The sequence below is a fragment of the Bubalus kerabau genome, chromosome X (genome assembly GCF_029407905.1).
Source record: "Bubalus kerabau isolate K-KA32 ecotype Philippines breed swamp buffalo chromosome X, PCC_UOA_SB_1v2, whole genome shotgun sequence".
NCBI classification, from domain to species: Eukaryota; Metazoa; Chordata; class Mammalia; order Artiodactyla; family Bovidae; genus Bubalus; species Bubalus kerabau.
In genome coordinates, this window is record NC_073647.1 from 22,403,776 (window position 1) to 22,464,723 (window position 60,948).

A 60,948-nucleotide genomic window follows, 5' to 3' on the forward strand; every position below is an offset into this window, starting at 1 on the left:
GTGGAACGCTGCTGACCACCTAGAGTTAAACGAAACCTCTCATTAACCCATGGCTAAACTGCACCAAGAACTCCCTGTTTATTTTCTTGCTTCCTGTGGCTAAATATGGCCTATCTGGGAGGCCCAAAGAGTGTCTGTCCAATGGGTAATATGACAGCTTGCATTCTTTTTTTTTTTTTTTTCCTTTTTGTGGTCAAAGGCAGACTTGATTATTTTTAATCAATTTTTTAGTTTGTATTGGAGTATAGCTGATTAACAATGGTATGATAGTTTTAGGTGAACAGCAAAGGGACTCAGCCATACATATACATGTATCCATTCTCCCCCAAACTCCCCTCCCACCCAGGCTGCCACATAACACTGCTTGCATTCTGATTGGGAAGGGAAGATAAATGCTTAAGGCCGTGGGGATGGTGGTGACCTGACCTTCCCGGGAAACGTCTTCCTATATTTCAAGTTGCCTGGTCACTCAGCTTAATGATTTTAAAAGAAGATATTATTTTGTTCAGTGGCCTGTAGTGAAGTTTATACTCTGTCAGGGAAGAGAAAATAAATGTCTGTGGGAGTGGGAAAATAGTAGGGACTTCCTTGGGAAATTCTCTGCTGGTCAGTCAGCTTATTAATTTTTAAGAGACATTAAAGGGTCAGAAAGAGAACCCTGGCCTGGAAGTCAGGAAGTGCACCTTGGGGTGGGCCCATCAGCAGAGAGAGGGAGAGAATCAGCCACCAGGAGTCCACAAGGAGCATTTATAATGATGAGAATGACACAAATGTCACATTTTAGAGTTCTTAACATTTTTTAAAGCACTTTTACATCTGCTACCACAAAATCCTAGAATCTTATGAGTGGGAAAGGACTTTAGAAATTACCCAGCATGGCCCCTCACCCAGGCAAGATCTCACCACCATGATCTCTCTGATTTGATGTTCTAAGAAGCCCTCTGCAGAAGCCAGCTTACCAAGTAGCACCATCTTCATTTTATAGGAAGACCAGCTAAGGACTTGTGGTGTTGGAAAAGACTCTTGAGAGTCCCTTGGACTGCAAAGAGATCAAACCAGTCAATCCTAACGGAAATCAGTTCTGAATATTTATTAGAAGGACTAATGCTGAAGCTCCAGTACTTTGGTCACCTGATGTGAAGAGTCGATTCATTGGAAAAGACCTTTATGCTGAGAAAGATTGAAGGCAGGAGAAGGGGACAACAGAAGACGAGATGGTTGGATGGTATCACTCACTCAATGGACATGGGTTTGAGCAAGCTCCAGGAGATGGTGAAGGACAGGGAAGCCTGGCGTGCTGCAGTCCATGGGGTCACAAAAAGTTAGACACGACTGAGCGACTGAACAACAACTAAAGACTTCATTTCAGGCCAAGATGATTCATTCAATTCATGACAAAACTGGCTTTAGACACACTAGTCCAGGGTTCTTTCCATGCTATCACATAGCTCTTTTATATTTAAGAGGACAGGTTCTAGTCACCCTTCTGGCCTTTACTAAGTACCTGAGTGAGTGAGTGAAGTCGCTCAGTTGTGTCCAACTCTTTGTGACCTCATGGACTGTAGGAGCCTACCATGCTCCTCTGTCCATGGGATTTTCCAGGCAAGAATACTGGAGTGGGTTGCCATTACCTAATTGTTATAAAATTGCTTTAGCAGCTTCAAGTTTGTTATCTCAACTGGAGTCCAAGATCTTTGCAGGCCAGATCTCACACTGTCTTTGAATCTCCATCCTCTTTCCTCCTTACCCCAATGTTAGGGGTTCTTGGAAGATAACCAACAAATGCCTGAATGAACAGATTAAAATTCTAGAATTTCTGAGTTATTCCTTATACCTTAGAGGCACACCAGGTTCTACTTTCCATGATTTTGTTCCCATCTTTGGAAACTTCATTTGGTTGGAGCTATTCAGGTTGCTTGTATGTGTGTGTGTGTGTGTGTGTGTGTTTTAGTCACTCAGTCTTGTCCAACTCTTTGCGGCCCCATGGACTGTAGCCCACCAGGCTCCTCTGTCCATGGGATTTCCCAAGCAAGAATACTGGAGTGGGTAGCCATTTCCTTCTCCAGGGCATCTTCCAAACCCAGGTATCAAACCTGGGCCTCCTGCATTGTAGACAGATTCTTTATTGTCTGAGCCACCAGGGAAGGGTTCTCATCTTTGGAAATTTCATTTGGTTGGAGCTACTGAGGTTGCTTAGGCAGGTTGACATACTCTGGTACCAGGGTTTATATGAGGGAATGTTTGATATAACAGATTCTCTGTCTCAATGGATAAAACAACTGGCAAGTCAATGGCCTAGGTGTGATATTGGCAAGCTGAGGATTCAATATATTTTTTTTTTTATTTCTCTTTAAAGCCTTGGCTGGAACTCTATAGAATGGAGAGGTCATGTTGTCCATTTCTGGCCATCAGAATGTATTAAATGAGACACATTGTGCTCATTTTTTTAGTGTTAGAGGAGAAGTTCTGATGAGTGTTATTAGTCATGGGCTTTTGACATAAACTAGCCTTTCCCAAGAGTGTTAGGCTGCAACAAAAACAAGAATTAAAGACTTACTTGGAAACATCCACAGGGTTGACTAGTTAGCCAAAGTGCACACTTTTTTTCTGAAGTTAAAATTTTATGCTTGGTGATTTCCATTTTAAAACCAAGTTTTTAAACTGCTGTCTACATCTGTCTGTACTTTGACTTTAAAAAAAACTCTTTGGTTCATAATTCTTTTGATGCTGTTGACATACAGAAAAACTCTAGCTGATCAGTTTCTATTCCTATCTGCTCATTCCTTTAATTTTTATCCTTTCCCACAAATAAGATCTTTATTTCAATAAGCATTTCCTCTGCCCCTAGGACATCTGGAAAAGGTGTTAACCAACTAGCCATTGATTTGCACAGTGCTATAATTTTTATAGCTATGAGGAAGCCTCCCGCCACCTTTACCCCTATACTAGCGATGCGTGAACTACCCACAAACTCTTTCATGAGGAGAACAAGCAATGGAATCTGGCCAGTCACCTGATAACCAAACACCACCTAGGCAGAAGAAGCGCATGTCTAGTGAAATTCTTTCAAATATATTTTATACTATCAAGGCTTAAACTCACAAGAAAAAAAAAAAAAAAAAAAAAACAATGAAATTTACCAGGAAACGTTTATGGTAGAGTAATAGAGCTGCTGAGATACACTTAAACATAACTTCCAAAGCTTAAACTGCATGATAATCTTTTCCAGATCCTTTTAGCTCATTTCTTATTCCAAAAAGAACCTTATATGGAATTGCACATACTTGGCCCAGTACAAATTTCACCATATTGAGCCCCTTAGACTTGGCCCACCACTAATTCATACTGTCAACTACAGCTTGGCTCTCATCACTGCCCAGTTGTTCCTTATATACCTTATACTGTGAATATTCCAGTCTTTATCTTCAGGTCCCCAAGTCCTCTTTATCCCAACACCCCCATTCTTAGTAGATGAGCTTGAGAAAGGTTGCTGAAAAAATTGAAGCTATGGGTGTAACTCCCTTAGCTACTGGAGATGTGATTCTTTTTCTTAGTACTCTCTAAGTTATTCTCTCCCTCTCTGCTGTAGAATTCACCCTTTCCTACCTTTCTACTCCCACATTTATCCTCTCCCTCCAAACTTGCATGGTCTTGTATGGTAGCCACTAGCCACGTGTGGCTACTTGAATGTAAATGAATTAAAATCAAATGAAATGAAAAATTCAATTCCATAATCGCACTAGCCACATTTCAAGTGCTCGATAGCCATGTGAGATTACCTGATGGGACAATGAAGATGCAGAACACTTCCATCACTGCATAAAGTTCTTTTTTTGTTGTTGTTTAATTTTAATTTTTTTTTATTCTGTACATTAAAATTTTTATTTTAGTTATTTTAAATATAAATTTATTTATTTTAATTGGAGGCTAATTACTTTACAGTATTGTACTGGTTTTGCCATACACTGACATGAATTTGCCATGGAAAGTTCTATTGGATAGCAGTACTCAATAGGATCCTCTGATTTCTCACTTGTCCCATGGGCTCTTCAATCTCATCATCAACAACAGCAACAACTACTCTACAAGTGACCCTGCTCTCCTTGTTGCTACCAGTATCTAAATGCTGGCAAACTTTTAGAATAAAAACTTCCTTACATGCCTGCATTACTTTCTTGGTCCTCGGCAATCTGGCTTCTGTACCTTCTTTATAGCTAAGAAGCCGCCAAAGACATTTGGGGCATCCTCCACCATTTCCCCCCCAGTATTACCATCTAAAATTTCTCCTCTCTAAAGAGGACTGTTTTTCCCCACCTCTTGTCCCTAGTACATCCCACTGCCTAAGAAGTGTTGCTTAGGTGAGACAATGAGCTTCCCTCCTTGATCATTCACGCCCAGATTCTTCTTATGTCTCCCTCATGTCCTGAAAGCCCAGTCCTCTGCTTTTCTTCTGCCAGCTCCTCTCTGGTGAATTCATCTTCCCTTATTTGCCTTTCACTGTCTTCTCTATGGGCTTCCCTGGTAGCTCAGACAGTAAAGAACCCACCTGCCATGTGGGAGACCTGGGTTTGATCACTGGGTTGCAAAGATCCCCTGGAGGAGGGCGTGGTAACCCACTCCAGTATTCTTGCCTGGAGAATCCCCATGGACAGAGGAGCCTGGCGGGCTACAGTCCATGGAGAAGCAAAGCGTTGGACACAAAGAGATGAGTGACTAAGCACATCTTCTCTACAAAAATGAGTCTCAATCTCATGGCTTAAGATGGATAATTCCTCATCTACCTGACTGGAATTACTGGGAGAGAGGCAAGAATAAGTGTTTGTATTAACAATGGAGGCAGAAAAACTATCTCCTCATCCCAGTTAATTCCCATGTCCCTCGCAACACCGGGCAAGTGCAAAATCAGGGACTGAAGAGAGCAGAAACAAAGACTGCAAAAGGAAGACATGGAAACACTCTGGTCAAAAGAACTCTGTCTATATAACAATTCTGCCATATTTTTTTCTTATAACCAGTGTCAAAACCTCAGGATGATATAGAAGTTCTTTTTCCTTTTGATTCCTTCCTCTTTCTTTTCTTTTTTTCTTTTGGAGCGAAGAGTAGGTTAGTAACCTCCACCTTGCCTTTTCATAGCAAACTCCACAACAGTTGCAGATCAAAATGGAAAACCAGTCATTTGCAACAAGGCATGAGCCTGCAGTAAGCCCACAGCAAATTATAGCCTGGTGTTTTGTGAAGGAAGTTGACAGGACAACACTTCCTTCCCTGCTCAAAATGAATGCATAAAATACACTCTGGCCTTTAACAGCATCTGATATCTATAACTAACATGAAGAGAATGTCAGAATGTTTTTTCTCCCTCTGTCTTTTTTCCCTTTCAGCAGACACATTGCTCTGCTGATTAGAAAGCTAAGAAAGTGAATAGATAGGAATGTATAACTTATTCAATCAAAGGAAAATTAAAGTAATCAGACATCATAGTGCTTGATTTAGTTACACTTAATTTAAAGACCACCAGGTCCTGACCAATGCTCTTCCTGCCCTTCCCCAGCTTTACTGAGGTACACGTGACAAGTAAAATTGCAATGTATTTAAAGTGTACAGCATGATGATTTGGTACATGTAGGCACAGTGAGATGATTACACAATCAAGTTAATGAACAATAAACATATCTATCCCCTAATTCCTTTTTTTTTTCTGGCGAGAATGCTTACAATCTCCTCTTTGGCAAATTTTAAGTACACAACACAGTATTATTAACTATAGTCACCAGGCTGTACATTAGATCCTCAGAACTTACTCATCTTTTAACTAGAAGTATGTACCCTTTGACCAACACCTCCCTATTTCCCCCAACCTCTCACAAACACCATTCTACTCTCTGTTTCTATCAGTTTGACTTTTTTTTTTTAGATCCCACACATAAGTGATGCCATACAGTATTTCTCTTTTTCTGTCTCCTGACCAATGCTCTTGACATGTAAATTAAGCGTGCAAAACCCACAAGTGAAGTTAAAACACTCGAAAGCAGGAGAAATTTACACTGGGTAGTCCCAAAACTCAGTGGTCTTTGACAGCTACAAGGTCAAGGCAGTTTTTCAAAATGATTGTACAAAATTTGCATATAACAGAAAAAAAGAATTTTTAGGAGGGCATTCAGTTATATTTGAGGTAATCAAAGTAGCAAAAATAATCTCCAAAGTCAGCATTTACTAGGCAAGTTGGGTTAAAATGATATAAAAGGCAGATCGTTTGGGCCAGTACATCTGCCTTTCTTGCACTTGAAGAATATTTGAAGATGAAGAAACTGTCTTAAAAAAAAAAAAGAAAAGCCTCCTTTCCCACCACCTTCTGCCAAACAGATTCTGTTGCTAGGTAAACAGAAGCTACCAACAATTTATGTACCAATATATATAGCAAATTATAGCTGAGAGGAAGCTTGCTAGCTTATGAAACAGATGGTAATTTGTTGTGACTCAAGAAAGAACAGGGTTTTGCCATGATGAACCCCTGCTAGTCTCTGACAATTTCCCAGCCTAATAAACACTCTTGACTTTGTGTGTTATGAAGTTGGATGAGAGTGGGATAATGTAAAAAAAGAAAGGAACAATTGGAAGGAATGGCAGAGATGATGCTCTTTGAGAGTAGAAATTATGGGTTTTAAACTTTGTGTATAAATATGTGATAACAGTAGAAAGTAAACCAACACAGCTTGTAATATATCCCCTAGACTTGCCATCTGGGTTGAAGTCAAATTGAATAAGCCCAAGAACACCAACTCTACTTCTCTAGCACTATGACAAATTTCAGAAAGACTGGTCAAGCAATCAGAAGCAGGAACAAGAGGGTGTAAGTTTCTGTGAACCTCTGTAACTAGAGAATATATCCATGCTTATTAAAATTGTGTCAGAAGAAATTTTGGTGAGTTAAGGCCCTTGCAACTCACATCTCTCATCCAAACTAAATTAGTGTTTGTTTAATAAGCAACTGGTTCACAACTGGACTTCAACTGTCTCCCCACATCCTGGAACAAACTGTTGAACCACACTCAGATCCACACTGACATCTGCAGGTAATCAAAACAGGACTTCTATGAATTGATTTCAAGATGCAGATTCTTAAACCATTCACCACAGCAGTGTGAGAACCCATAAAGCCTAAATACCCTGGAAGACCATTTCTTTAAAAAATACTCTCAATGTTTAAGTGCTTTCATAGACTAAAATATATTATATAGAGAGTATTAACTCAATTATCTAGAAAAAACCCACAAACATATAGTTATTTCCACCTGGTGTAATTATGGTGATTTTCATTTTCACTTGAAATTTTGTCTTCTGTTTCCCATTACTTTTCAGGTATTCTCCAGTGAGTGTATAGTCCTTTTACAATAAGCTATTGAAAGGCTGAAACCTCATTTTTAACCTCAAACCCCTAGTTGTCCCAGTTCAATTTGTATTCACATTCATCAAAGCCTTAAAAAAAAAAAGCCCTGCAAAATGTTTTTCTGTTCTAAACTGCTGCTAATCAGCATCTTTGTTTACATAGGCTATCAAAACTCCTAAAGATGCATGGAGATAAGGAGAAAGCAGATCTGCAGACTTTTCTATAGTGTCTTTCAACTGAGCGAAACTTCAAAGTAATATTTATTCTATCAATTTATAATTACTGTATTAGAGAAAACAAGATCAATTTCTAAGACTGTCTGGCAGGGGGTCCTGTTTTTCTGGGCTTGTAAAATCAAGTGACTCATTAAAGTTCTGAGATAAGAAATCAACATTTGAAGAAAGTCTTATTTTACAAGTTGAAAATTAACTGTAATAGAAAAATATACCCAGAATTTCTAGTGGTAGAAAAAAAAAGACAACTGCTTAAGGGCTTGTTAACAAATTCAATCAATAGGCACTCAGAAACATGCAGACCTTCAACTTTCAAGTGTGTTATATTTCAAACATTTATTGATATATTCATTTTTTGGTGCCTGGAATACATTTTCTTGAGGAATCAAAGTTATGATGGTCACAGTCCCAAATCAATTCACAAGAGTAAAGTTAAAATACTGTAGTTTTGCAACAAAATTGTTAGAAGTAGTCTTAGTAATAAGATCATAAAAATGTTGGAATGATTTCATTGGTAAATTATTTTTCAATTTCCTTATTGTGGTACATGAGAGAATACTTATAGCAAGATAAGAAAGCCAGACTTTTTCTAGCACTTTAGATGTTAACATTTAAGTTTCCTTTAAAACTTGCAACATTTAAAATTTTTTATTTTATGCTATTGGCCATACTTAAAGTTTTACTTTAGTTAACAAATAGACACAAGAGGGAAATTAAGGAGAAAAATTTGGAAGGGGATTTTGATATGGAAACAAAAGAGGGGAGAGGGAACTAAAGAAAACATAGAGGTTGCCTCTACTTCATTCATTCATTCATTCATTCATTTGACTATTAAGTGGCAGGCCCGACTGGTAAATATAAGGACCCAGTAGTTCATTCATTAATTCACCCTCCTCCCCAAATGACCCAGATAGTCAAGTAGACTACATATTTCTTCAAAAAGCATACTTGCATCTCTCAGCTGGTAAAGAATCCGCCTGCAATGCGGGAGACCTGGGTTTGATCCCTGGGTTGGGAAGATCCCCTGGAGAAGGGAAAGGCTACCCACTCCAGTATCCTGGCCTGGAGAATTCCATGGACTGTATAGGCCATGGGGTCACAAAGATTCCCGACTGAGTGACTTTCACTTTCACTTTACTGTATATGAAGTTGAGTATCTTTTCATATATTTAAGGGTCATTTGTTTATTTTCTTCTATGAACTGTGTCTTCATATTTTTGCCCATTTTCCTCTTGTGTTTTTTAGCCTTTCCATCCCTATGGAATTTAGGACTTCTTTATATATATTTTTGGGATATTAGCCCTTTAGATAAGTATTTCTCCCAGTTTGGTTGTGTTTCTTTTGACCATGTTTTTTTTCCCTATGCAACAGGTTTCTATTTTTTGTAGTTGAAATTATCCATCTTTTTCATTGTATCTGGATTTGGAGTCATACTTAGAAAGACTTTCTCCACATCCAGGTGAAATCCATAAATGAATTTTGAAAACATCCATGTTTTCTTACAGTACTTACATGGTTTCATCTCTTACATTTAGATCCATTTAGAGTTTATTCCAGTGTATAATGTAAGGCTTTACTATATGTTAAAATTTCATATATACTTGGGTTTATTTTTGGACTTTTTGCTTCGTTCAAATGATCTGTCTGTATAATAAAATAAAGGTAATGGGTTATAATACATTGATATGCAAAAAAGGGGGAAGGTTGCTTTACAGAAGAATGCTAATAAATATGGAAGGACTGTCAGAACTAGTAAAATATTTTGCAGCCACCATCTTAAAAACTGACCCATGTAGGTATCACTAATGAATGCTGAAACTATTGGGTGAAAGCTGTTGGGGAACAGGACATGTACATGGTCACATCTACTTTTTAAATACTGATTTAGCATTAATTACAAAGGGGGAAATGTACTTTCACAGTGGACACATCTGGAGAACACTACCTTGACCGAGTGATCAAATTTGGCATCACCAGTGGGACAACTGACATCATGTGCCTCCTGATGTGATGCAATGAGAATCACCTATGTGGTATTCCTGCCAAAAAGGTTTAACTAATCTAATGTTTAACTGAATCTAATCATGAGGAGACCATCTGACAAATCCAAATTACAGGACCTTATACAAGACAACTGGCCCAGACTCTCTGAAATGAATATTTCATAAAAGATGGAAAAAAGTAGGGGAGCTGTTCTATTCTAAAGAAAACTAAAGAAACATGACAACTAAATGAATTTGCATGAACTCTGACCCTGAATTTTGAACGCTTGATTGAAAAAAATTGATAAAATAATATTATTTAATTCACAGTCCATATTCAAACTTCCCAAGTTGTCTCAATAATTTCTTTTTGATCTGCTGAGCCTGGTCCTGAACAGCAGAACCACCCAGCTTACCCAAAGACTCATGAGAATAAATGAACTATTTTAAGTCACTAAGGTTTCAGGGGGAAGGAGGGGGAGATTACACAGTAATAGCTCATACAAATACGCTATTATATATGTAAATTTTTGGAAAAAGGAATATATTGATTAATTTGTTTGCACATATGCAAACTTTCCCTATAAGGATGGATACACAAGAAAATAAAAACATAGTTGCTATGGGGAAGAGGAGCTATGGTGGCTGGGGGATGAAGACAGGAGAGAGACTTTTCATTGTCCACCCTTTTGTACCTGTAGAATTTTTAAACATATAAATGTATTATCTTTCCAAAAGGAACATAATAAACAAAATGCACATACCCTTTGACTCAATAATTTATCACTTCTAAGACTCTCTCCTGCAGAAATACTTATAGAAACAAAAATAATATTTTTTGTGTATACTAATAAATTACAAAGAACTTAAATGACCATCAATTAAAGGTTAATTAAATAAATTATGGAATGTTCTTACATGGCAATACTACACAACTGCTAAAAATGAACCCATAAATCATCATCCTGGTCAACATAGAAAATTCAAGACATTCTGAAGCACTCTCTAATGTCTGTATCTAGCCATTTACCCCCTTATAATTTACTACAAACTGAATAAACCCATATAGCCATCACCTAGATCACACAGAACATTCCAGAACACTTGAAGTGCCCTGAATGCCCACTTCTAGCCACTTGCCCTCTATGAATGATCACAAATAAAACCATGTAACCATCACCCAGGTCACATAGAACATGCCAGAACATTCCACAGACCATCCAGTTGTAATAATTCATCAAGCTGAACACTTTTTTCTATGTATGTTATACTCCAATAAAAAGTTATAAAATATGCACATGTATGTTATAATCATGTTCACATATATATAGAAAGAGGTAATTAGGCATACAAATCAAACTATAAGTGAAAAGGCTGGGGGGAGGCATTTATTTACTTCACATACTTCTATAAGGTTTAAACTGTTTATAATGGGCTTTTCCTCTCATAATTTATAATTTTTAAATGAATGAAGAAAAACACTTCTTAAAAAAAGAAAATAATGTAAAACACTACTATGAAATGTTAATTTTGTCTTAGAGGAGGAAATATACAACATTAGGATTATAAATCGTAGAATTCTTGACCCACTACTTACAACAGCCACAGTTCCCCCCTCCTCTCAATCCAACCCCATAGGTTCCAGAGGGAGAGAAATGCCTGAAGAATAGATTCAGACAAACACTTTACTAGCTCCGTCTTTCACCTCAAACTTCAGTGTAGTCACCAAAAGGATTACACCAAAACTTCGTTTTGCCCAAAGCAAGTAGACCTCAGTGACCCAGTCTAGAAGCTTCTTTCTCTGAGGGCAACTTTCTGATTTTAGCTTTGGAGCACTCACTCCTACTTCAGTCAGAAGAGATCATTAAGGAAACAAACGGAAGGAAAACCACATCTAGGCCAGGCAAGAAACCATTTAGGGTGACCAATTGGTCCCAGGTTGCCCAGGATTTTCCTTGCCTTAGCACTGAAAGTCCCCAGAAAACCCCTCAGTTCCAAGCAAACCAGGACCTAGGAAATCAGGCCTCAAGCACTCTTTAGGTTTCTTCTCCCAGAACCCCAACTAAGTTCCCCTTAGGGTGGAGAGAGAAGTGAGACGGAAATAGGCAAGAAGAGACCAAGGTGAGAGGGAGGTATCTTCTCAGAAGCTACAGAAGTGCCCGACTTCTCTTACCACACTTCATAGAAGAGTGAGCAGAATCAGAATCCCAGAAGAGGCTCCAAAGAGGCACCCCAAAGAGCATCTCCCACAGATTCAATAGAGTTTAACCTCTTCATACCAACAATTCCACACATCACTGTGATCCAATCCATTCCTGGATCTAAGTTCTGATTTATGATTTTACTTTGATGTTTAAGTGAACTCACTTTTTCTTTGTTATATTCATCTTTAAAATACATGTCTTTAAAAATATTATTTGTTAAGTTTATGTTAACTAAAATCTTCACATTGCTTTCATAAATGGAAAGTTGGTATCACATGCCACAAACAGAAGGTCTATATTAGGTATATATGAATAATTATTACCTAAGCGGAGTACTCCTTGAAGATTCCTCATACAAGTTTTCCTCGGGAATGCCTGGAAGACAAGAAACTTGATGCTCCTCCTAGAGGTGAGAGTGTGTGGTTAATTGCCTTAGGAGTTTCTTCTGGCTCTTTCTATAGGTTAACCCTTCCCCTTACCCCCACTCCTATGACTTTCTTTCATCTCCCTCTACAGGTTGAAGTGATTTTCTTACAGCTCCCTCTGTGGGTTAGAGGGAGGGGGGGGAGGTGGTTATCATGCAACAAAATTTTATTGAGTGACTATTATGTTTTAGATACAGCACTGAGTATACAAGGGAGCAAATGGGAACAATTTTGTATTGCAATTGAGCACGCATGGTGAAAGAAAGAAGTTAGAAAATTTGGGCACAGACTATATTGTTCATCTCTATTTTCTAAACCCCCATATACTCAAGTCACTGCAATCCGAGTTTTGTCCCGTTCACCTCATGAAAAGTACACTCATGAAAGTCTCTAGGGGACCTCCTAATTATCAGATCCAATGGGAAGTTTTCCATCCTCATCTTCAGTGACCCTGGAGACGACTCCCTCCTTAGCTTTGCTGAGAGCATTAGCTAGTTTCTCCAGTGTTTCCTCCTACCCCTCTTGCCACCCCTGCTTTCCTTCAACCTGCCCCTTAAATGTTGATGCTTGTCAGGATTTTGTCCTTAACCAACCCTCTTCTCCATAAATCTCCCTTCTTATGTCTACACTAGGGCTTTCCTGATGGCTCAGATGGTAAAGAATCTGCCTGCAATGCTGGAGACCCAGATTTGATCCTTGGGTCAGGAAGATCCCCTGGAGAAATGAATGGCTACCAAGTCTAGTACTCTTGCCTGGAGAATTCCATGGACAGAGGAGCTTTGCGGGCTACAGTCCATGGGTTCGCAAAGAGTCAGACACGACTGTGTGACTAACACTTTCGCTTTCGTAGCTTCCCCCACATAAGCTAAAGACTCCCAAATCCTAAAAGACAAGAGGTGCCCGTGTTTTTCTCTCCACCCGCATTCCTCATGTTAGCAAATGACCCATATGACTGTGAGTGTGCCTTGGTCTCTTCTTGCCTATTTCCCTCTCACTTTTCCCTCCACCTTAAGTTTGTTCTTTGATTCAGCTTTAGTGTTACCTCTCCTGGGAAGCAACCGAAAAGCCCAGACCAGGTTAGGCTCCCAACACACTTTGTACTCCCTTTGTACTCCCCAACACACTTGAATCAGTGTTTTTAGTGGTCACTGTACTTTTTTTTGTTGCTGTTAGGTTTTCTTCTTTTTTTTCTTTAAACTTTTTATTTTGTATTGGGGTACAGCCAATTAACAATGTTGTGATAGTTTCAGGTGAACAGCAAAGGGATTCAGATTCAGCCACACATATACACATATCTGTCCATTCTCCCCCAAACTCCCCTCCCATCCAGACTGTGTACATTAGTGTACTTCTGTTTAATTCTACTAGCCTGGTCATCTTAAATATTCACTTCATCTGCATTTACAGTTCCCACCACAGGGTTCAATAAATACTTATTAAATTGATGAATATAAAAAAATCCATGAGCCGTGAACAGGTAAACGTAGAGGAAGGGAAGCTAGGGAACAATGCTTGGTGTGGGTATGAGAAGGGGATATTTAAAACTTGAGTATTTAGAATTCTCTTCCCTTTCTCCCATAGAGGCAGCCAGGGCTGGCAGGGCTGAGGGGGCATTAGGGTGGCAGGGTCAGAAATTGGTTACATACAAAGAAATGAGCAATTAAATTGAGGATAAGAGGAAACAGGCTTGTCACTATTTGAGAACAGTTACAAATATGGATAGGACGGACACTGGAATGAACCCGGTAGTGCTGAACTGGAATCCGAGATGCCAGTTTGAACTTGTGAACTTTAGTAGATGATCAAATACCCATATGTGTGTATATATAAATACACATGCATTATTTTCTCTGTATTGCATGTGTGAGTGCTCAGTGCTCTCAGACCCCATGGACTTTAGCCCGCTGGGCTCCTCTGTCCATGGGATTCTCGAGGGAAAAATACTGGAGTGGGTTGCTATTTCCTTCTCCAGGGGATCTTCCTGACCCAGGGACTGAATCTGTGTCTCCTGCATCTCCCGCATTGGCAGAAATAGTCTTTACCACTAGCACCACCTGGGATTCCCTCTGTATTAAGAGGATCTTTATTTATTATTTTTTTGGCCATGTTGCACAGCTTGCAGATTTCAGTTCCCCCATTAAGAATTGAACCCAGGCCATGGCAGTGAAAGCATGGAATCCTAACCACTAAGCCACAGGGAACTCCAGAGAGGGTCTTTAAACCATAACATCCAAGAAGTAGTGATTATACCTAGTGCCTATACTTTGGTAATTGTACCAAATACCATCCTCTAATAAAAGGAATCAAGGCTCCTTAGAGAAATGGCTAATCTCAAGGCAGGGACAGGGAAAGTATAAATCTGGGACATCTTATCCTGGAAAATGAAACACTGCCCCTCAAATGATAGGGATTTGCCAAAAGGACATAGTAGCCAGCTTGGAGGGACTCTCTGTCCAAATCTGGTATGTGAATATCAAAATAATCATGGTTATGAATAAAAACCCACGGACTAAAATGTAAGTCCACAAAGATCAAATAAATGGTGGAGAAGGGAAAGTTCTCCCTTACACTAGAAATGCCATGGGTAGTGATCATAACACTAGCACACAAGAAAGATCAACGGATACTGAAACTAGTGGGGGAGAGTCTGATGAGAAAATCGGATATGCATCTTCAGGAAATTTACACTGAAGCACTTAAGAGTAATGGGGTATCATGTCTATAACATCCTCAAATGGTTCAGAAAAAAAGGTGTGACACACATACATACATAAAATAAAGTGTGGGGAATAAAAACTAATGTGGTTAAATAACAACAACCAAGAAATCTGGATGAAAAATATATGGGAGTTCTTTGGGATACTCTTGCGACTTTTCTCTAAGTGTGAAATAAAATACTTTATATATTAATATTTTTTAAATACTGAAAAGAAAATTGAGTGTTTAAAACCCGAGTCATGCATGAAAGGCTTTTATTTTTTTGCCTGTCTTCCCACCCCCCATCTTGTTCCAAAAACAATGTAGAGTCTTATGAATATGTAAAAAAAATAAGATAAAATAAATCCAAAACAAGTAAGAAATATGTGTGGCCTTGGCAAGAACCTTCTAAATTGTCAAATTCTACAAAATGCTCTTGAAAATTTGACAGATTATGTGGAGAGGTTTCTCTTTGTTTTGGGAAACAGCCCAAATTTCAAAACAGCTATTAGTTCTTTTGTATTCTTGATATCCTTTTATTAAAAATTTCTCTGCAATCACACACAGAGAACGCAATATTGGGATATGGAGGCAGAGAACAGTAAGAATAAAAGAAATAGGCTAAAAATTTTACAGAATTTTATGCATGTGTACACAATTTATTAATTTTGCATTCTAAGATATACACAAGGTCAGCATTTCACAAAACTTATTACTATTCCAAAAGCAGTTATCATGAAACACAGTGATTATATAAGTCAATCAAGCAAAAACAGCATCTATTAAATTTTCTTATCATGTCATCTTTTATACTTGTTTTCAAATAGAAGCTTGAAACATGATATAGTATTAGAATAGGAAGAGAGAATTTTACTTTATAACAATGATCACTTTCCAAATATTAGACCATATATAAAAATAAAGTACTGTCACCAAAGCTCATCTGAAGGCTAGCATCTCTATCTTTTATTTATTCCAAAACAACCCCTGCAGAAACTTAACTTTCTAGTCACTTTAACTGATAAAAATGAACCTTGGCTTAAATAGTAAAGTGAATCATCTTGCCTCCTAGTTCTCCAACTAGTGGAACAATTAGTTTCATTTTCCTATCCCAATTCTACCCCACCACAGAATTTCAGAAACAAATTTAAATATCATTACATTCTAAAGGTTATGTCTCAAGAGTCCTAAATTAGAGCCCAAAAAACGATGGCTAAAAGTGTCCCTTAAGGCAAAGAAGACAGTAGAGAGAAGGTGGATAAATATCCTATAGGAGAAAACCATCTCTCAGTATTATATAGGCAGAAACTCTTAACATGGTTCTTTCATAAACAGAATAAACCAACTGCATACTATTGAAGTAATTTTTCTTTAAAATAGCATCCTAGAGAGGAATCTTCATAATATATACATTCATGTTAAGTTTGAAGGATTATGGATTTTGCACAGGTGAAAGCCAATATGAGAGATAAAGCCATTAATGGCCATGATGGTGGTTATCACAATTTAAAATAAACAACACAGCTGATGCTGTAACAGAATTACTTACTGCAAGCTAAGTGATGCTTTCTTATAATTCAGAGAGAACAGGCTTCCCTTCGAGCCCTACAGTATTACTAGTCTGTGAGCACCCTCAAAGTACATCATCTTCCTTTAAAATTCAAGGATCTTTGCCGTCAAAAGACTCAAATGCAGTAGTTTTCATTTCTTACATTCATTTAAAAATGGAATATTATGGTCCTAGCAGGCAAATTTGCATGTCAAATACAGACAACCCAACCACGATGTCTGAACACTGTAAGAAATCTACAGACATTTTGCACAGTTTTAAATAATAAATAACACAGCAATAGATTACACTCAGGTTTTTAAAACAGCTCTATTGTGATTTTCCTCTTTTAAACGTTAAATAACTTATGGTACTGCACATTTACTATCATGTACACTGTTGATAGCTCCAACAGCTTCTTAAAAGCAGAATGCACAATGACACTGACTTTGGTAGCTCCTAAAAGCTTCCTTGACCTTTTATTAAACTGGATTCTGATTCTGGTGGCAACACAATAATCAAAATACAGTCAATAGGACCACTCACCACACAACAAAAACAAACGACACTAATGACAAAAAAGTAGTCAGAAAGAAGCAGCAATAGAAACAATATGTAGCAATCAGACACATAAAGCCCCCTTTCTACCCTACCTTATGATAAATAGCTTATAACAGCACAACAGTGAACCCCAAGGCCCTTCAGGCCTCCTTACACCACCAGAGACAAGCTGTCAAGCTCCATGTATGCTTTTCTACATAGTGGTTTGTATGTAAATAACATTATTCATTCATTTGTAGGTGCTCCACACATCTGGTCAAGGCAGGAATTTCTTCTCCTTGAAAACACCACCTAGAAACATTAACAATATTTTATATATTCCTTAGGGCAACAGGTTTGAGGAGAACAATATCAACTGGGGTAGATAAGTCATAAGAAGCTGTGGTGACTAAATCCAGCATCCTGTAAGTCTGTTTACATTCTTAGCACTATAATCAATCCTCACATCCTATACTCCAATAGAAAAGAAGCGATATGGATAGTAATGAGAGCAACGACATGTTTTGTCCTCTCTGTGAGAAATGGCAAGGAAGCGGGTCAAACATGAAAGGGAAACAAAATAATGTACTTTAAGCTGATGCAGAAAAATAAAAATGTAATATCATCAAAAGCAATTAATCTAATATTGTGAGGTAAAGAGATTTGAGACTTATGAACAACAACAACAAAAATCTCTCAAGCAAGAGAATTTCTGATCAACTCCAGCTGTCATGTCACTGCTGGGGAAAAGAACCATTATCGAAAATACATATTAGTGCTTTCCTTAAACTATAGACTCTAAAATAGGTGCTCTTTGAAGCACTGAGAAATTTTATATATATATGTATATACTCTAAGCAATCAAAAATGAGTATTTGAGATTTTATTACTAGCTCAAAATGAGATCAGCGTAAAGAAACATAAGTAAGATTACTACACTTTTAAAATCAAACTTTAGAGAAAAGTGGTGCCAAAACCTAACGGCATCAAAATGGTTTAGATCAGTAACACTTTAATCCTCATTATGGATCAAAGTTCTCTGCGTTCCTCCCTGAATGTATTATGCAGGAAACAGCAGTTAGAACACTGAATCAGAAATGGGTAAGTCACTTGGGTGAGAGATCTTCCATCAAGATGAACGGAGAACATGAATTGGAGCATGCTACTGGAGCATCTGCAGTTGTGCTGCCTTTAGCCAGCGATTCTGAGGACAAGCCACTGCCGCTATTACTGCCATCCAAAATATCTGAACTGAGGACAAAGCAAAAAGAATTATAAGCAGATGCATCTATCAGGGTAAGGGCAAACATAACATGCAACGACATGGTTTCAAGAACTCATGGATCAGTACAGCACTGGTAAATCATAAAAAGCATAAAAGCAACAACAAAACTACAGAATGTCCTATGTTCAGACACCTGAGAGAGGACAATGTCACAGCCCAAGTCAGACACTCAAGGCTCTTTATTATTTGGGTGCTCTCCTGGAGGCACTGGAAGGTCCAATGTACCAGTAAATGTTCCTCTGGATGTCTCATGGTTTTTGTGAGGGAGTTCCCCTACCTTCAGTTCAAGAGATTTCTACCCTTATATTTCTTTTTTAAATTATTTTTATCTTTATATTAATATTCTTACCTTCCTGTCAGCCTTCAAGTAAGAGGAATGGTTACTCTTGGAGGTACTCTGGACTGTTGGAAGTATTCTAGAAGTATACTGCTTCACTGTCCCTCCATTCCCAAACCATCTTTCAACTGCTCTGGATTTTGTTACTTCCCCACTCCCAAAAGGTCCTACATTAAAAGACATTTTTTTTCCTACTCTCCTCCATCATTTGCCTTTTATGTTCTTCTGATTTTATGAATTTCTTAGACTATTTCCTTTCTTCTCGCTTTCAAAACGCAAACGTCTCCCTCCTATTCCTAAAAAGCTCCTTTCTTTAATTCCTTCAGTTACCATCCAGGCAAGCATTTATATGGAATGCTCTAGATCCATGGTCTCCATACCCTCACAGACTATTTGCCCCTTTAATCCTGATAACTGGCTTCTGCTCCTCTCCTTCCACTAAGACTCCTGATCTGGGCATCGAGAGCCTCTAGAACCCAGTCTGGGGATACCTGACCCATCCGGTCCAGGCGACCACGTCGCCCAACAATCAAGCTCACCTGCATCACGAATCCAGCTTCAGACTTCAGCAGTCACAATTCACAGGCCTCAAAATCTGACCCAGGCTGCCCTCCTAGCTGTGACTCCTGTCAATCCAACATGTAATCTCTATGCTCTAGATTTGGCCTGAATACACTCATCCACTCATTTCACTTCTTCTAATATTTACTGAGTACCTGCCAAGTGCAGAATGTATGCTAGATATCAGAAATACAAAGGGATATAAGACACACATGATCCCTGCCTGCATCTAATTTACAGTATAGTACAGGAGACACACACTTAAATAACCATACTAATAAATATATAATTCAAATTTGTGATCAAAGCAGGAAAAGATGCAAGGGGTTCTTAAGAGTATATAACATGGGTGACCAGATCTAATTGGAGGAATACGGAGAAATGAGGCTCCCTCAAAGTGATACTTGAGCAGTCATCTGAAAGATGAGTAGGCATTAACTGGGTAAAGTTGGGGAAGAAGCATGGGTATGCCTAGGAGCCAAAAGCAGGATACTGTTGCTACAGCACAAAGAGCAAGAACATGATGAGAGAAAGCTGGCGAGGGAGTCAGGCAGTTTTAGGATCGACACAGACATACTGTTTATTTTTTTTAACTTTTGCCCCTGCCATGAGGCTTGTGGGATCTTAGTTCCCTGACCAGGAATTGAACCCAGGCCCTTGGCAGTGAGAGCACAGTCCTAACTGCTTGACCACGAGGGAATTCCCATACTTTTTTATTTTTGAAAAGGAAACAAAGCAAAGGATTGGAGAAGGAATTGTGAATCAGCAAGTATGGGTTCTAGTTTAAGTTTGATCACTAGCTCCTTTGCAAAAGCCCATCCTGATCTAATTGCTCTGAGACTAAGCATTATGACTTTAATAGCAACGTTTCTATAAATTTCCAAATGAATATATTTCCATTGTTAAATAACCTATGGTTCATTTGGAAGTTTCTGGGCTCTGTACCACCCTTAATAAAATGTAACTTTCCCTAACCCAGTTTCTCTACTCTTCTAGTTTCCTTCAAAATGTCCTTTTTTTTTTTTATTGCTTGTGGATTGTTTTCAGGTGGAAACAGAATACAAATAGCCTTTGGAAAAGTAAAAATAAAAATGGAAACAGTATATTCCACAGTCCTCCTACTCTATGCTTACTGCTGTCAAATGCATCATTAATAATACCACTTTTAAGTAAGAAGTTTGGAAAATTTAGCTGGCTCTAGTATTTTTTTCAACCAAACGGCAAAACGGGTCTAAAATATGAAATTATTCAAAGTACTGAAAACAGTTGCACAGATAATCTAAGACATTGGAAAATCAAAAGACCTTTATATTTGCCTTTGGAACATATGTGATTTTTCCTCCTGCAGCATTTTGCCTAGACTAATATTAAAATGAATTTACTTTCCTAAAGCACATATTGGCTGGGAAGCTGAAGGACACGCTCTCTGCTAGTTGGCGGGAAGAAACAGGCTTGGATTAACATTTGGCCACCAAGCAGATAATCTGAATATAAATACTTTCTTATTCTAACCAGACTGATGGTGTGCCCTGGGTTAAAAGATTCCATTTGCAATAAAACCTGCTTGCTTGGTGAATCTGTATTCATTCAAAAACACAGAACATGACTCATGCTGTGAAATCTGGTCTTCTGACACTGTTGATTACCTTAAAGAAATAAGGTAACGGGGACGTTTACAAAAAAAAAAATGAGTCTGAACATTTCACTTCATGTATTTTTTTAGGAATTTCTTCTCTGGTATTAAGTATAAACATATATAATTTTGTTTCATTGACAAAGAATAGCATACTTGCATTTTGTCTATAGTGCAACTTAGATTCAGAGCCTGGTAAACCTTTAACCAGATATTTTCACTAAACTAAAATCCAGTTTCTCTTCTAATTAACCTGGCACTACTATACATGGTCCTAGAAGCAGTGACTTCAGGTCACAGATTACACATTATTAATATATTCACAAGCAAGGCTTATGTGATTTGGCAATCCATAGAGAGATCACTGTACACAAGTGATTTTCAGTGTCTGCTGTTAAACCTTCTACTAGGGCTTCAGAAGCAAAATGTATGGTCCAATTTAAGTTTCTCTTTTTATTCCCCAGTTTAAGCTCTGGTGGAGGTGCTAATGAGCCTTAGACTAATGGCCCAAAGCCAAACAACAGCAGGAAAGCAAAGGGCCTAAATAATTCAAATTGGACATAAGAATACATGAAACAAAAGTAAACTAATTCATTCCAGCCACTGACTATACAAACTGAGGCACTATTTGAACCATACCACCAAAAATATTTATGACTGTTAAAGTAGTGCTCTCTGTCTAAAAAAGCTAAGGGAGAAAGGGAAAAAGCTAAGGAAGAAAGGGAAAAAGCTAAGGGACTCATTAAAGCATTCAATGATAAAGTAACAACAAAACTGGGTTGTCCAGTGTGACTCATGCTACTATCCATCTGGCTGAACCACTCTGAACCTTGACCAGCCAGTAATCTGGGTTCTATGAGACCAATGGCAGGTAGGTAAATGTGTTAGAGATCAGCCATAGCCCAGCAACCCCAGCACAGATTTTAGCATAAGGTAAGACTACAGGGCATCCCCTGACCCCTTGGTGGGGGTTAACCTGGTCCATAGTGTATGTTCTCTGGTCTCTACTAGCTTACCTTATGAAGACCCAGCATTATCTTGCTAAATAACCTCTATATTTTTAAGATCATTTAAATATGATCATTTCCACTGTCACTTTGGAGACAGGAGTTTAAAAGTATCAGCACATAGGGATGTAATGTACAACATGATAAAGATGATTAACACTGCTGTATGTTACAAAGAAAAGTTGTTGTGAGTCAAATCCTAAGAGCTCTCATCAAAAGGAAAAATTTCTTTTTCTATTTCTTTAATTTTGTATCTATAGGAGATGATGGATGTTCACTAAACCTACTGTGGTCATGATTTCATGATGTATTTAAGCCACATCATTATACTGTACACCTTAAACGTATACAGTACTGTATATGAATAATACTCAATAAAACGGGAAACCATTTTTAATTAAAAATACTCTTTAAACACACCAAACAAAAAGTATCAGCACAGAAGTCTAAGCTACTCACATAAATAATCTTCAAGTATAATGTAAACATTTCTATCATCAAATCACAATTAAAACTTATTCTTTGCACGTGTCATATTTTCACAATTAAATTTTCTTGCCATGACACATAGAACATTAAAAATACTGTCAAAAATTACTAAGATAAATTTAATGGAAAATATTTTTTAAAAAAATCATAGAGGTAAGTCAGCAGTCATGTTAACACTAAAGCACTGGGCAAGAAATTTCATGGGAGACTTTTTCCCTTTTGGTAGGAGAAACAGAGTATCACATAATCTTCAGTACATGGTTAGCAGCTCTGAAAATGCCTTTATTTTACACAGCATGCCACAGACAGTTTTATTCTCAAAAGAATGAGGAGCAGAACAAGAGTCCCCAGCATGCAAAAAGCATCAAAGCACCATGCAAAGGTGTACTTCCGAGGTACGGTCAAACTCTTTGATGTTCATAAGGACTAAATGCAGAATGACATAATCCTTGCCTTGTGGTGGGCAAAGTTCCCCAGATTTGGTCGGCAAAGACTGCAGAATCTTTAGTAAAAAGTACATTTATAAAAAGGATATCTACAATTCCTTTGCACAGCAGTTGGAGCACTGGACACCAACTCCATATGGGTCCATACTCAAACTTCTCACTTAATTTATACTTCAAAAATGCAAAATTTTACAGATCATTACTAGTATATAAACTTTAGAATTTTAAAACCTATCTTTTCTTTGTGGAATGGGGTAGGGAACAAACTATAATGACTGAAATGTTGAGATAATACCTGTTAACAATCTGATACCATTTCTTCCCTAAAATGTATAAAAGTGGTTTCCTTTAGTTATCGAGTAGATTGTTATCCTTGGCAGCAGAAACAAGAACACAGTTAGTTCCTGTCTCTGTCCTCATTTCTAAGAATATGTCTGATCAATGAAACTGCTTTTAAGAGACAGGAATAAAAAATTTTCTGCAAAAGCAGAATCTGATTTTTACATATCATGAATAGCTCATTTTTAAATTCTCTTAACTATAGACATAAATGTCAGCAATCTCAGTATACAAGGTGTTCCAGAAGTCTTAGGGCAATTGTCAGCTTTAATATCCTCAGAAGTCCAGATGCTACAAACTTACTAAAAACACCATTTGAAAAGTTTAATCACCTAAATATCTTTGACACTGAGTTTTGTGAATTTTGAGTTATTAAATCTGAGTATTAAAAAATTATGTGAGCTGTATGTTGGCTTATCAGCACTCTATGAGTAGCCATGAATAAAGCAAACCTCTCCAATGTGAGGCGACACTTTTTTTTTTTACTGTTTTAGATAATTTGATTACTCCAAATTTATGACAGTCTATTAACCAGAAATTTTCTACTACTATTCCCTGTAGCAAAATTGTATTGGGTCTGTTTTTTAATATTCTTATTAGTCCCAAATATGCCCATTTACTTTGCAGTTAAATTTTTTTACTATCATTATCACTTATTTATGTTTGTGTTATAAAGGTAGGCATTAATAAAATACAGCATTGTGCATTGTTCTTTAAAAATCTTAATTCTATAGGAGATGGATGTTCTAGGAACAGTCAATTCTTGGCTGTTTCACTCCTTGTTCTTTAGTTGTGAATGATCTGCTATGTTATCTCTTTTTTATCTTCTCCCTTTTGCCTGTATATTATTCTTTGACATTCTAACAAAGTCAGTTAATAATGGAAAAGAGGCATCCAGAGGCAATACTTTTTGTGTTTACAGAGCAAGAGTGCTGATGTTCCCAAGACTCCCACAGCCAGTCACACGTCCACGGAGGACAGAGGTGTAGCAATAGAAACAGAAGCCTCACAGGAGTTCCATGGTAGCCTAGTGGTTAGAATTCTGGGCCTTCACTGCTGCAGCCTGGGTTCAATCCCGGGTCAGGGAACTAAGATCATACAAGCCATGTGGTACAGCCAAACAAACACAGAAGCCTCACAACAGTCACCATCATAGACAGCTTAGATTGTGCTGCTCAGAGGAATAAACATCTGAACAAAAGGAGAGGACCCTTGGTAAATAACATACATTCTCTTTTCCTTCCTTACTTGTGTGAACCTGTTTCATGGCATTGAGCACAGTCACCCTATAACAATATTGAAAAAAAAAATCACCTCACCCTGTATGTTTTTAATTTGGTGAATGCTTTCTTATCTTTTAACATGAACTTGGTTACTTGGTTAGTAACTGGGTAAGCAAATCTATTTATAATGTCATGTGCCTATATTAAAACCTACTTTACCATAAAAGTGATATGCAGTTTCCACTCAGTATAGAATTTCACCTGCTAGTCCTCTCAACAAGCTTTTGAAGTTTTCTCTTTGCAATCATCTACATACCTGGAAAGGCACTCTATACCAAAATTAGCACACTAAGCTACCAAGGACAGACAGGGATGAGAGAGAAGAGAGAGTGTGGGGCTGAAAATAGCTAGGACAGTCTAAAAGGCATGTGTTCCAAGGTTAGAACAGTACTGATCAATGAGTCGAATCAGCCAGAACAATCTGTGACTTCTTGGTGAACAAGAAGCAGGGGTTATCTTAGACAAAACAATGAATAAGTGATTGGAAAGCAATAATTGTCAGTCTGTATAACTTATAAGTGGCTTACATACATCTTCCATTTAGAGGACATCATTCTTTTTAAAGTGAATGCCCTCTGGGGCTCTTTTTAAAAAATCCTTAGCCATAAAACTCAAATCAAAAAGTTCTGAAAGACTCTACACAATTGCATCTACAACATAGGTACTCAGCAAGTGGATGGAACGGAGCTTCTCTGGTGGCTCAGACAGTAAAGAACCTGCCTGCAATGCAGGAGACCTGGGTTCGATCCCTGGGTTGGCAAGATCCCCTGGAGGAGTACACGGCAACCCACTCCAGTATTCTTGCCTAAAGAATTCCATGGACAGAGGAGCCTGGCGGGCTACAGTAGTCCACGGGGTCACAAAGAATCAGACATGACTGAGCAACTAACACACATACACATGCGTGTATGCACACACACAAACATATACACAAGTTGATAGAAACATACTGAAAGATTTCCAAATATCACCTGGCCACTGCTATAATCCCTTCCCCTTCCTCCCAATACATGTTGGAATCCAAGTACTCAACTTTGGGTATAGGAAAAGAAGTTAACTTTGCACAAAAACACTAAAGAGCCTTAAGCTAAACTTCTAAACTCAGATGAGTCAAACTAAAAAAGAAATTATGTGAACAGACCACAGGAATCTGGAAATGTTACTATTTAAGTGAAACCTTAGGATTGTGACAGAATACCCCAAAATATTCGAAAAAGATTTTATATCAACAGATAGTGCTATTTAGAAAATGAGCTGCTTAAGAAATGCTGGTGTTCTCTGCTAAGGTAAAAGGATAGAATATTGGCTTGGCCAAAAACTTTGTTTCAATTTGTGGGAAAACCCACATGAACTTTTTGGCCAATCCAATACAAAATGCAGGCAGAGCAGGACACTACCCAGGACAGCCCAGAAACTCTTTCTCATGCCATCCAGCTACCGACACACTCCCATACCAACAGCAATTCTTGAGAGGCTGACCTAACAGGAGCTAGGCAGGAAAGTGAAGATGTCAAAAAGGTACACACACTTCCAAAGGTAGTACTGACTTTCAAACAATCTAGTTTCTTACACTGCCTACACCTCCACAGAGATTTCACCTCTAGGGAGCATGGATAAAAAGTTGAATATATTTTACATCACTCCAATATACTTTTGCTGTGGTTCTTTTCAAATACATCATCCCTTCATGTCTTTGGGGTTTTATTTCATTTTTTACCATGAACTGAGATCAGACAATTGTGCAGCCTCTGGAGACAGCATATTGGTGGTGCCTTGGAAGAGCCTCTTGGGCTGGCTTTCGGTCTCCATTTCACCTAAAACAGAAAGAGGTGATACAGATACAGGCTTGCTGCTAAAATGGGGTGATCTTTGTGTGACCAAAGATCAGAATACTTCAGGCTGTTACTTGAAAGCTATTTTTCTATGTGCTTTAATGTAGAAGAAATACACGGCCACTTAACCTCAACTAAAAAGTCAGCAGCCCTAAAAATACCTTCTCATTTATTGTACATAGCGTGCTGTCCACACAGTCAATTTCTTTAATAGAAGAGTAAAACACTGACTTCATTAGGCAAAATGAATCAAGACTAACTACAACAGAAAAAAAGTATTCCCTAATAGCTGAAGCTCCTAGTGAATAACAATTTATGCTAGATGATTAGTAAAGACTCTTGATTTTATATATTTTAATATCAAAACATTTCCTGAGATGAAGTCAAATGGACTCTAAAGTATGCAGGCTGATAAAGAACATATAAATCAAAGATTGCTTTAGGCTACTTAGTGAAAATGAAGATTAGAAAATATACAAGTTTAAAAGCACATCTGTAATTAAAAGCAATTATTAATTAGTTCACAAAATTAATGCTGTACTGGCTACTTCAATTCTGTAGATTTTCTTAGAACTGCGGATAGAAACACTTTACACTGGAAGAAATAACACTTAATATTTTGCCGCGGGAGACCAAAGACTAACAACTCTAAATTAGACAGAAAAAGCTCCTTTCCAAATAAGCTATGATTTAAAACACATACACACCTTGGTTTCAAAGCTCTTTATCTGAGCTTTAAAATCAAACATTAAAGACAATTTAATTCATGGGCTTATCTATACTCCATTAGGAAATTAGCAACCATGAACTTAAACCTCTACAAGAGTCTTATAATGGAAAAAGATCAAGGAAGAACAAACACAACATTCATTTTCCCCCCATATTATTAATTAATTCATATTATCTTTCCTCTGGAGCTATCCTGAAAATAACTGAAATTCAAGAAAGGTTATATTTTCATTTGCTTTTTTCCATGCTTTAATATGCAGCTTTTTAAAGCTGCTGCCAGGCTTTTAACACTTCATTAGCAAAAGACTTTAGCCCTTTTGAGCAAAGAATCCCTCCATCTGCTGGTATATTTTGGAATAGCTTTGAAATGGAACAACCATATTAAGCTCCACCAACTTCCTATAATATATTTAAAATTAATACTAATAACAATACTAGCTTTAATTTCTAAGCTTTACTTTCACATCATAGCTCCTGAGAAGGTTCTTAGGATTGTAAATAATTCCTTACAGCATTAAGGAAAAAGACTATTTATTCATAAATTAAAATGTATTCACTAAATACAAATCCTGTCACTGTATCTGCATCTGTTCCCCAGAGCACACCATCTTTAATTTGAAGTTGTCTGAAATATAGCACTTTCGAATCTGTGTATGATACTACTGATGGAAAGTTTTCACCAAAGCCGCAAGTATCAGTTTACCTAACATTAGAAGAGTTGATTTGTTTACTAGCCCTGGAGGTGATCTGCACACACACACACAAAAACTTACTAAATTGCTTTTTTGGAATTATCATTAAAACTCTCATTTAAAATGACATCCAACACTTGCAATCATGTGGTTATATCCCCAGGAATAATGACTAAACCCGTGTTAAATTTCTTTGCCTTTCTTTAAATAGACTCCATTGGGTGCCCTCTATAAGCATCTAAAACTAGCACTGAGTGAGATCATTTTCATTTAGTGCTTTGTGGTTTAAAATAATGTAATTAAAAGAGCACCCCTTGGGAGCTTGGGGTTGGTAGATGCAGACCATTACATATAGAATGGATAAACAACAAGGTCCTACTGTATAGCACAGAGAACTACATTCAATATCCTGGAATAAACCATAATGGAAAAGAATATAAAAAAGAATATATAGATGTGTATAACTGAATCACTTGGCTGTACAGCAGAAATTAACACATTGTAAATCAACTAGACTTCAATTAAAGCATAAATTAAAAGAAGAAAAAAAGAAAGTGTATTTCTTATAAACCACACACACACACACACACAGAGCACTCTATTATATCAAAAACCCTACAGAGACTTGAATGGGAGGCTGTTCTGTTTGGCAAGCCATCATTTGGTGGTGGCTTATATTTGAGCATACAGCATGTGTATGGACTTATTTGCTATGACAGTAACACATACTTCTGCAACATATCAACATATCTCTTTTATATTCAGATTGCTGAGAGGCGAAATTTCTCAAACATATATTGATTATATGAATACATGAATAAGACTCAGTTATGAAGTGTAAAAAAAATACAGATGGTATCAAACAGCTAATTCCCAGAATTTAGAGTCAGTAAAGCATACATTGGAAAAGAATAGTGCACTATTTCTTTAGAAAAAAGGAGTTAAGCTTTGAACTAATTTCAGACAGAAACTGTTAATTTGTAATTCAAGCTGGACTATGTTTAACAGCAGAAGGGCGATGCATACCTTTTCTTTTAAGAGGAGCAAGAACACTGGGCCTAATGCACTTGATTGGACTCTGGCTTCTCCTGCTTTAAAGAATAAACAGGATAACAGTAAGTACTTTTGGCAAATCAATACAATTTATAGCCATATAGGGAGAAATGGACAATATCTGTGTTGTAGGTTGAGTAATTGAAATGCCAATACATGATCTGACCTGGCATATGACAATCTGGAATAACATGGCATTTTAAGCCATTTTTAAAAACTCATTTCCGAAGACAAAATATCCACAACAGTTGGTTTTTTTTTTTAAGATAAATCTTATAAATGAGTTATTTGGGATTTTGACTGGCCTAACATTTTTTTTCCTTACTTTTATAAAGAATACATTTCCATATGCGTGAAATGTAAACCGAACATAAACGGGCACTATGTCTCAAAAATTAAATATGGTAACATGTTAACAGTTGAATAAATAGGTGGTAGGTATATAGATGCTCACTGTGAAATTCTTTCAGCTTTGCTGTTTGAAATTTCCATAATAAAATGCTGAAGGAAAAGTTCGCCAGAGAGACAAATTTAATGAACAGCCTTTCATCCACATTGAAAAAGCAGGTTTACTTACGTGGAAAAGCGTCTTGGGCTAGGAACGGGACTTGGTGGTAGCCCGCTGCTGCTCACAAACATCTGCAAGGATGGTGAAAAACATTGCTAGGAAAAAACATATATTAAAATAGTTCTAGTATTCCAGTTTTCAAAAGATTCTTCTCAAAATGACAAAAACAACATTTTAGAACTACTGACCTGTCTCTCATATATGTTTATTAGAGAACAGATGGATGGATAGATAGAGTGATAGATTTTTCCTCAAATTACTACCATAGACTTCAATTAATTTTCCTTCCAGTCATTGAATTCATCAAAAATTAGGTGATTTGTGTTTGTATATTGTGCATTTTAGAAAGTAATCAGCTCAGTGTGTGAAAGAGAGTTAATATCTTATCAGTGAACCTACCTTTCCAAATCCTCTGGTGGGTGATGGTGCAGGAGAAACAGGAGTGAAGTCAATCCTTTTAGGAGAATATAATTTCTCCTGCTTGTCAAAATCACTATCACTCTGTAAAAAGAAAGTGTTATTTCCTCATAATTCACAAGTCAACACATCACTGTTCTTTACTACACAAACACACCTACGCTTTTACAGATATACACTCCTAAAAGTTGTAATTTCATATTCTGGTGAGAAAGCAGAGATCAAATGCTGAATTCAAATTTGGAAACAGGAGGGCCAAAAGTGAATGAAGCCAATAAATAATACAGTGGGCTCTAGAAAATTAAAAAAAACAAGCAGATATGTGAAAACTTTACCAGGCTCAAGCTCTCATCCCATGATTGGCTTATCTGCATTGCAGTTTGCACTTCTCTAAAACAGACAAAAATGAACAGCCATCAGAGCTTGTAAACAAGACATACCTTAGGCCACACCCTGTTCTTGTGAAGCACTAACCTTTCGTGCGCAGTTTCTCTGTTCATTATGTCCATGCCTTCCTCCTACAAAGACAAACATGTGCTGAAAACAGAATATTTATCCACACAGTTCTCTATTTCCAAGGAAACGAAAAGGACCTTTCTACTTCGTTTGACATCATCAGAGTACAGCAGGACTGACATTCTAAGATTGTTACCCATGCCACATCTGTATTTTATCTGCCCACTCAGAAGAATTTTAACCTGTCTATAACTAACCAGAGTGGCAGCCTGACTCATTTTTAATACCTAATTCTGCAAGATGAAGATAAAATCAAAATGCAAAATGCAGAAAATTACAGATCTGAGCCAGTAAGTAAAATTTACCCTTTTGATTTGATGCAGTCTGCTGCTAGGAATCCGATTAGGTGAGGTTGACAGCAACTGGAAAGAAAAAGTCAACATTTACTATTTTTTGAACCACAAAGCTGTGGTCTGCTGTCAGTGCCAGTGTACAACCTCTTCCTAGATAATTTCTCATATTCTTCTGAGAAATCGAGCTCTTTAAATCACTGAACATTAATGCACTAGAGAGGCAGTACATTCAGTCTTTAGAAAGTACACCAGGTGTCCAACCTCAAAGCACCATCTGTCGCTAGACAGGCACTGACTTTAACATTTTTCCCAAATGAATGCAGAGCTGTGTACATTTATGTAAAAAAAGACTCCAGGTCTTAGAAATAGCCATTACCCCACTTAACTAAAATAAGGAACTCTGTATGAGGGGAAAGCAAAAACCCTGATTCTATTCATTTTTATTACCAATGCACCAATGGAGGAAGACGAGCAAATAAGCCCAATAAAATATTTTGTCTAATTTGAACAAACTCTGAGAGATAGTGGAGGACAGAGGAGCCTGCTGTCCATGGGGTTGCAAAGAGTTGGACACAACAACTGAACAACAATATTTTATTTATAGTTAATGTTTACTGAAACACTTTAAAAAACTGCAATAAGGAGATTTTACTTGCATGATCTAAGTCCATTCTAAAATTTGATCATTAATGCTATCACCACAAAGCTTACTAGTTTAGAAAAAAAATCAATGTAGAGGCAAGGTGCATTTTAAAGATAACTGTTGCTTTCCTTTAGATCATTTTCTAATAACACAAAGATGAAATGATTTGGGTACCAAAATATGTTCCTTCAAAAAGCATCATGATCTGATCATGAAATGTAAGGTAAAATTCATACTAACATCTTACAGCAGGGGGATAGTGAAAGGTGAATGAATCTGTAATACTATAAAGCCAAATACGACAATTATCCTGCTACAAGAGGCCCTATCCTATCCAAACTTTAAACAATACTCCTGTGGCAAGTAGTATAAAGGAGTGATAAACTAAAAAACTAAGTGTTTTAGGCAGAAGCTAATTCAGGTAAAAATTTTTAGTTATCCACTGAAATAAGATTTTACCTCAAAAGAGATCCCTTCATTTCCCACCCCTTTCTTTTATTTCTTCCTCTCCAAGTGTTTGAAAAGAGAAAAATTTTACCAGTAAAATTCTTTTCAAAAGTAGTTCTTTTCCATTATGAAAGTAATACATGTTTGTTGGTGAACTCTTGATAAGGCCATTTGAAAATAATGCTAAGCTACTGGGCCAGTAAATAAGGCAGGCAAGACTCTAGCAGGACAGCAGGGCAGAGAGCATGAACAGGTCCGTCAGGGAACAAAAGAAACCCCAAAGGCAGCAAAATAATCAGGAAAGCCAAAGGACTGCCAGAAGCTGACTGCAGAGAAAGTCACCAGTTTAGATGGTAGGTCTACATCCTACACAACTCGTCAATTTGAGACAGGACTAGAAAGTCAACCCAGAAGAGGGACAGAGAACAGCAGAGCTGTGTCTGGTACCAGCAATGAGAGCAATGGAAGGGCTTAGGAAAAAGCCAAGAACCTCAAGGAAGTGCCAGTTAATGGTGTGAAATAGAGCAAAGAGCTCAAGTGGGACCAGAAAAGAGGTCCCTGACACTGGTGGTCACGTGGGTGCTGGGGAGTTTTACAGGATGGTTTTTGAATGGAGTTGTGATTGATGTCGTGAGATTATAAACTGGATGAATTGTTGGCAAGGAATTAGAGGCAGTTGAGTGTCTTACTCCTTGGAAGGAAAGTTAAGACCAACCTAGACAGCATATTCAAAAGCAGAGACTACTTTGCCAACAAGGGTCCGTCTAGTCAAGGCTATGGTTTTTCCAGTGGTCATGTGTGGATGGGAGAGTTGGACTGTGAAGAGAGCTGAGCGCCGAAGAATTGATGCTTTTGAACTGTGGTGTTGGGAGATGACTCTTGAGAGTCCCTTGGACTGCAAGGAGATCCAACCAGTCCATTCTGAAGATCAGTCCTGGGTGTTCATTGGAAGGACTGATGCTAAAGCTGAAACTCCAATACTTTGGCCACCTCATGTGAAGAGTTGACTCATTGGAAAAGACCCTGATGCTGGGAGGGATTGAGGGTAGGAGGAGAAGGGGACGACAGAGGATGAGATGGCTGGATGGCATCACCGACTCGATGGACATGAGTTTGAGTGAACTCTGGGAGTTGGTGATGGACAGTGAGGCCTGGTGTGCTGCAATTCATGGGCTCCCAAAGAGTCGGACACAGCTGAGTGACTGAACTGAACTGAGTGTGGATTAAGCTTTGAAAAAACTCGGAGAGAGGAAGGGAAAAAGGCAAAGACAGACCTATGAAGGAAGAGGCTTGTTTTCCAGGTATGGGATGTGTGAGTTGGGAGAAGGCAGGAGGGAAAGAGCCAGCAAGGAAGGGACAGAGGACACAAGATAGAGCAGAGACAACAGACTGAGCAAAGGTCCAGGGGAGTCCAACAACTTCCCAACCATTAGTGGAAAGTTCCCCGTGTGAAGGGAAGGACTTCCAGGAGAAGAAAGTCACTGGTTGTCTAAGAGAAGTGTCTGCCATCTCCGCAAAGTGAAAAGGCTCAGGTCGTCCGCTGAAAGTGCAAGGAGGTGAGACAGGAGGACTGCCATTTTTGAGATTTTGAATATTGCTTTGGAGAGCAGCATGGGGCCACTGGTTCCTTGAACCCAACACTCCAGGAAAGAATGTACTGCTTGCCCTTCAAATGTCTAATTCCTCTCAATTCCTATCTGGAATAAAGGCAACACTTTTCCCCTGGTCACCAAGAAATAAAATATCAGTCACTCTGAGTACACCTTCCCTGTGCCTTTCTATCTAATCAGCAAATCAGATCCTGCTTCTGCATGTCTCTTTCATCAGCCCCCCAACCGCACCTCTTTCCATTTCAGTCTGCAACACCTCACTTTGTGCAGGTTAAGATGGGACATGAAAAGTGAAAGTGAAAGTGAAGTCACTCAGTCGTGTCCGACTCTTTGTGACCCCATAGACTGTAGCCTACCAGGCTCCTCTGTCCATGGGATTTTCCAGGCAATAGTACTGGAGTGGATTGCCATTTCCTTCTCCATGGGATCTTCCCAACCCAGGGCTCGAACCCAGGTCTCCAACACTATAGACAGATGCTTTACCGTCTGAGCCAAGATGGGACATAGGTAAGTATATTAAGATCTGTAGAGCTTGTGGTGACATAATACATATGGTGTAATCAGTATTATGAAAAAAGTAGCCAAAGGGTGCTGGGGAAGGTGTCCTAAACCAGAAAACCAGAGAGGAGAAGGGGAAGAGTGAAGAGAGCATAGAGATCAATAAAGAAGAGCACATCCACACATCCCTTCAGCAAACTCATGCATTTTAGTGCAGCCAGAAGGAAGGCTATTAGTGAGATGAGCCCCAAACCATCTAAGAATCTTAGATGCTAAGAATCTTCACATCTTAGAAAACAGCCAAGTGAAGTGCAGAGGGGTAAAATCATTTTCCCTTCTTTGCTATGCTATTGATATCAAGAACACAGCTATAGAACATGTAGAAAGATTTTTCACATATACAGCAAAAACGAGTAGTTCTATTTTCTAGTATCCTCAGGGAAGAAGGTGCAGGAAACTAAACCTCCAGAGAGCTATCGTTTCCCCCTTGAAGTATCTGTAGCCACTTTGGCTGGAAATCTTAAAAGTGTTCTATCCCCGCCTCCCTTTCTTAAACAGATTTTACCAAACAGAATAGCACTGGAAGATGTCTAGTCTAACCCCCCAGCTCTGCCACTTACTAAACTGTGATTCGGAGCAAGTAACTTTGATCGGCTGAGTCTTAGCTGCCACCTCTTTTAATTGGGAAAAACATCTTTTGCCCTGCCTACTTCATAGGGGTTGCTATGAGAATTAAATGTGTGAAAGTACTCTGTAACATGTAAAATACCATATGCGTGTAAGTATTACTACAATTTAAGAAAAGGTTAATGACCCAGATATTGTAGGAACATCAATTATTTTACAGTTTGATGCCAGTGACACCCTCAGGGTCTATTAACAGGCTCTCAGCTCTAATACTAAGCCACAGACTAATTTTGTAAAAACCTCTATCTGCTTTTCAGTCTTCCCCTCTCCTCCCTTGCTAGCAGCAGCTAATATACCTTTAACCCAAATGTACTTCTTCTGATTTGCTGTTTCTCACACACTACTGAGTTCGAAGCTTATTATAATTGTGCATAAATTTTAGACGATTCAGAGGTCAGAGAGCCTCTCCTATAAATAAAATGATGAACCTTTGTGCACAGACTATGGAAATCTGGTTCAGCCATTTAGAGGCCTATTTGCTTACACCTCATACCTTCTGGGGCACTGCAATTACTGGATAAGTGGACTCCACACGTGAAAGGCTACTATATAAAAACCTCTTCATAATTTATCCCACCACGACCAACTAAAAAGGTGATCCGTGATGGCTCTGGCTATATAGACCAGTCACCATCAGCACCTCTACTGGGAATGCAATACAAGCATTTTCAAGTAGACTTTACTTTAAATAGATAGCTCTGTCCAACAAAAATAAATACTCTGCTACCATATACATGATTTTTGCATCCTAGGACAAATAAAGACCTGTTCTCAGATATAATTAGAAGTTAATCCTGACTTACCTCTGAGCTTCCCTGGTGGCTCAGATGGTAAAGAATCCACCTGCAATGCAGGGGACCAGGGTTTGATCCCTGGGTTGGGAAGACTGCCTAGAGAAAGAAATGGCAACCCACTCCAGTATTCTTGCCTGGAAAATTCCATGGACAGAGGAGCCTGGTGGGCTACAGTCCATGGGGCCGCAAAGAGTCAGACACGACTGACCGACTAACAGTTTCTTACCTCACAACCATGATGCAAGTAGTGACAAAAAACAATGAATAGTGTTTAAAAATACCAAGTCCCACAGTCAAACAAAATTTTTAACCAGATTTCCTTTTTGCACCAAAAATTGAAAATGGCCACAGCATAAGCAGTAAACAAGACAGGTAAAATCATTTGTTTCTTTTATAAGCAGCGGTGCCTAGCTGCTGCTGCTGCTAAGTCGCTTCAGTTGTGTCCGACTCTGTGCGACCCCATAGACGGCAGCTCACCAGGCTCCCCCGTCCCTGGGATTCTCCGGGCAAGAACACTGGAGTGGGTTGCCATTTCCTTCTCCAATGCATGAAAGTGAAAAGTGAAATTGAAGTCGCTCAGTGTGTCCGACCCTCAGCGACCCCATGGACTACAGCCTTCCAGGCTCCTCCGTCCATGGGATTTTCCAGGCAAGAGTACTGGAGTGGGGTGCCATCGCCTTCTCTGGTGGTGCCTAGCACATCATCTCAAAAAAGAACAACATTTGAAAGTGTCTCCTCCAATCCCAACCACTAAGGATACTTACTCCTATACTTACCAAGTTGTGACGGCTCATGACAGTTGTACTATTCCTCCGAGCTCTAAACGTGTAAGGTTGAAAAACCTGTGAAAGGTCACTGGAAAGTAAAAAATAAAATGATTTATGTCTTCTCATATAAGATATCCTTCGGCTGTATGAATGCCAGTTCTCTGGTTAACACTGAAGTCTTCGATGGCCCCTCAACTCCTCACTGTCCTCTGCAGTACGTGCCCAGTGGTGTGCTGTGGAAGAGGCTGGCTGAGATACTGGTCTCCTCTGGGCTGGGGGACAGCTAGAAGAGGTATGGGGCGGAGCTCCAGACTGGTTGCCTCTAGTTCCTTCTGGTCAGGATTCACGCCCCCAAACCAGTTACCACCAGATACCAGTAGCCTCATCTGTTTACCCCAGAGGACCTACCTGTAAACGTTACTGCCTACGTGTGCTGTCACGTGAGTAGGGCTGGGGAGCCCTCATGCCCAGTAGGAACCCTATCAGCACATCTCCCCCTGTTGCCCTAAACACCTGTGCTACTCTGGAACCCTGCTGTTCAACTATATCAACAGACCTGGAGATTTGCTCACGTTGCCCCTTCTGCCTCAAATGCCCTACCTCCCACCACTCTCTGTCAAAACCCTTCCTATCCTTCAACAGCCATCTCAGATCCCAGACCCTCCACAAGCCTCTCTTCATTCCACAAACCTAATGCTATCATTCCCTTCTTTGCACCCAAAGAGTACAATGGGAAACCAGATGCTTGTTGAGACACCAACTTCACCTTTTATTAAAGGCAAGTGTGTATGTGTTTTAAACCCCTTGGGAGAGGTGTTTTGGTCACCCTTGCAGTCCTGAGCAGAGTGCCATGCCCAGGACAAGAGGTGAAGAAGGATTTTCAAGGCCGAACTAGATTGGGCTTCCAGGGATGGTGGAGATCACCTAATCCAGCTCTCTGAAATTTTAAATTAGAAAACAGAGACTCAGAAAGGCTAAGTGACTCATTCCTAATCATAGCCAGTTAGGGAGAAAATTGGGACTAGGCCTGGTCACCTCACTCTTTCTCCTGTCACATCATGCTACTTTCAAATAATTACTTAAATCATGAAGCAAAAAAGCAGCAACAGTCTAAATGCAGGTCAACAGGATCATCCCAGTCCCCAACAACTGCTGGTTTATGGTAACGATAACCTTGTTTGCGAGACAGCAAAAGAGACACAGATGTATAGAACAGTCTTTTGGACTCTGTGGGAGAGGGGGTGGGGATGATTTGGGAGAATGGCATTGAAACATGTATAATATCATATATGAAATGAATCGCCAGTCCAGGTTCGATGCTTGATACTGGATGCTTGGGGCTGGTGCACTGGGACAACCCAGAGGGATGGTATGGGGAGGGAGGAGGGAAGGGGGTTCGGGATGGGGAACATGTGTACACCCATGGCGGATGCATGTTGAGGTATGGCAAAACCTATACAAATGTAAAGTAATTAACCTCCAATTAAAATAAATTTTATATTAAAAAAAGATTGAAGAAAATACCAATTTATTTCTATAGTATCAAAAATAAATGTAGAGCCGAGGACACAATTAGGAAAGCAAAGAGTCACTTCACCATTCCCTCAATGTTGAAATATAATAAAAGACAAAAGGTAAGTCTGTTTTTTCCCCAAAATAAGGATATCATAATCAGTTTGATAGACAAGGATTACCTTTCTGTTTGCCTTCAGTGTGCTTGATTAGTGTTTTGGCTAATTCTACTCCCATCCCCCTTTTTTGGAGTCATTCCATTTCTACAGGGTCTCACAAATTGGCTTTAAAATGAATTGTCTAATTACAAAAGTGAAATGTAATAGGCTCAAGAGGTCTGCCAACCTAACCTTCACTATCACAAGAGTCTGCCTTAAAATAGACCCTCTGGTGACTTACTGGCAGGAAAACACAAGACCCTACCACTAAAATTCAAGGGTCAATTCTTTCTATTGTTTTTGAAAACCTACACTTTCACTTACCTAAGCTACATGCCACCCTTCATTTTTTTATTGACTGGAATGTGTTTCAGGCATTTTTAGGATCTAAAAACATTATGACAAATCTGAATCACTTAATAGGACATGAATATGGCATTTAATTACAAGTTATTAGATAAACTGTGATTTATCGAAGTAAACCTCTGTTAACACCAGGGTTCCTAAACTAAGCTTAGAAATAGCAGCTCTTAGAGACAGGTGTCAAATTGCAATCCTAGTTCCAGGGGCTTCAGTCTGACATTCAGTGGTGTAAATTAGGCAGGGCAAGCAACCTGTTAGAAGAGCCAGAAGCCTGTTGTAGTTCCTTTGAGAGGGGCCAACAGAGCCCCAGGTAGAGAGAGCCCCATTTTCCCCACACTGCCCAGAGTTTAGGGTCAAACTTTCACTCCACCTTGGGACCCAAGTCACTGTCAAGCAGACAAGTCCCCACCCCCTCAGCGTGGTGAACTCATATGAGCTCCAACTCTCACTGGAGGAAAGGAAGACTGCTTGCAGCGGGTCGAGGAGCTCCTGAACCCTGCACTCCATCCTCCCCAACCGTCCTCACCTGAGCCCATGGATCAAGGGAGCGCTGTTGGATCTCCTGAGGGTGCCCCCATCAGATGTGTCAGGCTCAAAGTCCAGCTCCATTTTCTCCTGAGCCATGTCGGAGACTTGCATGCAGCACGCGGACAGTGCTCTGCTCCTGGTGCTTAGCTATGGACTCCCAAGACTCTCACTGCAGGACTGAGCTGCTGGGGACTGGCAGCTGGGGGCGGGGGCTAAGGGGCGGAGGCTTGGGGGCGGGGGCAGGGGTGGGGGCGGAGAAAAGCTGGAAAGAAGGAGGAGGGAAAGAGGATGAGGATGATGAAGGGAGGATGATGAAGGGAGGCTGAGAGTGGAGGGGAGGAGGATGGAGAGGTGGTGGTGGGTGACAGAATAAAGGAGAAAGGAGGAAAGAGGGATGGAAGGAAGAGGGAAAAGAGCAAGAGTGAGGGGAAAAGGATAGAGGAAAAGCAGGAAGACAAAGAGGGTAAAGGAGGGGGACAGAAAGGGGAGAGGAAGAAGATAGAGGGAAAGGAGGAGGGCAGGGTGGAGGGAAAAGAGGAGCACAGGAGCGAGGGAGAGAAGGACGGGGTTTGGGAAAGAGGAGACAGGACGGAGGGAGAAGACAAGGGAGGAGTGTGGAACTAGGCAGCAGCGGAACTCATGCTGCTCTTTCGGCCAACGACCTCAAGCGGGGCCGTGCTACAGATACCCGAGCTGCCCGGGCAGCACTAGCACCGAGGAGCTGACAGTCGGGCAGGGCCCGGCCGGGCGGCCTCGGCGGCCCCAGCTCCCCATGCTTGGGGAGCCGGTCCAGCCCTTCATGGTCCGTGACCCGGTTCCGGACGCTCCTCAGCCCTGCTATCCGAGCTGCTCCCCCTCCTCGCCACCCCCTCCCTGCCTGGAAGACAGGTCGGGGGTTTGGCCAGCCGCCGCCGCTGTGCCTGCTTTTCCTTTCTTGGGTTCTAATGGCCCGGGGGAAGCCCTCGGGGCCAAGACCAATATCTACAACCTGCAGCCTTTCACTCCTCCCACGCTGCCGAAGCGGGAACCTCAGCAAAGCCAGGTCTTCCGCGTCCGGGCACCCATTGGGTCCTGCGCACGCGCCCACAAGCGGCGCCAATGGGCCTGCGGGCACGGAGCATGCGTGGGAGCCCCGCCCCGCAAACTTCCTTCAAAGGGGAGGAGCGTTTCCAGGGAGCAAGGCGCTTTTCTCCTCTGCATTGGTCCCGGGAACCTGGCGCCGGATTTTGAAAAGAACCAATCCTTTGGAGACACTGGAGCATCATCTTTCTGGAGGAGTTTGGGCCAGTATTCAAGAGGAAAAAGAAACACGTGATTTCCACGTTTTTTCCTTCCCAATTTGTATACCCTGACTTCTGTGATCCCCGCTCATTTCTTAAATCCCTCAACTTTGTTGGTATTTGTCTGGGGCAGACTGTTAAATCATCCATTTGGGTGCACTAGACCAAAGGAAGTGAATGGACAAAAGCAATGGGATAAAAATAAAGAGAACCCAATGAGAGTTCCTATAGTTAATGAGAAGCACTCGCCTCCATTATGCAAGCACCATTAGTTTCAGTGATATCAGGGAAAGTCCTGAAGAACCGTAACAGAACCAGAATTTCTTTTTTTCTTTCTAGGCTTTATAGAGACTTAACAGTCATGATTCAGCTTATGTGAGACCTGGAATTAAACTTATTTTATTAAACACCTACATAGCAGTTACTGCATACTAGGCAATATTCTAAGAGTTTTAGAAATATTAACTCATTTAATCCTCACCACTTGAAGGACTCTGGGAGAGAGAGGGCCACTTGCTGTGTTAATCATACATACCTAGAAAGTACAGGAAATTTAAAAAGGAAATTAAAAAAAAGAAAAATTATCTTTTGCAGAAATAATTTTACCAACTTCTTCAACTTAGTTGTACCATATTAAACTTGCCAAGCCCAATTGTCATTTTATTCCTCAATGTTTATATGTTCTGTTTATAAAATGGGAGTTTTAAAACCACTTTTAGATAGTTTCCTTTATTCCTAAAATTTTATTATTAGTACAATTGGTTTACAATGTTAGTTTCTGCTGTACAACAAAGTGAATCAGCTATAGTTATACATATATTTCCTCCCTCTTAGGACTTCCCTGGTGGCACAGTGCATAGGAATCTGCCTGCCAATGCAAGGGACATGGGTTTGATCCTTGGTCCAGGAAGATCCCACATGCCACAGGGCAAGTAAATCCATGCACCACAACTACTGAGCCCATGCTCCCCCACAAGAGAAGCCACTGCAATGAGAATTCCCTGCACCACAACTAGAGAGCAACTCCTGCTCACCACAACTATAGAAAGCCCTCGTGAAGCAACAAAGTCCCAGCACAACCAAAAATAAGTAAATTAATTAAAATAAGTAATAAGAAAAAGATTCCCTCCCTCTTGAGTCTCCCTCTAGGTCATCATAGGGCACCAACATGAGCTCCCTGCGCTATCCAGCAGCTTCCCACTAGCTATTTTACACATAGCAGTGTCCAATATGCTACTGGGGAAGGAAACGACACTCAGTTGTGGATGTGTCTGGTGATAAAAGTAAAATCCAATGCTGCAAAGAACAGTATTGCATAGGAACCTGGAATGTTAGGTCCATGAATTAAGGTAAATTGGATGTGGTCAAGCAGGAGATGGTAAGAATAAACATCGACTTTTTAGTAGGAATTAGTGAGCTAAAATGGATGGGAATGGGCAAATTTAATTCAGATGACCATTGTATCTAGTACTGTGGTGAAGAATCCCATAGAAGAAATGGAGTAGCCCTCATAATCAACAAAAGAGTCCAAAATGCAGTACTTGGGTGCAACCTCCAAAATGACAGAATGATTTCAATTTGTTTCCAAGGCAAGCCATTCAATATCACAGTAATTCAAGTCTATGCCCCTACCACCAGAAGCTGAAATTAATCAGTTCTATGAAGACCTAGAAGACTGCCTATAACTAACACCAAAAAACAAAACAAAACAAAACGATGTTCTATTCATCATTGGGGATTGTAATGCAAAAGTAGGAAGTCAAGAGATACCTGTAGTAACAGGCAAGTTTGGCCTTGAAGAACAAAATGAATCAAGGCAAAGGCTAACTGAATTCTGCCAAGAGAATGCACTGGTCATAGCAAATATTCTTTTTCAACAACACAAGAGATGACTTTACACATAGACGTCACCAAATGGTCAATACCAAAATCAAATTGATTACATTCTTTGTAGCCGAAGATGGAGAAACTGTATACAGTCAGCAAAAACTGACTGTGGCTCAGATAATCAGCTTCTCATAGCAAAATTCAGGCTTAAACTAAAGCAGGGAAAACCATGAGGCCAGCCAGATACGACTTAAATCATATCCCCTATGAATATGCAGGGGAGGTAATGAATAGATTCAAGGGATTAAATCTAGTTAACAGTGTGCCTGAAGAACAATTAACGGAGGTCCATAATATTGTACAGGAGACAGCGAACAAAACCATCCCAAAGAGAAAGAAAAGCAAGAGGGCAAAGTGGTCATCTGAGGAGGCTTTACAAATATGTGAAGAAAGAAGAGAAGTGAAATGCAAGGGAGAAAGGGAAAGGTACATCCAACTAAAGGCAGAGTTTCAAAGAACAGCATGGAGAAGGCTTTCTTCCATGAACAGTGCATAAAAGTAGAATAAAACAACAGAAGGGGAAAGACTAGAGATCTCTTCAGGAAAACTGGAAATATCAAGGGAACATCTCACCCAAAGATGGGCACAATAAAGGACAGAAATGGTAGAGACCTAATAGATGCCGAAGAGATCAAGAAGAGATGGAAAGAATACACAGAAGAGCTGTCCAAAAAAGGTTTTAATGTACTGGATTACTACAATGGTGTAGTCAGTTACCCAGAGCCAGACATTCTGGAGTCAAGTGGGCCTTAGGAAATAAAGCTAGTGGATGCTATGGAATTCCTGTAGAGCTATTCAAAACCCTAAATGATGATGCCATCAAGGTGTTGCATTCAATATGTCAGCAAATCTGGAAGACCCAGCACTGGCCACAGGACTGGAAAAGGTCAATCCTCATCCCAGTTCCCAAGAAGGGTAGTACTAAAGAATGTGCTAACCATTGAACAATTGCACTCATCTCCAATGCTAGTAAGGTCATGCTTAAATATTGCATGCTGAGCTTCAGCATTATGTGAACCAAGAACTTCCAGATGTCCAAGTTGGGTTTAGGAAAGGCAGAGGAACCAGAGCTCAGATTGCCAACATTTGCTGGATCATAGAGAAAGCCAGGTAATTCCAGAAAAACATATACCTTTGTTTCATTGACTACGCTAAAGCCTTTGACTGTGTGGATCATAACAAACTGTGGAAATCTCTTAAAGAGATGGGAATACCAGGCTATCTTACCCATTTCCTGAGAAACCTGTATGTGGGTATGTTGCTTCTAACTGAAGCAACAGTTAGAACCCTGTATGGAACAACTGATTGGTTCAAGATTGAAAAAGGAGGACGACAGGACTGTCTGCTGTCACCCTGTTGGTTTAACCTATACACTGAGCACATCATGAGAAATGCTGGGGTGGATGAGTTACAAGCTGGAATCAAGATAGGTGGGACAAACATCAACAACCTCAGATGTGTGTGTGTGTGTGTGTGTGTGTGTGTGCGTGTGTGCGTGCGTGCATTAGTAACTCAGTCATGTCCGATTCTTTGCAACCCGATAGACTGTAGCCTGCCAGGCTCCTCTGTCCATGGAATTCTCCAGGCAAGAATATTGGTTTGGGTTGTCATTCCCTCTCTAGGGGATCTTCTCGATCCAGGAATAGAACCCTGGTTTCCTAACTTGCAGGCAGGTATGCAGATGATACCACTCTAATGGCAGAAAGCAGAGAGGAACTAAAGAGCCTCTTGATGAGGGTGAAGAAGGAGAGTGAAAGAACTGGCTTAAAACTAAATATTAAAAAAACTAAGATCATGGCATCCACCCCCATTACTTCATGGCAAATAGAATGGGGAAAGGTGGAAGTAATGACAGATTTCCTCTTCTTGGGCTCCAAAATCACTGCGGACGGTGACTGCAGCCATGAAATCAGAAGACAATTGCTTCATGGCAGGAAAGGTATCACAAACCTAGACAGTGTGTTTAAAAGCAGAGACATTACTCAGCTGACAAAGGTCAAGGCGAATATTCATTGGAAGGACTGATGCTCAAGCTGAAGCTCCAAAACTTTGGCCACCTGATGCGAAGACCTGACTCATTGGAAAACACCCTGATGCTGGGAAAGATTGAAGGCAGGAGGAGGAGGGGACGACAAAGGATGAGATGGTTGGATGGCATCACTGATGCAATGGACATGAGTTTGAGCAAACTCCAGGAGATGGTGAAGTACAGAGAAGCCTGGCATTCTGTAGTGCATGGGGTCGCAAATAGTTGGACACCATGGAGCAACTGAACAACAGTGGTCTTCCCAGTGGTCATGTACAGTTGTGAGAGCTGGACAGTAAAGAAGACAGAGTGCCAAAGAATAGATGCTTTCAAACTTTGGTGCTGGAGAAGACTCCTGAAAGTCCCTTGGACAGCAAGGAGATCAAACCAGTCAATCTTAAGGGAAATCAACCCTGAATACTCGTCAGGACTGATACTGAAGCTGAAGCTCCAGTATTTTGGTCATCTGATGCAAACAGCTAACTCATTTCCCAGACGCTGGGAAAGATTGAGGGCAGAAGAAGAGGGCACCAGAGGATGCGATGGCTGGATGTATCACCGATGCAATGGACATGAACTTGGTCAAACTTTAGGAGATAGTGAGGGACTCAGAGACCTGGTATGCTGCAGTCCATGGGGTCGCAGAGTCAGATAGGACTGGGCGACTGAACAACAACAGTGTACATATGTCAATGCTACTCTTCCAGTTCATCCCACCCTCCCCTTCCCCACTCCACCACATCCACATGTCAGGTACATCTGGATCTCTATTACTGCCCTGCAAATAGGTTAATCTGTATTATTTTTCTAGATTCCGTGTGTGTGTTAAATCACTTCAGTCATGTCCGACTCTTTGCGACCCTATGGACTGTAGCCTGCCAGGCTCCTCCATCCATGGGATTTTCCAGGCAAGAATACTAAAGCGGGTTGTCATGCCCTCCTCCAGGGGATCTTCCCATCCCAGGGATAGAACCGGGTCTCTTATGTCTCCTGCATTGGCAGGTAGCTTCTCTACCATTAGCACCACCTGGGATGCCCCCTAGATTCCATATATATGCATTAATATATGATATTTGTTTTTCTCTTTCTGACTTCACCTGTATGACAGACTCTAGATCCATCCACATCACTACAAATGACCTAATTTCATTCCTTTTTATGGCTGAGTAATATTCCATTGTACATATGTACCACATCTTTATCCATTCATCTGTTGATGGACATTTAGGTTGCTTCAATGTCCTGGCTATTGTAAATAGTGCTGCAGTGAACATTGGGATGCATGTATCTTTTTGAATTATGGTTTTCTCAGGGTATATTCCCAGTAGTGGGATTGTTGGAACATAGGGTAGTTCTATTTTTAGTTTTTTAAGGAAGCTCCACACTGTTCTCCATAGTGGCCGTATCAATTTACATTCCCACCAACAGAGTAGGAGGGTTACCTTTTCTCCACACCCTCTTAAGCATTTATTGTTTGTAGATTGTTTTTTGATGATGGACATTTGACTGTGTGGATCACAATAAACTGGAAAATTCTGAAAGAGATGGGAATACCAGACCATCTGACCTGCCTCTTGAGAAACCTATATGCAGGTCAGGAAGCAAAAGTTAGAACTGGACATGGAACAACAGACTGGTTCCAAATAGGAAAAGGAGTACATCAAGGCTGAATATTGTCACCCTGCTTATTTAACTTCTATGCAGAGTACATCATGAGAAATGCTGGGCTGGAAGAAGCACAAGCTGGAATCAAGATTGCCAGGAGAAATATCAATAACCTCAGATATGCAGATGACACCACCCTTATGGCAGAAAGTGAAGAGGAACTCAAAAGCCTCTTGATGAAAGTGAAAGAGGAGAGTGAAAAAGTTGGCTTAAAGCTCAGCATTCAGAAAACGAAGATCATGGCATCGGGTCCCATCACTTCATGGGAAATAGATGGGGAAACAGTGGAAGCAGTGTCAGACTTTATTTTTTGGGGCTCCAAAATCACTGCAGATGGTGACTGCAGCCATGAAATTAAGACACTTACTCCTTGGAAGGAAAGTTATGACCAACCTAGATAGCATATTAAAAAGCAGAGACATTGCTTTGCCAACAAAAATCTATAAAGTCAAGGCTATGGTTTTTCCAGTGGTCATGTATAGATTTGAGAGTTGGACTGTGAAGAAAGCTGAGCGCTGAAGAATTGATGCTTTTGAACTGTGGTGTTGGAGAAGACTCTTGAGAGTCCCTTGGACTGCAAGGAGATCCAACCAGTCCATCCTAAATGAGATCAGTCCTGGGTGTTCATTGGAAGGACTGATGTTGAAGCTGAAACTCCAATACTTTGGCCACCTCATGAAAAGAGTTGACTCATTGGAAAAGACTCTGATGCTGGGAGGGATTGGGGGAAAGAGGAGAAGGGGACAACAGAGGATGAGATGGCTGGATGGCATCACTGACTCGATGGACATGGGTTTGGGTGAACTCTGGGAGCTGGTGATGGACAGGGAGGCCTGGTGTGCTACGATTCATGGGGTCACAAAGAGTCGGACATGACTGAGTGACTGAACTGAACTGAACTGATTCTGACCAGTGTGAGATGAAAAAAATATCAGACACTTCACAAAGTTTTGTATGTCATCCTTGCACAGAGGCCATGCTACTCTTCTCTTTATTATTCCAATTTGCAATATTTGTGCTGCTAAAGTAAGCACAAGATAGTTTCCTTTAAACTGCCTATATTTTCCTGCCAGCTGGATTAGAAAAGCAAGTTCTGTTTTTTTTTAAAATCAATTTATGTTTCTCTTTTTATCTCAATGTTTCAGCCATACCCCCACTCCCCATCAATCTGCTCAAAAAAAATTATAGTATATTCTATTGTTCACAATAGCTACCAAATAGTCATTTGTTGACCAAGTGCACAGTCCCGAACTCTGACAAGCCAAACAATTTAAAAGAATCCTTAACTTTCTGGGGCTGAACAATTAGGAGAAATTCAAGGATATGTGAGAAGACAGATGCTATTTTGACCATCATTTTCAGGTTTTATTCATTATTCATATCATTCTTGCCTACCTAGTTCCTTTTACTCTTTATGTAAATCTTTTGAAAGGTTTGGGGTGTTTGTGGTTTGTGGGCTTGGGACCAACTTGTATTTGTATTGCTCTTGGGATAACTAAAGGCTAACATATTGCTTTAAAGTTGCCATGACAACGGACAAAATAAAGAACTGATTATGACATGTTTGTGGGACACCTTTCACAGGAAAGAGGCAAGGGGCAGATGGCTGCAGACTTGGACATAAAGAAGAGCACCACAAGGGTCAAGGTATACATCTAAGCAAAACAACAAACCAAGATCATGGCGCATGACAACAGAACAGCAAATGTTAATCAGGGAACAAAGCCAGGTTGGTATAATAATGTGTGGGTAAAAATGGGAAGTAAAAATAATTTCTTTAAATATTGTGTTTGCCACTCTAGTATATAGAAATATTTGTTTTTGTAGTACTTGTTCCTTTTGACTTTCCAACTTGAGAATGTCCTGTTTATATTTTTACAAGTTTTAGGTTCCTGTCATATAGCTGAACTTAAGTTAAAGAGAATCCCTCCTTTTTGGTAGTAGCTGGAAACTTATTGCTATCTCATGTATTTAATCATTTCATATTCTTAACCCCTTTTCTCAAAACTCTTAGTTGCTCTTTCCTTGTTGTTTTATTATACCTATTTTCTTAGTGTTATGTACTTTGTTGTTGCTTGGTCACTAAGTCGTGTCCAACTCTTTTGTGACCATTTTAAAAAACTAGATATCAGTAATGTTTAGACATGATGAGATTTGATTTTTCTATTCATTCACAGTATATCCATTAAAACTTATTGTCTGCCAAGAATATTAACAAACTCTGAAAAGTAAAATAAGCAGTATATTGAAAGTAAGAGCTCTTTGTTCTCTGATGTACTCCATATTTTTATCCTATTCAGATAGTTTCGTTTTGACCCTCTATTCTGTATTTAACCACTGCCTCTGCAGTCACCCTGACTGACTAAAGACTCAGTTTTAGCTGCCATCTTTCATAAATTCTCCAGCTTACCCTGGGAAATTCCACAGTGGCTTTCAGGAATTTTGGTACCAGCCCAGATTCTATTGCTACCTAGTTATGTGCCATTAATCTCTCTGGAATTTTATCAACTGTAAAATAGAAAATATTTACCTAATTTACAAGATAGCTGTGAAGGGCAAGTTACTTAAACCTGTATTTATTTATAAAATAATTTAATAACTATTTATTGAGTGCTTACTTGTTCATAAATAGTGTCCAGAGAAATATCCAGAGGCCCCTGGTCTGTCTTTTCACTTAAATAGAACGGCAGAGGAATCTTGGCTTTGCCACTTAGTAGTTGTAATTTGAGTAATCCCTCTGAGCTTCAGTTTCCTCCTTTGAAAAATGGGCATTGTAATAGTGCCTACCTCACCGAGTTACTGTAAGCATTAAATGTGATCATATATTTCAAGTGCTTAGGACAGTACCTGGCACATGATAAATGGCCCCCAAATGGTCGCTATTGTTAACCTGTCTTATATCAGGAATGGAGACTCCAAATCATCCTCATGTCAGGGATTTAAGTAACCTAATTCTGTCTAATATAATTACACTTTTCTTATTCTATTCTCAGAATGAAGAATGATTATGATCTTTCATGTTTATGACATAAACTTGTCATGAACTGTTTCAAGATAATCCTATTTAAATTCACCACTGATTAGCTGAGCAGGGTTAACGATTGAACCAATTGAGATAAATATGTGAAAACATTTTTTTAAACTGTAAAGTGCTATACCGTGTTGTGATTTTTTAAATTAATAACTCCCATTTCAATCGTTTCACTTACCTTCTCTGCCATTTCTCTATATGGTTCCTAAGATGGGTGGTTTTTCAAAATTATTAGCATGGAGTTAAGGCAATGGCACCCCACTCCAGTACTCTTGCCTGGAAAATCCCATGGATGGAGGAGCCTGGTAGGCTGCAGTCCATGGGGTCGCAAAGAGTCGGACACGACTGAGCGACTTCCCTTTCACTTTTCACTTTCATGCATTGGAGAAGGAAATGGCAACCCACTCCAGTGTTCTTGCCTGGAGAATCCCAGGGACGGGGGAGCCTGGTGGGCTGCCGTCCATGGGGTCACACAGAGTCGGACACGACTGAAGTGACTTAGTAGTAGTAGTAGTAGTAAGATTTCAGTACTCAACGTGGCTCATTAACTGGTGGTAAAAAAAAAAAAAAATTTCTAAAAGAGCAGTTCTTAAAATGTTTCAATCCATGACAACATTGTTAAATGGCAACACTGATTTGAATGGATACTAAATTCTAAGATTTTAAAGAAATAAGCCTCCTTGCTTTAACCCTTTTTCTTAGCTAGATTTTATTCAATGTAAAAAAATATACACTGCATGATTATGGTAACACACACACACACACACACACACACACACACGGGATGATTTATTAGCGCAATTGGTTCAATTGTGTTAGGACTTTAACATGACCCTTTGAGAGCGGGTGGTCCTCTCCCCCACCGCCACCCCCAGGATTTAGTGTTTTTTTACATTGCAAAGGTGTAGGATGTCGTTTCTAACAGGATGGAAAAATTCTTCATGGGAGGTAACAAGCTTGTCAGCCTCAGTCATGAGACGAGGGAACCCAAACTGAGTATTAAATTTAGGGCAGAAAGGATGGCGCTCTCATACACCTTATTTCCATCCTTTCTTTCCTAAATAATGCTTAAGGAAACCATGCTAGGGTTAACACGGGAAGAGAGGAGGAACAACCAAGGTGAATCCGCACTAGGGAGAGAGAAGAGACTGCCTGGCTTGCGAAAAAAGGCTCCTTCACTGCGCGTGCTCCCGCATCACGGCGGACAAAGGCGCCTGTAAAATGTTCATTGCTTACGTAGTAAACGTGCGTCAGCGGGCCGGACCCAGGACGCATGCGCAGAAGCGCAGTGCCCAAATGATTCTGCAAGGCAGTGGGTTGTGGTTTTTGTTTTGACCGGAAAGGCTTACCCGGGTTTCCTTGACTGAGGGAAATAAAGGAGCATTCACGGATTATGATAAATTCCTCATGTTCATTACAGGCTTGGAGGTGGAAGATCTCAGTGTTAGGTGCCCCGAGCTTGGAGTTAGGAGGGTCGGAGCCAGTCCTGTCCCACTTTGTTCCCACTGGTGTTAGGGATGGTAGGGCTGCAAAAGTGAGCACGCACTTGTCTAAGAACTTCCTTCTCTCTTTTCTTTTTCCTCTTTTTCCTCTCTCTCTACATCATCTCCTCACTTAGCTGACTTGTTCTTATGTGAACGGGAGCCAGAAAAACCAGAGAGCTCCAAACTAAGCTTCTGCACGGACAGAGCACGGGAGAAAATGGAGCTACATTTGGAGGTGCTGCCGAGTTCAACCACTACAGAAGATAACATTTTGAGGCGATCCAGCAGCGCCCCTTTGATCAGTGGCCTTGGGTGAGCAGGATTGAGATACTGGAGGAGGCCTGCGGGGGCGGGAAAGGGTGGCAAGAGTTGCAAGAAAGTGACTTACAATAGCATTCCCACTTCTTGACTCATCGAGTTTCTGCAGGTATCTCCCTTGCTCCTGCTGACCAGAAGATCCCACTCTCAGCCTGGGGGCGGGGGAAGGGGGACGGGCTGGCTGGAGGGCAAGGGCACAAATGAAACGTGACGTCCTCTTCTGACAGTTCATCAAGATCCAGGACCCTAAAGCAGCAACTATTTGGTGTGGAGCACGACTTTCTCTAACTTCACCCCATCTCTTACCCACACCATTGAAGAAATTGTGTACTCCCCACCCTCGCCTCCAGATCTGTAATGACTGTAATTTTTGTCATTCTCTAGTCTGCCTTGTCACCTCTGACCTTCACCTTAGCACCCTCAGAGTGGGAATGGTTGTCAAGTAAATAAGCTTGGGCCTTTTTTACACCTAGTTTTTATTTGAACAAAAAGTTTAGCTGTCACAGAAAATTGATCTCCTAATTTTGTATTCTCAGTGACGTACATTGGCCCTACTTAGTTCTTGGCGGGTGAAAGTTTTTTTCTCATATGCATAAAACATATATGTATATATGGCCCATAGACAGATATGCAGTATATTTGTGCTATTAAAATTGTGTGGGAATTCTCAAAGAGGAGCTTATAAGGAGGGAGGAAATATCTAAAAAGACTCTAGAGATCTGATGATGAAAAAAGGTTTAAAAGATTAACTGATGGTTAACTGTATTTCCTGCATTTATCCAAAGATCTGGCCTGACTCAACCTTATTTCTTAAAATAGAATTTTAAAGTGAGATCTTGGATTTCACATCCCAGTATCATAAGTTTTTCTCAATATTGTAAAAATGTCTGAAAAATGCATTCACTGCATACATTTTATTAAGTTTGCACCTCACCTTTTGCTGGCATCATCCTACTTGATGTAATTCACAACTGTTAGATGAGAACTCAGGAGACCATATCTACCCTCTTTGTTTAATGTATGGGCTAACAGGCCTGTCGATCTCCAAGATGTCATAGGCAGTAATCTATCAGTACTAGAAAGCTGTGGCTCCAGACTCCTAAGCTAGTGCTTTGTCCACTGGCTCAGAGGGTAAATCATCTGCCTGCAGTGTGGGAGACCCGGGTTCGATCCCTGGGTTGGAAAGATCCCCTGGAGGAGGAAATGGCAACCCACTCCAGTATTCTTGCCTGGAGAATCCCATGGACAGAGCAGCCTGGTAGGCTACGGTCCACAGGGTCGCAAAGAGTCGGACACAACTGAGTGACTTCACTTCACTTCACTTCACTTCAATCAGTATCTAAGCTGATTAATTAAATAAATGCAGCTTTCTGGTCTTTTGAGTTAAGGGAGAATATGGTCTAACAAAATGAAACACAAACTAAGAGTGACCTGAAAATAATACATTACCTTTTAAAATAGGCAGATAGAAAAATAAGGGGTGGAGACAGCTCTGCATGTTGTACTGAGAAAAAGAACATGCTATAAATTCAGGATTCTACTCTAAATCCTGTTGTGTGAATAAATGAATTGTTATGGGTGCACTCTGCTAGTAGAAGAAAATACTTGAGAATGTTCATTTTATTGAAAAGCTCTATGAAATGAAGAAACAAGTCACAAATATGTAGATGATGGAGGATATATATTTGCAGGAACATGTGGATCCTATTTAATATATTAAGTGCTGGGGAGGGGGTTGGGGGGCAGCTGACCAGGTCCCTTTTCCCAATCCTCAAAGTCCTGGAAACAAAGAGAGTGATCACAGTTATCCCTTCATACTTTGCTTTGTTCTGCAAAAGATTGGAAATGTTTATTATATTAGAACATGGTTACAGTGTAGAATTCCATAGCTTAAGATCCTGATGCTGGACATGAATTTTTGTACAGAAAGGTGAAGGGCAGTTGCGTATTTCTCTAGTAGGAATTAACCCCCCAAAAAAGACCAAGTCCAGGGACTCTTGTTTATCAAGAAGAAGTAGCATAGGAATGATAGGTGACATGCCTGAGGTCAAGGAACTTGTCCAAGTGATCTGAGGGCATATTTTGTGCTGTTGTGACAAGCTTAGCATGTAATCAACAAGAAAAATTTAGAGCAGAATTACACGGAGACTTAGTTGCATTCTTTTTCTTGCAGATTCTTTTCAGTGGAGTATGTCCACTGCTCACTGCACTTTCTTTTACTTGGCCTCTCATACTCATTGCCTTGCCTCTTTCACAGTTCACTAAATATTGTTGCACTTCTTTGAAGCAGTTTTCCAATTTTGCTTGATGTTTCCTATGTATAAAGACTCTCAGTCTCCCTTGCACCAGCATTTGCAGAATTTGTTGTGTAAATGTCAACTCTTTAATACAAACATCACTATTTCTTAAGTTCCTGGACAGTTTTGTATTCATCTTGTATTAATAAAAATATCAATGTCAAAGTTTTGAACCTCTTGATTCTATCTTTAGCCCCTTGAGGTGGCTGACTTCACTACTGGTGTCAGTGATTTTATTTAAAGGTATTTTTTTCTTCTACTTCTCTGGCCCTTATTAGGCCCTTATTAGAGATTAAGTTCTTGGATTTCTGCTAGTGCCTTCCCTCTTTAAATACCGCTAGTCTGACCCTGCATTTAAACTGTTAGTGCCTCAATTCTGTTTGAAAGACAAGCTATTGCCTGGGGGCCAAACTGATTGGTTTTGCAAATAAAGTTTTATTGTAACATAGCCACACCCCCTTGTTTACTTACTATCTGGGCCACTTTCGTACTACAGTGGCAGAGTTGACTAATTGCAGCAAAGATTGTATGGGTCACAAAGCCCAAAATATTTACTGTCTGGCCCTTTACAGACTTTATCAACCATCTAGATCCCCTGGAGGAGGGCATGGCAACCCACTCCAGTATTCTTGCCTGGAGAATCCCATGGACAGAGAAGCCGGTGGGTTACAGTCCATGGGGTCGCGAAGAGATGGAGATGGCTAAAGCGACTGAGCGCAAGCACACTGGTTTAATAAGCTTGTATTAATACAAACCTGGAAGAAGAATAATGGTCATGAAGAGTTATTGCTTTAGGGATGTAACTGGTGTAAATATAGTGCAGTTTAGACAGAGCTGCTTACTGATCATTTAAACATTATCTCGGTATATTGCACACCAGGCCTTCCTGACCCTCACTATCTCCCAGAGTTTGCTCAAGTTAGTGTCCATTGAATTGGTGATGCTATCCAACCATCTCATCCTCTGCTGCCATCTTCTCCTTTTGCCTTCAATCCTTCCCAGCATTGGGGTCTTTTCAAATGAGTCGTCTCTTTGCATCAGGTAGCCAAAGTATTGGAGCTTCAGCTTCAGCATCAGTCCTTCCAATGAGTATTCAGGGTTGATTTCTCTTAGGATTGACTGGTTTGATCTCCTTACTGTCCAAGGAATTCTCAAGAGTCTTCTCCAACACTACAGTTAGAAAGCATCAATTCTTTGACACTCGGCCTGGTGGGCTGCCGTCTATGGGGTTGCACAGAGTCAGACACGACTGAAGCAACTTAGCAGCAGCAGCAGCTTCTTTATGGTCCAGGTCTCACATCCATACGTGACTATTGAAAAGACCATAGCTTTGACTAGATGGACCTTTGTTGGGAAAGTGATGTCTTTGCTTTTTATTGTACTGTCTAGGTTTGTCATAGCCTTCCTTCCAAGAAGCAAGCATCTTCTAATTTCATGGCTGTAGTCACCATCCACAGTGATTTTGGAGCCCAAGAAGAGAAAATCTGTCAGTGCTTCCACTTTTCCCCCTTCTCTTTGCCATGAAGTAATGGGACCAGATGCCACTTGAATGTTGCATCTTGTTTTTTTGAATGTTGAGTTTTAAGCCAGCTTTTTGACTTTTAAGTTATAGTCTTATTAAATAAAATTGGCAGACAAAAATTTAGGGGAGAGTGTAATTGTTAGCTTTAAGAATTATCCCAGCAGATGGAAGGAATAAGTTGGAAGTGTGGGGTTGACATATACATACTGCTGCTGCTGCTGCTAAGTCACTTCAGTCATGTCCAACTCTGTGTGACCCCACAGACGGCAGCCCACCAGGCTCCCCCGTCCCTGGGATTCTCCAGGCAAGAACACTGGAGTGGGTTGCCATTATATACACACTACTATATATAAAATAGATAACCAATAAGGACTTAGTGTATAGCACAGAGAACTCTACTCAATACTCTGTAATGCTTGTATGGGAAAAGAATCTAAAATAGAGTGTATACATGTATATGCATAAATGATTCACCTTGCTGTACACCTGAAACTAACACATTATAAATCAACTATATTCCAATAAATTTTTTTTAAAAAGAATTACCTCCCACGTGCAAAAGAGAGTGGAAATATGCAACCCATTAGTGACCCTCCAACTTCCTAGTTACCTTACCTTTACCTTTGCTGAGTTAACACCACTTTCAGCCTGACAGAGAACTAGGGTTTTCCACAAAGGTGGCTGGTAGAGGTATCTGGGTGGTGGAACGGAAGACCCATGCTTTGGAATCCAATGGGCCTGAATTTGAACCCAGATTTTTCCACCTTCTAGAGGCCTTAAATTACTTGGCCTCTCTGAGTCTCCATGATCTGTTCATTATTAAGACTACCAGGTTGTTGAGAAGAGTAGACAAGATCTTCATGTAGAACCTAACCCAGTGAAAGTGAAGTCACTCAGTCGTGTCCAACTCTTTGTAACCCCATGGACTGTAGCCTACCAGGCTTCTCTGTCCATGGATTTTCCAGGCAAGAGTACTGGAGTGGGTTGCCATTGCCTTCTTCCTAGTAGTAACTGCTAAAATATATTCCTGTTCTTGTAGGGGAAAATGACTGGGAAAGGAAGTAAAAATACACATATACACATATCCTCTCATAAATATTGTTACTGCCTATTATATGCAAATTACTGCACTGCAAAGATGTATCTCAAGGTTCAATAAGATTTTAATAGGGAAAATGAATACTGAGAAGACTTAAATGTATGGTCGAATAAGATCTATGCTTAGAAGGGAAAGAAAGTCCTAGGGTAATTAAAAGAAGGGAGTTAGAAATGACAGCAGGATTGTTGAGGAATACAGGGAAGTTTCTTGGATAAATGGCACTGAAGACAGGTCCTAACAAATAGATCGATAGGAAGCAGACTGGAAGAAAGGTGGCCAGGTATCTGAAGAGCGTTTCAAGAATAGGCTTGGAAGTAGGAAAGTATAGGTGTATTCCAGAATGCTGGTCAACTGTGCCCAGATCACTGGCTCCCAAATGTTTACCTACTGACTAGTGCTGATCCCAGGTGACATTGTACCTAATCAATGGCTTTAAAAAGTTAAATAAAGCATACTTTCCTGGGCATTACTGTATTTTACTCAGTCCTGTATTGTCAGTCCTGCTTTTTTTTAAAATAACAAAATGCCCTTTTATAAATGAAATGATGGTAGTTGATGAGATTTTTTTTAATGACCTTACTTGGCAAGAGAAAATGCAACTGCATGTTTGTGCCAAGATTTTGTTTTGAAATTTTCCTAGTCTATGAAATCCAAAAGTCTGTGGAGCTAAATTGTGGAGGGCTTTGAAAGTTATAGTGTGTGTGCCTAGTTGCTCAGTCATGTCCGACTCTTTGCGACCTTATAGGCTGTAGCCCGCCAGGCTCCATCTATCAATGGGGATTCTCCAGGCAAGAATACTGGAGTGGGTTGCCATGCCCTCCTCCAGGGGATCTTCCCAACCCGGGGATTGAACCCAGGTCTCCCACATTGCAGGCGGATTCTTAACCGTCTGAGCCACCAGGGAAGCTCAAAAGTTATAGTAAAGAATGTAACTGAATTCAGAAGGCAATGAAGAGAATCACTGAAAGTTGTGAGCAGGAGAGCAAGCTGATTGCAGTAGGAAAAGAACAGAGGTGAGCTGACCAATTAGACTATTACAGAGTTGGTGGAAAAGTAGGAATGCTTTGAATTGGTTTTTAGCAAGGAACCTGGAAAGCATGATGGACATGAAAAATCATGGGTGAAACCTAAAAGAACTGGCACTTAATTGGATATAGGGGGTGGAAAAGAACATGTTAAAGATAGTTTATTATCATTAGGGAAACCTGGATTAAAGGTACACAAGAACACTCTATATTCTTTTTGCAATTTCTTGTGAGTCTCAGTTTCAAAATAAAAAAAGTTATAACAACATACTCTACTATATTTAAACTAGGCAACCAACAAGGACTTACTGTATAGCACAGGGAACTCTCATCAATATTCTGTAATAACCTAAATGAAAAAAGACTTTGAAAAAAGATATATATATGTATGTATAACTGAATCACTTTGCTGTATATCTGAAACTAACACATTGTAAATCAACTAGAGTCCAATATAAAATAAAAATATTTCTAAAGTTATAACAAAACGAAAACATAAATAGGGAAAGATTTCTTCAGGGTCCCAAGCTCAAATCAGGTCAAGGCTGGCTGCTGCTGCTGCTAAGTCGCTTCAGTCGTGTCCGACTCTGTGTGACCCCATAGACGGCAGCCCACCAGGCTCCCCTGTCCCTGGGATTCTCCAGGCAAGAACACTGGAGTGGGTTGCCATTTCTTCTCCAATGCATGAAAGTGAAAAGTGAAAGTGAAGTCACTCAGTCGCATCTGACTCTTCACGACCCCAGGAACTGCAGCCTACCAGGCTCCTCCTTCCATGAGAGTTTCCAGGCAAGAGTACTAGAGTGGGTCGCCAGTGCCTTCTCCACAAGGCTGGCTAAGTAGGCACTTTCAAAGCTGAGGAAACTAGGAACATCTTCAGCAGGCAGTGGTTGCTCAGCTCAGTTCATTGTTGCCATGGGGGAATGTGATTCAGTGTGGCAAAATCTTGCAAAATTTCAATAGAAACCAGAAACCTGGAGTCTGAGTTCTTTATGTGAAATCTCCATAGTTGTTCCAAGTTTGCACAGCTAATTAAAAAATATTTTTAACACTGGGTAGGCCAAATGAGACATATCTGAAAAGCTTAGTTCTATTGACCCTGCTAGTGGCTATCCCTCTCATTATGTGAAAGTTTGGGAGTCCAGAGGAAATTGCAGCTAGAACATAATAGCTTCAATCACAAATTTAAATTGGTTACAGGTTTACATAGAAAATGATGTGTCTCTAAGGCCACAATAATTTATACTTATTCTTGGTAGCATGATTAGAGATAAAATGGCATGCTTGAGAATTCCCTACCTTACATGGACACTTGTTTAGGTTCAGTCAACTAAGGATGTGTGTGTGTGTGTGTGTGTGCGCACACATGCATGTTTTATTTTCTACAGCTGCACAGCTGTTTCCACGAAGAAGATATTTACATCAATGGCAATGTTGTTTAAGGATTTGAAATCTTATTTCTTAAAAAAAATTTTGTAATGAATTTTACATGACAAATGTTTTCCTTTTCTTCTTAGTGATAATTCACAATTGTTACAATCTGATTCAATAACAACTCGAAGAAACAGTGCAACATGTATGACACAACACAGTCTGGTAAGAAAATGCTTATAGATGTGTGCTATTGTTGTTGACCAGTGGTTCTCAAACTTGAGTGTGAATCTGGAAGGCTTGTTAGAACAGATTCAGATCAGATCAGATCAGATCAGTCGCTCAGTCGTGTCCGACTCTTTGTGACCCCGTGAATTGCAGCATGCCAGGCCTCCCTGTCCATCACCAACTCCGGAGTTCACTCAGACTCACGTCCATCGAGTCAGTGATGCCATCCAGCCATCTCATCCTCTGTCGTCCCCTTCTCCTCCTGCCCCCAATCCCTCCCAGCATCAGAGTCTTTTCCAATGAGTCAACTCTTCACATGAGGTGGCCAAAGTACTGGAGTTTCAGCTTTAGCATCATTCCTTCCAAAGAAATCCCAGGGCTGACCTCCTTCAGAATGGACTGGTTGGATCTCCTTGCAGTCCAAGGGACTCTCAAGAGTCTTCTCCAACACCACGGTTCAAAAGCATCAATTCTTCGGCGCTCAGCCTTCTTCACAGTCCAACTCTCACATCCATACATGACCACTTTACTGGCCCTCAACCCCAGAGTTTATGATTCAGGAGTTTTGGGGGTGGGGCCTGAGAATTTGCATTTCTAAACAAGTTTCCACTTTGAGAAACATTGTTCTAAACATTAGTGAAGGAAAAATAATCCCACTGACTGCAGTTATGATTGGTACAGCTGCTGCAGCTGCAGGAGAATGAACTTTTAAATCCCACGTGGATTTAACATTGAGGTTTGTTTTTATATATAAAACCATCTGGCTTCCAGTTTTTAAAAGAACAATCTGATTTTGAGGGGGAAATTTGCAAGTTCTCCTAAGGGTAATTTTCAGGCTTATAGCTTGATTTTATCTCATATATACCTTGAATTGAAAATATAGTTTGTTTTTCATGGTGTTATAATGCCATCTCTAAATGGTAACTCATCTACTAATTATCCTGTAAACGTAGGAAATATGCTTGTACGTCAGTAAGCCAAAGTGAATAAATGTTTCACTCTAGGAATCATTTTGTTGAGGTGAAATTCTTATAGCACATAGTTATTTTAAACAAATCAGGGGCATTTGGTGAATGCACAATGTTATTCAACCACCACCTCTCTCTTGTCTCAAAAAGCACACATCCTTGTCTTATTCCTGATCATAAGTGGAAAGCTTTCAGTCTTTTATTATTGAGTATGATATTAGCTGAAGGTTTGGGTAAATGCCCTTTTTCATGTTAGGGAAATTCCTTTCTATTCCTGCTTGCTGAGTCTTTTTTTTTTTTTTTTTTATCATCAAAGGCTGTTGAATTGTTTCAGAGGCTTTTTCTGCATCTATTCAGATGATTATGTTGTTTTTTCCTCTCCATTCTGTTAATATGATTTACTACTTTGGTTTTCTTTTGTTGAACCAACTTTGAATTCCCACTTAGTCTTGCTGTATAATCCTTTTAATGTACTATGGGATTTGGTTTGCTATTATTTTGTTGAGAATTTTTCCACTTATAGTCATAAGGGATATTGGTCCATAGTTTTCTTGTAGTATCTTTGCTGACTTTGGTATTGGGGTAATGCTGATATTATAGAATGTGTTAGGGAATGTTCCTTCTCTTATATTTTTGGCAGAGTTTTATTAAGATTGGTGTTGATTCTTTAAATGTTTGATAGAATTCACCAGTGAAGCCATCTGGCTGTAGACTTTTTTTTTGTTGGGAGGTTTTGGAAACAGAGCCTCTCTCTTTACTTGTTAACAGGTCTGTTGAGATTTTATATTTCCTCTTGAGTTAGTGTTGGTAATTTGTGTGTTTTTAGAAATTTGTCCCTTTCGTTTAGATTATCTGCTTTGTTGATATACAATTATTCATATATTTCTCTTATATGATTTAATATGATGAAAGCTATAGAACTTTTTAATGAAATGCTATAGCTTGGATTCTATTTTAAAATATTGCTTTCTAATCTTAAAACTGAGCACTTTCCTCTTTATAAAATGATATTCAATATTATTGCCACAAATGCAATAATAGTATATTGAGGAAAAATTAGAACTGTTCATTAAACAAATCTTTCTTCCTCTATCCATTCTAGCTAGAGTGAAAGTAAAGATGAAATGGTGAGAAATGACGTTGGAGATGTAAACTTGTGAAAAATCTTGTTACAGTGAGGTCACTCAGTCGTGTCCGACTCTTTGCGACCCTGTGGACTGTAGCCCACCAGGCTCCTCTGTCCATGGGATTCTCCAGGCAAGAATACTGGAGTGAGTTGCCATTTCCTTCTCCAAAAATCTTGTAGGGCCTTAAAAGTCATTTTTAAAGATTTTGCACTTTGGGAATTGCTTAGCAGTCCAGTGGTTAGGATTTCACTGCCAGGGCCTGAAATCAAACCCTGGTTAGGGAAACTAAGGTCCCACAAGCCATGCAGTACAGCCAAAAAGAGGAAAGACTTTCCACTTTATCCTATTTTCAATGGAAACTCGTTGAAGAATTCTGTCTGTGATTGACCAAATCACAGACAAATCTAAGTCTGTGATCAAATTTGCACTTCTAAAAGATTACCCTGGCTTCAGGGTAGCAAGTAGATTGGAAGAGGACAAAAGTAGATGTAAGAAGATCAGATGGACAACTGTAGTAACTCTGGCAAACAGCTGATAGTAACTTGGACAAATGTGGTGGCAGTGGGCAGATCCATGAGATATTTGAAAAGTAGGATCAGTTGGTGATAGATTTGATGGAGAGTGGGACACCATGGAGGCAAAGATGATTACCAGCTCTCTGACTTGGGCAACTGATGGGATAGTGGTACCATGGAGAAAGGGAACATTGGCAGAAGGGTAGATTTAAAAGGGAAGATGAGTTTAGTTTTGGACTTGTTAAGTTTGAGGTTCTCTGATATTTTCAAGTGGAGATGTTATATATACAGGTTTGAAGCTTGGGATAGAGATCTGGGCTAGAGATACATTTAGGATCATTAATAGATCCTTATTTGAAGCTATGGGAATGAATGAAATGACCTACGGAGAGAGTATAAGAGAAGAAGAGGAATAGGAAAAACCTTTAAAAATCAATCTCAGAAAGTTCAGTTCAGTTCAGTTCAGTTGCTCAGTCTGATTCTTTGTGACCCCATGAATCGCAGCACGCCAGGCCTCCCTGTTCATCACCAACTCCTGGAGTTCACTCAAACTCATGTCCGTTGAGTCAGTGATACCATCCAACTACCTCATCTTCTGTCGTCC

The 60,948-nt window shown here is 39.8% G+C and overlaps 1 protein-coding gene and 3 non-coding genes across 9 annotated transcripts; all 4 read right to left on the bottom strand.

Annotated features, from left to right (window-relative positions):
* Positions 1-15,440: 15,440 nt before the first annotated feature.
* Positions 15,441-38,707, bottom strand: PABIR2 (PABIR family member 2). Of its 6 annotated transcripts, none has more exons than XM_055563575.1 (11): positions 38,503-38,705; positions 35,953-36,031; positions 30,510-30,566; positions 30,163-30,206; positions 30,024-30,078; positions 29,671-29,772; positions 29,281-29,366; positions 28,677-28,738; positions 26,115-26,211; positions 18,128-18,268; positions 15,441-17,329 (listed from the first exon to the last, which is right to left on the bottom strand). In XM_055563575.1, the coding sequence occupies exons 1-11, from the start codon at positions 38,613-38,615 to the stop codon at positions 17,260-17,262; spliced, it is 906 nt and encodes a 301-aa protein (XP_055419550.1). In that variant the 5' UTR covers positions 38,616-38,705; the 3' UTR covers positions 15,441-17,259. The 6 variants fall into 6 exon arrangements, with proteins under 6 accessions (XP_055419550.1, XP_055419549.1, XP_055419555.1 ...); XM_055563574.1 differs by having other exon boundaries at positions 28,677-28,741; XM_055563580.1 differs by lacking the exon at positions 18,128-18,268 and having other exon boundaries at positions 38,503-38,707.
* LOC129640508 (small nucleolar RNA U109) lies at positions 22,548-22,687 on the bottom strand. The gene has a single exon (XR_008708875.1). It is a non-coding gene; the product is annotated as a small nucleolar RNA U109 (small nucleolar RNA).
* On the bottom strand, positions 26,329-26,427 carry LOC129640509 (small nucleolar RNA U109). The gene has a single exon (XR_008708876.1). It is a non-coding gene; the product is annotated as a small nucleolar RNA U109 (small nucleolar RNA).
* Positions 38,708-46,286: 7,579 nt separating the features above from the next.
* On the bottom strand, positions 46,287-46,396 carry LOC129640462 (U6 spliceosomal RNA). Its single transcript, XR_008708832.1, has one exon. It is a non-coding gene; the product is annotated as a U6 spliceosomal RNA (small nuclear RNA).
* Between the last annotated feature and the right edge of the window lie 14,552 nt (positions 46,397-60,948).

Excerpts from the sequence above, each read along its gene's own strand:
- PABIR2 (XM_055563574.1), bottom strand. The coding sequence starts at position 38,615 with ATGCAAGTCTCCGACATGGCTCAGGAGAAAATGGAGCTGGACTTTGAG. Across the intron at positions 28,742-29,280 it reads AGCCCAAGACGCTTTTCCAC|CAGGAGAAGCCAGAGTCCAA; the intron begins GTAAGTAAACCT and ends TATTCTTTAAAG. Across the intron at positions 17,330-18,127 it reads ATGGAAGATCTCTCACCCAA|GTGGTGTTTTCAAGGAGAAG; the intron begins GTGACTTACCCA and ends TAATGTTTCTAG.